Source organism: Aplidium turbinatum, chromosome 18, assembly GCF_918807975.1.
Source record: "Aplidium turbinatum chromosome 18, kaAplTurb1.1, whole genome shotgun sequence".
Taxonomy (NCBI): domain Eukaryota; kingdom Metazoa; phylum Chordata; class Ascidiacea; order Aplousobranchia; family Polyclinidae; genus Aplidium; species Aplidium turbinatum.
In genome coordinates this window covers 12,592,125-12,658,204 of record NC_137489.1, presented here as the reverse complement: position 1 = coordinate 12,658,204, position 66,080 = coordinate 12,592,125, and the positions used below count along the sequence as shown (strand labels likewise).

The 66,080-nt window shown below is 38.6% G+C and overlaps 3 protein-coding genes across 4 annotated transcripts; 1 reads left to right on the top strand and 2 right to left on the bottom strand.

Moving 5' to 3' along the window:
* Nucleotides 1-28,810: 28,810 nt before the first annotated feature.
* Nucleotides 28,811-31,155, top strand: LOC145787830 (uncharacterized). Its single transcript, XM_082599666.1, has 3 exons — nucleotides 28,811-28,948; nucleotides 29,700-29,782; nucleotides 30,332-31,155. The coding sequence occupies exons 1-3, from the start codon at nucleotides 28,852-28,854 to the stop codon at nucleotides 30,608-30,610; spliced, it is 459 nt and encodes a 152-aa protein (XP_082455792.1). The 5' UTR covers nucleotides 28,811-28,851; the 3' UTR covers nucleotides 30,611-31,155.
* Nucleotides 31,156-32,023: 868 nt separating this feature from the next.
* Nucleotides 32,024-43,072, bottom strand: LOC145787474 (uncharacterized). The gene is made up of 5 exons (XM_082599222.1): nucleotides 42,854-43,072; nucleotides 36,918-36,988; nucleotides 36,382-36,563; nucleotides 34,967-35,121; nucleotides 32,024-34,432 (listed from the first exon to the last, which is right to left on the bottom strand). The coding sequence occupies exons 1-5, from the start codon at nucleotides 42,996-42,998 to the stop codon at nucleotides 33,555-33,557; spliced, it is 1,431 nt and encodes a 476-aa protein (XP_082455348.1). The 5' UTR covers nucleotides 42,999-43,072; the 3' UTR covers nucleotides 32,024-33,554.
* An 8,398-nt stretch (nucleotides 43,073-51,470) lies between these two features.
* Nucleotides 51,471-61,163, bottom strand: LOC145787452 (RAD50-interacting protein 1-like). Of its 2 annotated transcripts, XM_082599196.1 has the most exons (17): nucleotides 60,993-61,163; nucleotides 60,450-60,694; nucleotides 59,628-59,807; nucleotides 59,316-59,489; nucleotides 58,538-58,602; nucleotides 58,239-58,366; nucleotides 58,048-58,140; nucleotides 57,694-57,798; nucleotides 57,322-57,451; nucleotides 56,009-56,147; nucleotides 55,743-55,833; nucleotides 55,222-55,326; nucleotides 54,930-55,031; nucleotides 54,098-54,252; nucleotides 53,231-53,411; nucleotides 52,686-52,804; nucleotides 51,471-51,994 (listed from the first exon to the last, which is right to left on the bottom strand). In XM_082599196.1, the coding sequence occupies exons 1-17, from the start codon at nucleotides 61,131-61,133 to the stop codon at nucleotides 51,778-51,780; spliced, it is 2,370 nt and encodes a 789-aa protein (XP_082455322.1). In that variant the 5' UTR covers nucleotides 61,134-61,163; the 3' UTR covers nucleotides 51,471-51,777. The 2 variants fall into 2 exon arrangements, with proteins under 2 accessions (XP_082455322.1, XP_082455323.1); XM_082599197.1 differs by lacking the exon at nucleotides 60,450-60,694 and having other exon boundaries at nucleotides 60,993-61,078.
* Between the last annotated feature and the right edge of the window lie 4,917 nt (nucleotides 61,164-66,080).

Sequence of the window (66,080 nt, the reverse complement as noted above, 5' to 3'; positions counted from 1 at the left end):
TTCCACAGTTCTGGAATGTGACGTTAGATTTAGTGAGAGCGCAGTGTTTGTTTCTTCGTTATGAGAGATGCGCTCCTCTCTTGTAAGAAGCCATTTTTATTTCTGAAACTTGAAAAAGAAAGTTAGTTTGTTTTGGACGTCTGCTTAACGGTCGCTTATTACAGTCAAGCACTGGATATATGTTTAAATGCATAATCGATTTATTTCGGATCTTGTATCAAAGTAATGATTATATATTGGAGATACAACCCTCAACCTTTGGATGTACAGTAACGTGGAATAAACTACTGGACGCAGTGAACAGTGAATACGGTAATAAGTAGGCTACACAGTTATTGTTATACAGTTACACGGTCGCGTCGCCGTAGCGACTTCCATCACAGTTGCTTCGTAGACCGTGTGGCGCTTAGCAAAGGGCTAAGCTGGTGACCCCAACCCATCCATACCCGGAAAGGCGACATTGGTGACCCCGACGTGATTGGATTTGGAACGTTGCAACAATTTTTTATGTAACTTAACTTGGCCTAATTCAACCAACATGGAGTTTATTGTTATTGTAGTGTCACTTTTGGCTATTGTGACGTCATTTTTAACTACCTTACTGTATTTCGTAGTGCGTAGCATTAATACTAAGGCAAATAATAACGCCACAGAAGCTTTTCACACTGCTGCACAAAATATTATGAACTTGTCGGCAAACGTACCAGTATCAAAAAAACTTAAATTACCTGTGTTTACTCATAGCAATGTGCAATTATGGTTATCATTGTGTGAATCTGCGTTCATGCAGCACCCTGACATGAGCTCACGTGATAAGTTCGATTGCATCGTACAAAAATTTGATCCTAAGCAATTGGCTGATATGACAGAAATTTTGGATAATTGTGTACATTGTGATTTACCGTATGAAAATTTTAAAACTTTGATCACTGCCGAGAATATGAAGTCCTCTACGGAGAGACTTCACGAGTTCTTACATGGTAACAAAGATCGAGGCCTTAAGCCGACCGAGCTCTTAAAGCGTTTACGTCAGTTAGTTGCTATAAACGGTCGTGTTCCTGAGAATTTTTTTCCTCTCCTTCGCATAGTTTTTCTTGACCGTCTCCCTCCTGGAGTGCGACAACTTTTAACCATCTGTAAGGGTGACGATCTTCAAACGCTCGCCGAACGAGCAGATGACATCATTGCTGCGGGAGAGCCATCTAATTCTGCTCCCACGCAAGATACCAATAAACAGCCAGAATTTAACTTCCACTTGGAGAACCGCATTTCTTCACTCGCGGACCGCCTGGAGGAGCTCCAAACCTCCATTACTGCTTCTTCTGACTCTCGTTCATGTACAACCTCGATGTCTACACTGAGCTCGCCTGCGAATTTTAGGCGCTCGGAGCCGAGTACCTCTACTCCGAAAATTACGGACTCCACCGACTTCAAACCCAAACCGAGGTCCAATGACTCAAGGCGTGTTTTATGCTATTACCACCTCACATATGGTAATAAGGCACATCGCTGTGAAAAACCTTGCTCTTGGGTCCCAAGAGGCAAGCCAAAAAACGAATAACGCCGAGGGATGGACGAGTGGGCAGCCTCGGCTCCGCAGGACCTACGACACATTCCGCTCTTTTCATGATTCTTGACACTCTTACTGACATTAACTTTTGTGTTGATACAGGATCGACCTTTTCGTTGTTGCCGCGTTGTTATACCGACGTTTCCGAACCGCAATCCAGTCTACGCGCAGCTAATCACACTGCGGTTAACATTTTTGGCGAAAGACCATTGACTTTGTCGCTTGGTTTTGACCGCACATTTGAGTGGACGTTCCGCGTTGCAGACGTAGATTTTCCCATTCTTGGACTGGATTTCTTACGCCATTTTTGTTTAACACCTGACGTTGTTAACGGCCGTCTCCTACAGACGACCCCAGCCGATCCCTGTGTATCGAGTACTGACTTTGCTCCTGATACGGATTTGTCTACTTCACCTACTGATGCTTCTGAAGTTCAACTCTATTCTGATGCCTGTTCACCTTCTGCGAGCACGGCACAGATTCCTGCTGAACTAGCTTTCCTAGAGGAAGAGTTTCCTTCTGTTTTTGAGCTGGAGAACTTCAACCGTCCAGTTCGCCACACAACGGAACACTATATTCCTACCAATGGTCCACCTGTGTGCCAACGGGCACGACGACTATCTCCAGAAAAGCTGGAGGGTCTCCGCAAGGAACTGCAGACGCTCCTTGACTTGGACATTATAGAACCGGCGAACTCTCCATACGGTACACCAGTACACCTAGTACCCAAGCCAAATGGGCGGTACAGAATCACGGGTGATTTTCGCTTGCTCAACAAACAAACCACGAAAGACTCCTACCGCATACCCTATCTTCACGACTTTGTAGACCACCTCTCTGGATCCACTATCTTCTCCAGCCTGGATCTCGTGAAGAGCTACCACCAGATACCCATAGCAAAACAGGATCGTCACAAGACGACCCTTGTGACTCCAATGGGGAGTTGCAACTTCAAACGTACAGCTATGGGTCTCTCGGGTGCCGCACAGACGTTTCAGCGCTTCATGGATGAAGTGCTGCGGGGTCTTCCCTATGTCTATTGTTACATTGACGACGTCCTCGTCCATTCTCGAGACTTAGAGGAGCACAAACGCCACCTATCTCAGGTGTTCAAACGTCTTGACCACTACGGTCTCATCCTCAACAAGGAAAAATGTTCCTTTGCGGTACCCGAACTGAAGTTCCTAGGACACCAGCTCGACTCGAGCGGCATACGGCCGCATCCTGGCAAAGTCTCAGCTATCCTGAACTTTCCTCTACCCACCACCGTAAGACAATTACGATGTTTCCTGGGTATGCTCAACTTCTACCGCATGTTCATACCACACTGTGCGGAAATCCTTCAACCTCTGTACACTTCCTTACCGCCTGGTAAGTCGTCAAAGAAACCTCTGATCTGGACTGACATCATGAAGCATGCTTTTGAGACTGCGAAACAGAGCCTCGCGAAAGTCACGTTACTCTCTCATCCCGTTCATGGTGCTCCCATCCAACTAGTCACAGACGCGTCAGATACTGCCGCTGGCGCTGTTGTTCAACAACTCATCGATGGCGAAGCCAAGCCGCTCATGTTTTTTTCTCGTTTCTTTAATACAGCTCAACAGAAGTATAGTGTCTTTGACAGAGAGCTTACAGCCATGTACCTCGCCGTCCGACATTTCTCCTACTTCCTTGAGTCACGTGATTTCACAATCTTTACAGATCACCGTCCGCAAGCTGCAGCTTTCAGCGCAACGATGGCGAAAGCCACAGCACGACAGTTACGTTACTTGGCCTACGTCAGTGAGTTCTCTACTGATGTTCGCTACTTAAAGGGTAGTGAAAACTTGGTCGCAGACTGTCTCAGTCGCGCTGCAGTCAATGCCATTTATGAAGATGGTATCAACTTCGACTTTTGTGACCTGGCCATTGCTCAACACGATGACACCTCCTTAGCTGACTTTCGTATGAGTCCTACCTCTCTTACGTTGGAAAAACGACTCCTACCTGAACACGGCATCTCCATCGAGGGGGATACCTCAACCGGACGCTTTAGAGTCCTGTTGCCGACGACGTATCGCCAAACAGTTTTTGACAAACTGCACAACCTCACCCACGGAGGAATCAAATCAACACAACGCCTTATTGCTCAACGCTACGTTTGGCCTGACATGAAGGCTGACATCAAAGCTTGGGTTAAGACATGTGTCTCTTGTCAACGCGCCAAAATTCAACGGCACGTCTCGGCGCCTCTAACTCATTTTCCTACTCCTGACAAACGTTTTGCGAATGTCCATGTTGATATCGTTGGAGAACTACCTGAGTCCAGCGGATATTCGTATCTCCTCACCGTTATTGACCGCCACACGCGTTGGGTCGAAGCCCTACCGTTGACCAGCATTACTGCACGTGCATGTGCTGATGCCTTTCTCTGGGGTTGGGTATCACGCTTTGGCGCCCCTGTCACCATGGTCACTGACCGTGGTCGACAATTCACCTCTCTCCTGTGGAAAGAGCTATGCCAATACCTTGGGTGTGATCATCGTACAACTACTGCTTACCACCCTGCTTGCAACGGATTAGTTGAAAGGGTGCATCGCACACTCAAAACTGCCATCAGAGCTCAATCCAACCCAAACAACTGGTTCTCCCACCTCGGATTGGCACTCCTGGGCACTCGTGCAGTGATAAAGGAAGATCTTGGTTTTTCTTCTGCTGAAGCCACACTTGGCACCACCCTTCGTTTACCAGGTGATTTTTTTGCAGACCCCGTTGTAGGTCCTGTCAATTCCCACTACGTGCGTCAGTTACGTGATTTTGTCAACAATTTTCCTTACATACACCCGCGTCATGGCAAACGCTCTGTTTATATGGACGCTGACCTTGACACATGCTCACACGTTTTTATACGACATGATGCAGTGAAGGGACCGTTACGTCCACCTTACGACGGGCCTTACCGTGTAATCGATCGTTGTGAGAAGTACTTTACCGTTGACATCGCTGGTCGCACTGATACAGTTACCATTGACAGATTAAAACCTGCTTATATGGACACTTCCCCTGATGAGGATTTTTCAAGTCATGCCGAAACGTCACTGCCGTTTCGAGACGATACGTTCTTAACTTCTTCGACTTCTTCTATGCAGTACGTTCGTTCCCAGGATGATCCTAGGGTTTCCGATGAGCTCCCAGTCTCATCGACCGCTTCACACTACGTGACACGTACCGGCAGAGAAGTCAGGTTACCTACTCGTTTCCGGAAGTGATGAACCCTTGCCTTTACCGTACCTTTCTGCTGTACACAGTTCCTTTTTTTTACCTTACCTTGAGTCTAGGGATTCTGTGTTCGTGTCCCTTCGTTTCTCTGGTGAGTCTTGAACATCTTTGAGTATGAGTGTGATTCAAAATTTTTGACTTACTTTAGACACCTTCCTTATGAAGGACTCTTACTGCCTTGTATATACTTTGTAGATATTCACCTCCAACACTGCTGTAGACTGGGTGACACAACTTTGAAAGATCAGAAGAAATCTAAGGACTGATTGGACAATTACGGACATTATGTCATCGCGAGCAGGGATACTCTGCATGTCGATCGCTCACGCGATACTGCGGCCGTTCCGCGGGATTTTTATCACATCCGGATTGCTACTCGGAATGACCGTCATGCTAGAAGAACAACGATCATTCTTCTCCGCCTGCTTCATGCCGTAACAACGACCATCAGCCGATTCACCCAGAACTACCAATATTTTTGTCATTTCGTTTTGTATTTTTGTCGTGTGTTCGCATAACTTCGTACCCACTTAGAGGGGGAGCTATGTCGCGGTACTCCCCTCCATGGAACCCAAATAATAATGTGTTTTGTGCATCACTGGGGAGACAGCTCGTAGTAGCACGTGATTGGTCCTCTCTTCCACAGTTCTGGAATGTGACGTTAGATTTAGTGAGAGCGCAGTGTTTGTTTCTTCGTTATGAGAGATGCGCTCCTCTCTTGTAAGAAGCCATTTTTATTTCTGAAACTTGAAAAAGAAAGTTAGTTCGTTTTGGACGTCTGCTTAACAGTCGCTTATTACAGTCAAGCACTGGATATATGTTTAAATGCATAATCGATTTATTTCGGATCTTGTATCAAAGTAATGATTATATATTGGAGATACAACCCTCAACCTTTGGATGTACAGTAACGTGGAATAAACTACTGGACGCAGTGAACAGTGAATACGGTAATAAGTAGGCTACACAGTTATTGTTATACAGTTACACGGTCGCGTCGCCGTAGCGACTTCCATCACAGTTGCTTCGTAGACCGTGTGGCGCTTAGCAAAGGGCTAAGCTGGTGACCCCAACCCATCCATACCCGGAAAGGCGACAACCTCAACTTTTGTTTGTAAATACACAGAGATATGTTCTTTAGATTAGCGTTTGAATAAATGCTAGTACGGTATTTAAAAAAATATTTGTGGGATAGATGGTTGAAGTCGGTCAAGTTCAACTCTTTACCTAAGAAATACTTTTAAATTTTAGAGTCTGGATCACCTTTATTTGGATAGACGATAGCTTCTGCTTTCCAGCAATGGTTCGATCGTTAAAATCGAAGCAGAAACAAGCAACTTACAACTAATTTAATAAAGACATAAAATGATCGCAGACCAGGGGAAACTTGTATACTTGCTTCGATTCAGAAATGCAACGAGTCATCGGGCGCTATTTGCTTGTGTTTAAAGCCCGGTTGCTCGCTTTGTGAAAAAGCTATCAACCTCAACTTTTGCTTGTTAATAGACAGACATATGTTCTTTAAATTAGCGTTTATTAAATGCTTAAAGTTATTTTTCGTATAAATGGTTAAACTCGGTCAAGTTCAACTCTTTACCTAGGAAATATTTTTAACTTTTAGAGTCTGGCTTAGCTTTATTTGGGTAGACGATAGCTTGTGATTTCCAGCAATGATTCAATTGTAAAAATCGAAGCAGAAACGACAGAGATATGTTCTTGATTAAATGCTGTTATCTTTATTAATTGCTGTGTATTCTTCGGATAAATAGTTAAACTTGGTCAAGTTTAACTCTTTTCTAAGGAGATATGTGGTGTTTTTCGGGCCTGTGTTACATTGCTTTGCATAGGTGAGATCTTCTGCTTTGCAGGGCTGGTTCAATTGTAAAAATTGAAGCAGAAACAAGCAAATCACAACTAATTTACTAAAGGCGGACATTTGCATGCTTTTTATCGTCATGATTGACTGATTTCACCCCACTTTTGTAGTATTTTTTTGGTGGATACTACTTCCGTGACGTCATCGCCTTTTTAACCAAGTGGGAAGCTTGTAAACCAGCTCCGAATAACCAATGCTTGGAACCACGACACCAGCACCGCTTCCTGTGGCACACGACACCAGCACCGCTTCCCAAGGGGATCGGGCCCCCCCCCGAAATTTTGTGAGAAATTGTTGAATGGTTTGATATGCTTCTAAACAGCTGATATTGTGAATGCCGAAATGCAAAAAGTTTACAACTGGTTGAAGCTTAATAGATTATCATTAAATTTCTCAAAAACTGAATACATGCTAATAACTAGGGCCATTTAAAGTCATTAAAGTCATATTTTTTTTTATGCATCAGTAAGTCGTGAAATCAATTTTAACGCAAAAACCGCATCCCTATGAGGTATATTAAGAAAGTTATGAAGTCATATAAAGTCATATTTTCCTGGTTAGGTCATAAATCAGCTTTTTAAGTTATATAGTCGTATTTTTGAGTTATAAAGTCATACCGTTGTACACTTTAAATAAAAAGTACCAATTTAAGCGGTGAAGCAATTAAGCACTAAGAAAGTAAGGCAATTTCTGATTGAACGAAGGCAAACTGTAGGATTGGCCTACATAACCCTTACAGTCACAGACCTATATTTTATGAGGTCACACATTGCATTGTGTTGCAACACAATCTGTTCTACTTCTGTGCATTATTTATGTACAAATACAGTACAACTAGTAGCAAACTGAAGAATATAACAGTTAAATATATACAGAGACTTAGACATAGAGAGAATATCTGGTTCAGCATGCCAAAAGTGAAAGAATCAAATGCAGCGAAAGTCAAAGCGATTGTAAAACTTACTGAAGTCATTTTTACGTCCAAATCGTAACTTCAAAGACTCTAACATTCCACACTACATGAAACTGTACTACAACAGTGGTTTGAAATAAAAATGGATGTGTATTACTGTTATGTTGCGTATGTTTTACTCTTTAGTTTCGTGAGTGACGTTGTTCGCATGTAAAAATAAACGATTTTCACATAAAGTCATATAAAGTCATATTTTCCAAAAAATAAAGTCATATTATTGATTTTTTAAGGTCATATAAAAATGGCCCTACTAATAACAAATAAAAAACACATAAAACATTTTAACATTAACATTGGTAACACAAGCATTCAACAAAAAGATCAAATAAAATACCTTGGCGTTTACATAGATAACAAATTAACATGGAAATATCACATAGATAAAATTTGCGGAAAAGTAGCAAAAGGTTCATGGGCATTGCTTAAACTCAGAAATTATGTCAACACAGACACTTTAAAAGATGTGTATCACGCTTTGATTTACTGTCATTTGCAATATTGTATTTCAAGCTGGGAAAAGGCCTGTGACAGTGCACTGGATCCATTAATAAAATTACAAAAAAAGGTTATAAGAATAATTACGAAACAAAATTACTATGCTCACACTAATTTTTTATTTTTCAAAATGAACATCTTGAAACTAAAAGACATACATAACATTGAAATAAAAAAACATATGTACAAAGTTCATATGAATGACGGCGAATCACAATACGTAGACGGCGTCTACGTATTGTGATTTATTTACAAATGCTTCCTCTATTCATCAGCATAACACAAGATATCAAACAAGCAACAATTATTTTATAAACAGATCAAACACAGAATTTGGCAAGAAGTCCATGCAGGTATTGGGACCAATGCTCTGGTCAGAGGTTCCAAGTAGGCTAAAAAACTTATCATTTCATTGTTTCAAAAAAGAGATCAAAACGTTAATTTTACAAAGCTACAGTGCATCGTAAGTGATATGTTATGGAAACCAACTTGTCAGTTGCTTCGGAAACTTTATTATTCTCTGCTTGCTTCATGGAATGTTGTGTTTTGGCCTACGTTATCATCAATATGTTTTTTTTTTGTGCGTATGCTGTTGTTGAAGCGCGGGAACGTTTCAATTATTATTTTTCTCTTGTAAGCTTATTTTAAATGGCAAAATCGTAATTTCCGTAGGGTGGCAATTGACTAGTAGACCGTATGGTCGTCTCGTTGTCTCCCTGTCGGTATGGGAACTTGTGTAACTTTTGTACTGTGTATATTGCATATTTCAAACATGTACCTATGTTCCTGTTACTGACAAATAAAACATTGATTGATTGATTGATATTAGTCCCACAGCGGACTTACAACCCCTCCTTTGGCACGCGTATGACGTCACGATATTGAGAATGCTGCTTTCAGTCTCCAACAGGGTTGCCAGATGCTCAAGCTATAGTAAGGCCAAATCCATTATAAAATAAGGCCAAAAAAAGGCCAAATTTTTTATTTACTTCTAAGGCTAAATAAACGCTAACAACTTAATTGAAATAATTTTTTGAAAATGCCATTTTACGATCAAATATGACAGATAATAATTTAGCACTGTCAGAGCATAATGACCGGTTCGTTTGCGTAATTTGATTAATGAAAAATTACTGTAGTAGCAGATAAACTAGAAACCACTATTACTTCAATTCATGAACAGTGCTATTCGGAACATCTAGCTAAGCAATAAGCATGAATTTGTCTTATTGAGTATATGTACCAGGGATGTCTACAACTACAGGATTGGAAACTATTTTCAGGGCTATACATGACTACAGAAGAATTATTAAAATAAAACACTGTTTGTATCAACTAAAGAATGTATAAAATTCAATTTCGCAATAACAATATAAAATATAGCCTTCACTTACATCAAAACTTATTTAATTATTTGATGTATAGAAGTTTAAAACCACGAATCTAAAAAATCAAAAATAAACAAATGCAAAGATTTCCTGTCGTTCTGTAGCATTTTGCGTATTGCAAACCGGATCAGAAGTAAACGTGGAGTGTTCAAAAATCAGTGAAATGTGTTGTCGTAGGCTTTTATAATAAACTTATTCACAGACCAACCCAGTACGAAATCAATACCGTACGTTTAAGATGTCATAAGAACTAAAACTAATACTCGGTTTTGAAATTATTTAGCAGCAAACAAAATACGACAAAATTGCACAAATGGAATGCAAACACATCACATTACGGTAACAAACAAGGCAAGTGTGTACTTTACGGTTTACGGCAGGTGCAACTTAATAGAACCGCCCTGTCCACCGCTAACACATTCTCTACTCTCTACCAATGTCTCTACTCACTAATTAAAATTAAAACGAATATAGGTCAGGCTCTAAGTGATGATAAGTGATACTTTTATATTACAATTGAAATTGAATTTCCTTAAAATAATACTTTCTAAACCAGTCAAAACTTGCAGCCATAAAAAGGGCCAAATAAGGCCAGATTTTCTGGCCTTATTTGCATCAATTTTTGTAGGCCAACTACAATTTAAAAAAGCCAGTTTTTTGGAATTTGGCCTAAAAAAAGGCCATCTGGCAACCCTTGTCTCCATGTCTCTAAAACAAAGTTTGCCTAATTTTAAGCGAAACTGCATTAAAAGAGCGAGTTTTGCCAATACCAATCATTCAAACATCTCAGCCAGGAATTAGCAACAAGAAAACATAGAGACAGAGCTTTATTACCGAAAAAATGCCGAAGAAAACATGATCTTATCCTTTTGCTATGCTACCGGACAGCACCATTTCACAGGAATATTTATACCCATATTTTTGTTGAAAATGCTCTCAGAATGCACCAAATTCAAAGTAATTTTTCAAAACTTTCTGGGGGAGGCCCCCCAGACCCCCCGCCACTGGGTGTCGCCTTTGGAAAACACGCCGTCGGGCTTCGCCCGCCGGCCGTCAAACCCCCCAAATTCCTGGCTACGCCACTGGTTCTTCATATATGTTTTTTTCTTTTTCTTACTTTTTAATTCATTTTCAAATTTTCTGGCCCAGCCCAAAAAAACTCCTAGATCCACGCCTGCTTGTAGGCTATAAATAACAGCGCCAAATACTGGGACACCCTGACCACAAAGGCCTGACGATAGGCCTACTACATAGGCCTACCACATAGGCATGCCACATGCCACATGCCACATAGGCCTGCCCTGCCACATAGGCATAGCCTACTACATAGGCCTGTCGATACGCCTACTTATAAGATTAATATCTACATCAGTTACATGAGATACACAGCAGCAAACACATTCAAAAGCACTAAGCAGCACCGGTAACTAACTAGTTACTTACCCGTATAACGACGCAAATCACTGAGATCGTTAAAAGTGCATAAGCTATTAGGGCATGCTGTCTAGTTACAAATGTTGGCGCCCTGCGAATAACACATAGAAAGACGCAGATTTAAACTGACCGGCGTGATACATAGGCCTACAGAGATGTACGTATACGCCGCAAATTCTACGTCGTAGACCTGCGGCGTAGACTTTTTGTTTACGCTAACGCTTGCGGCCACATTTTTTTGGATAGTTGTCCTACCAGCTACATGTTTGAAATATGCAAGTAATATACACAATGCAAAAGTTACACAAGCAACGCATGATACATAGGCCTATCCCTCAGATTCTCAGAACCAGATCCACTTCAACCTCACCCGATTCCTGTTCCATTGCTGAGACTGCCACCCTGACGCAGCTGACAATCGGTTTCCTTTTTCTAATTTATACAATTTTGGTAAAGAGGTCACTTTCTTCAACCACAGACATATAGGCTACAACCAATTAAGCAACCACACGGCATTTAACATAATCCATTAAAATTGAACATAAACTATAAGCTACAAACGTTTTCGGCCATACACACGTTAGCCCTTATCAAGTAACAAAAAAATAACTGCTTATCATATCTACACTGAAAATGAATAACTGATCTAAACACTGAATTGAAAAAACGAAATGCAAAATGAAACGGCATAGCATAGGAGAAAGGCACATCACATGGCGTTTAAATTACACGAGGCAAAGTTAGCCTACTTGATAAGGGCTAACGTTTGTTACTTGATAAGGGCTAACGTGTGTATGGCCGAAAACGTTTGTAGCTTATAGTTTATGTTCAATTTTAATGGATTATGTTAAATGCCGTGTGGTTGCTTGGTTGTATATGTCTGTGGTTTTTCTAATTTGGGGGATGACTTCATGGACTCTCCCCAGGCGTACCTCCCTTCTCCTCCAAACTGGCCCACTTATCCCTACCCTGCAGAGAAGGTAAATAGAAAGAGATCCACTTCTCTCAAAAACTGTGGGATAGAGCCAGGTTATAGCCTACTTATAGTCTCTCTGTAACTCATCCCGGTCATGCGGCTTATTGCCTGCTGATGAGAATGGGCTCGAAAATTAGTTAAGAAGTGCGGTTGAGGTGATAACAGTAGAATCCTTAAGGCCATCACAGATAGAGACCTATGCACTACCGGTAAGTGTAAGTATAAGAAATTCAACAAAGCTGGGTTTCCTTGCTGAGTTCCCAACGTGGGAAAAGCCGATTTTGAATCGTTTAACCATCGCTTCCTAGGCCCCTTCCTGGACCGGGGCATAAGGAGGAATGAACCAGTTAATTCTTTTTTTTCTCAGAGAAGTTTAAACCTCAGGAGACTTAAAAATTTCTGGTATCCTTCAACATGTAGGCTACTCAGATAACGAGACCACTTGAAATGTGGTCCCGTTATCTGAGTGCATGTTACGTAGCCTATAGATCCACGCAAGTCTGCAAATCTGTTAAATACTAAAACAAATTCACTATAAGATAGTGACGTCACAAGTTCCACATAGATTGCCCTACTCCAAGACAGGCAGAGATGTACGTATACGCCGCAAATTCTACGCCGTAGACCTTTTGTTTACGCTAACGCTTGCGGCCACATTTTTTTGGATAGTTTGCGCTTGAGGTTACGCCGTAAAGTTTTTGCGGTTTTTTAGCGCAGGCTATATAGCGTCAACGCATACTTTTTAATGTCTTTTTTTTTTTCGCTACAACACGCCAATAGGCTACCTTCTAGCGCTGCAGTTGAAAGAATGTTTTCAATGGGCAAAGACATATTGGAACCAAAACACAGCAAAATGTCAGATGAACACTTTCAGATGCTGGTGTATCTTCGTGGAAATTCAAAATAAAACTTGTTTGTTTCGAGTGGTTTATACCGTGTGAATGTTTGGCACCTAGCAAACAAAATGAGTTTACGCTAGTCAGTGCCGGTCTTTGGGGTGTGCGAATCGTGCGATCGCACAGGGCCCGCAAATTAGGGGGCCCGCAATTTACTCAGAAAATGCAGTAATTTTTGTCATGTCCAATGGAAAAAATTCAATTCGATTCCCAAGCAAGTACCGGTATCCTTGAAGTCAGTTGCGGCTTTAGGGTGAGGCAAGTGCTGAGATTGTCGCGTCGGGCCACCTTTACATGCTATTAGACCCCACGACATTTCACCATGTGCCAAATAGTTAACATTGCAGTGTGACAACAGAATTTCGTTTTGTAGCAATTGCATTTAAATAGAATACATGTTACTTTCTATCCCGCTTTCTATACAAAACCATTGTTAGGCCATTATGCCATATATGTATATGATGTGCAGGCCTCGAAATTTGTACTTTTTTCCGGCGGTCAGGCATGTCCTACCGGACTGGCCCTTTCAGCGGACATTTAATATCTCAACCGGACATATTTTTTTGCATGTAGATTTTGCACAAAATCACACTGCAGTATTGTGTAGTCGTGTTTGTAGAAGATTTTCTACAACCGAATAACTCTGCAATGGTTGATGGCTTAATTAACCGACCCTGAAGTACACTGGAGTAAATTGCTTGCAAATAAATCAGTGCGTTAATGACAGTCGTGTAATGACGCAATAAACACAATTGAAAACAACAATCCAAATTTCCTAATTACAAAAGCAACTTATACGATCACTTATTCCGTGGTTTTCGCGTTATAGAATCGTTGTGCCAAGCGATTACTGCCGGCGCGGGCTCGTAAATCTCCAGCTCAGGACTGTCCAGACAAATGCGCATTAGTGACTCAGTAGTGTAAGCCCTCAATAGTGTCAGTGTTAACTACAATAGTGTTAGTCTAACACCCTCCCTTCTGCGCAGAAATTCTATTTCTATCAGTATCAGCGTGAATAAGGTCGCCACATTCGCCTGAGCACGTGCGGACTGCGGAACCCAGCTGAAACTTGCTTCTCTGTGACGTTTTTTTTAACAAACGATCAATGTAACGCAATAATCCTCATTGTTAAAATTAGAATACATATCCTGCCGAAAAGTTCAGACAACTTTATTTCAAGGCAACATTGCAAGGCGTTGAAATGATGTAAAAATGGCTACTTTTGCCATCAGCTCGTTAACCACGCCACTCTAATGTGATCTTTAAAGCAATTGCCTGTACTACTATTGCTTCAGCTCCGTATTTGTTCGCGTTAAACAAACAATTGTAACAATTCAAATTTAAAATATATTTTTGCTGCATTAGCTCTATTTTTGTCAAGAATTTTGCGGCGGTCATTTATGACCGACCAATGAGTCGGCTTCGGCAGACATTCGAGGTCATTCCGGAGGTCATGACCGCCGGAATTTCGAGGCCTGATGTGTAGTTTTAAAACTAATCATTTAAAGGGCCCGGATTTTTAAAAATATTCTATGAATTCAGGAAACTTCACTCTTGTGAAAATTTAAATGCATGTTACTTCCAGTACTAAACTGTCATTATTATGCCCTATGCATGTAATTTTTAAAATCTAATATTGAGGGGCCCAGGTTTTTTCAAAACGCCATGTAGGCTACCAAATGTTTAACATTGCTCAGTGACAACAGAAACCAAAATTTTCAATCTTGTGGCAACTGTGTTTAGATACATGTTACTACCAGTACAGTACTCAAATGTCATTGTTATTCCATGGGTTGAAAAATAACATTTAAGGGGCCGGATCTTTTCAAATTGTTTCAAGTTGATTACTCTGTAGTACCCAACCTAAACAATTTTTAAATCTTAATATTCTTGTTATTGTATTTAGATACAGTTTGTGCAGTAGGCTAGGCTACATTGTACACTTATTCATTGTTTGGATTTTTTTCACTGAATAGTAATATAATCCTGTGATTGATTGATGATATACCAATGTAATTTTTGTACCAGCAAAGGTTGTTCAACTCAATAATAGGGTACCATTAGTGATTTATCCATTAGCTATACCTAACCATTGTAAAAGTGGAGCAAAGAAAAAAATGATTTAAAAAAAGAGTTGTCTGTTGAGCAATTATACAAAGCATTCTTCAATTTCTAAGTTTTTAAAATATACTAGTTGCAGTAAATGCAGTAATGACACCAGTGAATCTACTTCTTTGACAACATCTTAAATGATGTCACTACTGGAGTACTGGTGGTAACAGATTAGTTCCACTAAATTCTGAGGTCAGCTTTGCCTTATTCAAACTCCAGCTGCTTGCAATGATGTTAGATCAATAGCAGAAATGCTCGATTTCCTCTAAATGTGATGTGCTGGCTAATTTTTACCCAAATGATCTAAACGCCAAGTCTTTGCTCGAAGAGCTAGCGTGCGTACAAAATATCTATTTAGTTAAATTTGGTGTTGATGATAAGAAATCCCAGATAAATATTTTCTCAAACGGCCCTGGCCATAACATTTTTGCATGTATTTTACATCATTCACTATATAGCCCTAATGAACTACATGGCATGCTTAGTGTGCGCTATACCATAACCTTAAAATTGTTTTACAACATGTCTTTACTCTGAGCTACTAGATGTGGCATGCAAATAGCAAGTGCAGTGGTTTTCATTATTTTTATTATGTTATATACTTCATATTTAACTTATGAGATATACATCTCAATGTGCTTTTTTTCTTGGATTGAGTAGCTGTATTTAGTTTTCAATATGTTTGTATAACATGAGGTATTTCACCGCAAAGTATTAAGATGCATGATTGCATGGTTTATGTACTTGATGTATGATATCTTCAATAATAACACCTTCACTCGTCTTCAAAATTTCCCCTTGTTGCCTTGCCTGTTGTGGCTTAGTTTCATGAATGAATCCATTTCTAGCCTGCTTGATTATGTTTTAACTTGCATTTGCAGGAATGAGGCGAACAATTTAATTAAATGCTGCTCTGCCACTGTATAGAAACTGACTCTGACAGAGAATATTGCCCATCTTCAGTTGCAGGGTTACTTTGAGTTTGGCAGCCAGCAGTTTTAGTAAAAACTTTTTCTGAAGTGAACCTGCTGGACATTTTGCAAGCATTTCAAACAACTTCAATCTAGGTACCTACTTCTGAGTTCAGATAAATTCCGACCAATTTAAGCATAATAAGGAGTTCTTGCTGGTTGCTGCACAGGTACATTTGGTTGGGTTTGTTTCTTTTGCATTGTTATATTTCATGCTTAAATATTCCCATAAAACAATATGCACACATTTCTTGAAAGTTGAGCATTGTGTTTTTGATGTATTTTCATTCATGCTTTGTATGCATATTTATGCAACCAAGTAAAAGTAAACCGATCTTCTTAAATCAAATTGGATCAGTAGCATAGCCAAGTGAGGGTTTGGGAGTTACACCATAGATATCACCCCCACCCCCCTTGGAACGCGTGTGATGTCACGATATAGAAAACTATGCTTTCAATGTTTTGTGCTTTCTAATCAACACTAAATTAATGTGGTATAAGATCTATAATGCTTTACAACTGTTTAGTATCCATAGTAGTCTGCAGCTAACTCGTACAGTCCATGGAAACACTGCAATATCCACAGCTGTAAAAAATTGCACTGACCTTTTACATATAGCTGATTGCAGTGGTTCGTTATACAAAACTTAAATTTATCAGAAATGAAGTAAGTTCACTGTCTTAAAGCTTTTTGTCAAATACTCATCGGGATGTAGGCCATCTATGACGTTACATTTTCTAAACTTTGGGTTAACTTTAAAGCATAAAACTTGGTGGCTTACCGGAATAAGATCGTTTTTTGATCAACCAAGGACAAAATTAATCAATAATAAAACTGTAATAATCTGGCAAAAAAGCAATCAACCTATGTCTCTAAAACAAAATTCGCCTAATTTTAAACAAAACTACATTAAAAGAGCTAGTTTTGCCAATACCAAACATTCAAATATCTCAGCCAGGAATTAGCAACAAGAAAACATAGAAACTTAGCTTTATTTCCGAAAAATGCCCAAGAAAACATGATCTTAACCTTTTGCTATGCCACCGGACAGCACCATTTTACAGTAATATTCATACCCAAATTTTTGTTGAACATGCTCTCAGAATGCACCAAATTCAAAGTAGTTTTTCTAAATTTTCTGGGGGAGGCCCCCCAAACCCCCCGCCGTTAGGTGTCGCCTTCGGCGAGCACGCCGTCAGGCTTTGCCTGCCGGCCGTCAATACCCCCCTCCCTTTTCTAAATACGTTACTGAATTGGATCATTGTCCTTGGGGCCCGCAAAACATATTCCGCACAGGGCCCGCAATACCCTAAGACCGGCACTAACGCTAGTGTAGGCTATGCGCTGACGCCGCCAACTTTTTTTTACAAGTTGACGCATACGGCGTATGGTTTTTCGAACGTTTGCGTTTACGCTGACGGCGTCAATATTTTTTGTATGCGCGTACATCACTGAAGACAGGTAAATAACAATCCCCATGCTTTCTTTTGGCTTTTATCTTCTACAAACGCAGGGATATCTAGAGAAGGGGATATGAAGGCTCGCAGCGATTGCCTTATTCTCATGACACTACCAGGGCGGTAGTTTGTAGTGCTTTAATCATGTTGTTCTTTTTAAAATCGTGGAAAGTTTTGTAGTGCAGCTGGTACAGTGAGCTACAGGAGACAGTTAGCAAATGTTAAGTAGAGCATATTTAAAGAATACTTGTTCACAAAGACAGTTGAAAAGTTACCAGTAAGCTGTTTTTTTAACAAAACCTTTGCGGTTGGCTAGATGTAAAGCAAGTATACGAGTAGTTGAATTAACAAGTAACCATGAGCATGCTGTGAATATCCAGGCCTGATGCTAATAGCGCAATGTAAGTTATCATAACAAGATTTATTAAACTACTATCGGTGCCAATTGTCATTTTACGATAAACACAGATTATTTACGATAAACAAAAGCCCTTCTATTGTCAGACGTAATAAAAGCCTTCGTATCCCCTTCTTTAGATATCCCTGTACAAACGTCATTGGACCAAAAAAATCTACCACTGTTAAAGAAAGGTTTGCTAGGCTATAGGCCGTGGTTTGTAGTGCCTGCTGGGGCTTTGTTTTCTGCCTGATGGGCTTTCTATTCTCTTAGGCACATGGAGCGATCAGGCAAATAATGTTTCACCGAGGAATTACCATTTGCAATCCAAAAAACGTTGACGAGTAGATAATGGAGTCTGTTGCGCACCACGATGAAAGCTACCTCAATGAGCGTCAAGGAAATAATCGTGTCGATGCGTGCCTGGAAGGCAAAAGAAGAGGATGCTTAGCGTGGACGGTTGTTTCGGACACGACCTTCAATACAAAATAAACACAATAAAGATGATAGCCTACTGTTTTAGAGAGCGCAACTCCTTCAGGCATTGTTTTTCCGCGCCAGCTTCGCACGAGGCAAGACGTTTTGTTACCACATCAATCGACTCTGGTAAACCCTCACAACAAATCTCTATACGGTAGGCTACAATACTTTCTGTACGTAAGTTAGGAAACAACCTTCTTTAAAGCGTCGTCTAGGTAAAAAGCATTTATTTGTGGTTTTACATACCCCTCTTTCTTGCATTTGGATACAATAAATGCTGTAAAAAGATAAAAAAGTGTTTGTTTTCATCTTTAATTTAAAATGCTAAAAATCAACTTCCAAAAAACGCCAGCATGCCAAACTAAACTAAACCTGATTATGCATAAAAAAAGCCAAATTTTTCGAATTTAGCATTAAAAATGATTAGTTCTCTTAAAAATTGAGAGAATTCTCTCAGATGAAACTGATATTTTAAGGCAGGTAGGCTAAGCTACCGTCTCAGTAGCGTAGCCTACTGTGCTGCAAGTGCAAACAATGCAAAATCTCATTTTTCTAATGCTTACCCCGCTGTAAAAATATTGTATTTCCTTCTTATTGTAGGGCCTACAGCGTTTCTTAACCGGGGGTGCTGGAATAGACTGTAGGGGGTACTAAATGAATGCAGTATAATATCAAAAAGATGCCATTTTACTTTTCTGCATTTTTTGTCTTTCTGCCACTACCAGCATAGTTGTCATATCAATGATTGCTGTTTGACATGAGGAGCTGATTGTGGCTTCGTGTTGGTCAAAGCCACTCTCATATCGTGGAGCAACCCATGTTGAAAGCGGTTCCGGCCAATTGTTTTGATTTGAAGCATGTTGGAGAACGCCTTTTCACACAGGTGGGTAGTCGGAAATGGAACGATCAATTCCAATGCTGCTCGTACCAATACAGGATATGCTGTCAGCTGATCACACCAGAAATCAGCAAGCGGAAGCACGAAATTTTGTCTGACAACTCTAATTCACCTGCATGTCAATCAGCTCCTCCTGTCTCATGGTTTATAACATAGTTGTAGAACTTATAGGTTTATAACAAAGATGATTTGAAACATTATAGAAGAACGGAGCAATAAGAGATTACGAAATATTATCACATTTTAAAGTGCCCCTGACAGGTTGGATCCAAGTATAGTAACTTTTTAAAGCATTTCTTAGCGCAGAATTACAATTAGCGAACTTTTTAATCTTAACCTCGTAGCTCGACTGGTTAGGGCGTAATTTAATCAAACGACTGCTCCGCAGCGCCACCACAGGCGAAACTCCATATTTCACTGCTCTGGGACGACTTTGGTGGTATTACGTCATCCTAAGTGGACGTCGTTAGCAACGGATGAAACAAACGCTTCCTAGATGTAATTGGTGGATCACAGTTTGGTCGGAGTTGGTACAAGCGGTTGCTTTTTTCGAAGATTTATTGTTTTTTGCAGTTTAATAAAACTGTACTGGATACGTTCCTACAAAACCTAAAATATACTTGAAATGAAAAATGAAGAAATCGTACGAATCATCATTCATATTTAATTCATCATCACTATTCAAAAATAAATAAAAGTTCTCTTTCTCTCTCTCTCTCTCTCATAATGTGCCTTCAGTTGGCCATTGAAATCCTGTGTAACGGCCATCTGGATCTGGAAAATTGTTTCGGATTCGCCAAACAATGCATGACGGCATCGCAATCCGATTTTTGCTTCCGAGAGCATCACCTTGTAGTATACACTCCAACACATGCCTGTAGGCATTTTTACTTGAGTGGTATTAACAAAATCATCTTCAGTGAAGTGAACATATACGACTAGTTTTGTATGGCCCATCCCACTTTCGAACACTTGAAGAAAACTAGTCTTTGACCATTTTCTTCTCAGTACCTTGTTTTGTGGGAAAGTGGTAAAAGAAAGCACACGGTCTTTGTCACTGACAATGTCACATAAACAGCAATTTGTAGGCATTGCCTCAACCATAAATTAAAGGTACTGTTTGTGAGATACTGTTGTTACACTGCAAATGGCTATAGCCAGATTAGGACAAATAAAAAAGTATGAAAATTGTAGCCCCATGAAACTGCAATTTCAATTGAATTGAGATGCTGTTTGATAAAAGTAAACTCAGCCTATTTGATCGAAACCTGATAGTAATAATAAGTTCACTTTTTCATTTCGGTAATTCTTAATTTGCACATGCTTTAGTAGACCAACAGAGCCCCACACATTCACGTTTTGCAGTAGCCGTACCATACTTTACCAAGTCATCACAAAGAAAGAATGTATCCTTCCCGCTTACTGTGACGTCACAGCGGTGTTGCCGTTTTTATTTTCGCAATTGAATGAGTGCCAGATTCGCCGATGTCAACGAAAGTTTGCAAGCGTGTAACTTAGTAGCCTGTTGATATTTTTTACGATTTGCTGGTCAGGGAAGTTTGTTAGTGTCATCTTTTTGGTATCTTAGGTAAATTTAGCGAATTTATTTACCTGTCAGAGGCACTTTAACAGTCGTCCATATTGTTACGTAAAAACTACACCACCTATTTTATGTTTTCTGAACTGAGCTTGAGCTGGTCTGACTGTCGTCAATGGACGAATGTGAACAGTTTTATTTTCTATAGTTTCGGGAGAGAGTTTGCTTTTTTATACCAAAGACAGGCAAGACACAACAATACCACAGGGTTGAGCATTACAACAGTAGGCTATATATTTTTTACATATTTACAAAATAGTTTAACATTCAAACGTTTTTGGCTTAACCTAAGCCCTCATCAGGAATCTGAAAATATTGATAAAATGCAATAAATTTCAACTTCTTGAAGGTAACTAGCTAACTAATTGTAAGCATCAAGAAATACGCAGCGGTTAAAAGCAATAGTGTGGAAAACAAACAGACGGACGGAAAACAAAATTACATTAGAAAAAGGCAACCACATGACTACAAACGAATTAGCACCACAGGGAACGTGATCCATCTAACTTAGTAAATCTTTTGTAGAATGGACGCGCCGCCAGCAAATAATTGTTTGTTTAAATTTGGGTTGTAGCGTTTGATTAATAGCGCTTCCTGAATTTTTGTGTCAAATTGGGATTTGCCTTTGCGTAAAATTTTAAATGAGTCAGCAGAGAATTTTCGATTTGTGCAAAAGGAACACTCCATAATATGGTCTTTAATGGCACTTTTCTTTAAGTCTCTAAAGTTCAAATGCCCCCGTACTCTCGTGGTCAAATGTCTGGTGGACATACCGATGTATGTCAATGCCGAATCACACGGACATGTAAAACTGTATACGACATTTGAACAGAGAGGCGAAGGCGTCTGGGACTTTAGTTGAAAATACGAACTGATTTTGAATGTTTTATAAACAGGAAAAACGTCCACATCAAATTTACTTTTCATAAACTGTCCGATTTTGCGAGCAAACGTTTTAGAATCTTTTCCCACAAACGGAATGGACAAACAATGCTTCATATTTAACTCATTTTCAGCCTTTTCTTGTTGGTCGGAATTCGTGGAGATAAAGCGATTCAATATTTTTTCAAAGTATAATTTTGGATAACCATTATTATAGAACATTTGTTTTAATTTCTCTGTTTCAATATTAAAAAGAGCATTATTTTCTGTTCTCTTTTTTCTATTTAAAGTGGTTTAGATGGAAAAATACAAAATCTTTAGAATAGGACGTGTGGGTTAAAATAGTTTACTTGTTAGGAAGGAAAACTTGTCTGATGCAATAATGGATCGCTACCAGAGGCGGATTTACCTATGGCGCCCGGGCGCCCCCTAAAATTTCAATTTATTTTTTTATGTCTGCATGCAAATTTCCTTTTTATGCTATACTTTAACTTGTAAATTTCCATTTTACTAACGTAAAACAATGCGTGATGTTTAGTCTCGGCAAGTGGACCTACTAACCGCTAATAACCTTTTATTGTTTGCGTAACAATGACCTTTCATCACCTGATTTAAAATAATAGGTTCCTCAATTCAAAAATTATATGAAATAACACTTGTAGCCTACTTTGAAAAATTGAGTTTGCAATTGGCTAGTGCAGTACTGCACTAGCTGACTTTTATTGCTGCAAGCGCTTTGTTCATATTTCAATTATTTTTTTATTCGCAGTATCCAGGGGTATCTAGAGAAGGGGATATGAAGGCTCACAGCGATTGCCTTATTCTCATGACACTACCAGGGCGGTAGTTTGTAGCGCGTGAAACATAAGGTTCTTTTCAAAATTGCAGAAAATTTTGTAGTGCAACTGGTACAGTCAGCTACCAAAGACAGCTAGTAAACGTTACATAAAGCATATTTAAAGAATACTTGTTTACAAAGACGGTTGAAAAGTTACCAGTAAGCTGTTTTTTTAAACAAAGCCTTTCTAGATGTAAAGCAAGTATATGGGTAGTTAAATTAACAAGCAACCATGAGCATGCTGTGAAGATCCAGGCCTGATGCTAATAGCGCAATGCAAGTTATCATAACAAGATTTATCAAACTACTATCGATGGCAATTGTCATTTCACGATAAACACAGATTATTTACGATTAACAAAAGCCCTTCTATTGTCAGACGTAATAAAAGCTTTCGTATCCCCTTCTTTAGATATCCCTGGCAATATCTTAATTTACCCTCACCACCGGAAGTGGTAAACCAAGCAAGTTACGACGCCTTGAAGAACGGCGTCCCTCAGGGATCTGTCCTGCCCTCCCTTCTGTTTAACATCTACATCCACAACTTGCCAATCACGGTATCCGCAAAGTACGCCTATGCCGATGATTTGGCCATTTTACACTTGTCGAATCAATGGGATACACTAGAAGAGACTCTAAACCAGGACATGTCGACACTTTCGGCATACCTCCAGAGATGGAGACTGAAGCTCAGCGAAACCAAAACAGTGACGACAGCCTTCCACTTAAACAACCGGGAAGCGAAGCGTGAGCTCAAGATCAACACCGATGGAAAAACCTTGCCCTTCTGCCCAAACCCTATATATCTAGGGGTAGTCCTGGACAGGTCGCTCACTTACCGTCAACATTTGGAGTCACTACGCAAAAAGATCTCAACACGCACAGCTTTGCTAAGGCGTCTGGCCGGCTCAGGCTGGGGAGCCGGAGTCGATACCCTGCGCATTGCCACCATCGCGCTACTTCACGTTCTAGCAGAATACTATGCACCTGTCTGGAGCCGCAGTGCCCACTGCCATCAAATCGACACTGCCATAAACGACGCCTTGCGTATCGTGACAGGATGCCTGCAACCTACACCATCGGAAAATCTCCCTGTCTTTGCAGGCATCCAACCAGCTGAGCTTCGTCGCGAAGAAGTTATCCTGTCTCTTTCTCGTCGCGCTACGAACCCCAACCACTTGCTCTACTCAAGTCTCTACGACTCTGTGAACGAGAAACCTCAACGACTGAAATCGAGACACCCATTTGTACGTGCCGCACAACTCCTGATGAAAACCGCTGAAGACCAATCCATCAGTGCGGCTACCTGGGCGGACCACCAATGGAGCTCGGAGTGGAAGAAGAACTCCTCAAGACTCCAAAGTTTCATATCCGACACCAGCAACCACCCAACCGGAATGCATTTGCCAAGGAAGGCCTGGGTGCGGCTCAACCGCCTGCGTACTGGCGTCGGACTATTCCGCTCCAACATGCACAAATGGGGGATGGCTCCATCCGCGATTTGTGAGTGTGGCAAGGAGGAACAAATCGTAGACCACACCATCCGTAACTGCGCCATCTACCATGCGCCAAATGGTGCGCGTGGTCTGTGTGAACTGGATGACAAATCAATTCAATGGCTGCTCGACACCTGCCCAAACATCTAGACCGCGCCGCCGCCACTGCCCAGGGGTGGTAAAAGGCAGAGCCTCTCGACCCCTGGAGTGGCGAAGAAGGTTCAAACGAAGAAGAAGAAGAACTGAGTACCACTCACTTGTATTAAGTACACCTAGGCCTCACCGTTTGAATGTTTTTTTTTAATAATGCATTTTTTTTGGGCTATGCACCAATGAGCTTCAGGCACTCTAGGTTGGTGATTTATTGAAATGAATTTGGTAGTTACCCCTTTTCATTCACTTGGAGCAATCACTGTTGTAGGCTATAGCCTAAAGTTTTAGTGGAAAATACCTAAATTATCATTTCACGTTCGTTATTGCTTTTAATTGCCACGAGCGGCATTATGGCATTGCCTCAACTTTACAACTGATTGTCACTTGTGGTGTTGATTTGTGATGTGGGAATGACTGGTAGCCTACCTGACTTAGATAGGCAATTTTATTGATAAAAACGCAAAAAATTTTTCCAAGCCATTTGCGGCGAGGTTGTTCCATACTCTTTGGCGCCCCCTAAAATTTTGCCCTAAATCCGCCACTGATCGCTATACTTTCAATTCTTACAACGCTCATTACATTTGAATTTGTTACAGTAGATGTTCAGTGAGCTCTTAAACTAACGACATTAAAACTGTTTTTTTGTGTTCTTTATGCATTTGCGATTTGTATTATTTCATTGTTTTGGATATGGACAGCTTTGTCTGATGCAAATGAATAATAAATGTGGTAACCCTGGGCTGATTCAGTGACTATAGGCTACTCTGCCAGGGTTACCAGATTGGCCTTTTTAAGGCCAAATTTCTCGAATTTGGCTTTTTTTTAAAGCCGTTTGGCCTTAGAAATTATACGTTTGGCCTTTTTCTAGATTTGGCCTTAAATTTGGCCTTTTTTAAATTTAATCTTTAAAATGCATAATAATCAATATTTCTCTTACATATACTTGCTACTTTCAGAATTATTTTTGCTATAGTTTATTAAAATTCGCTACAAGTCATAAGATATCGATAAATATGAATGTTATAGACATTATTTTGGAATTATAATGTTAACGCTCAAAAGTAGGTGGCCTACACAGAAATGTAACGACTAACGTGTTCACTTTCAGTTCAATTTATTTTTGTTTTGTTGGCAAAAAAGAAAGAAAAAAACAAAAATATACAAAAACACAAATAATTCGCACAACAAAGATGGCAGCGATAGACCAAAAGGTCACTAAAGTCAGCTGCATTTTCGATCGATCGGTAGTCCAACACAACCGCTGGCTTGCCAGCAGAGCATGCTTTCAGAAATTCAGTTGTTGAGCAATACAAGTGATTCGTGGTTGTGCAATTGAGTGCGTTTCAAATTACTATTATTGTGATGTTATAAATAAATTTGTGATGAGCAAATACATTATTGATCATAGACTTGTTACAAAAGAATCTTTTTGTAATAATTACTGTAGTAATGTTCACTTAAATGATACATACATCAGTACATCATTCATTCATTTATTTTTAGTCATTAACGCGTCCGGGACGAAAAAGATACTAACTAAGTATAGTAACTACAATAGTCGATATAGGCCTACCAGGACGTTAATGAACGGGAAATGGTGGCAAAACCTTGAAAGGTTTAAAACGTGCCTGAATAGTAAATCATGTAGTAGCCTGTATGTCTGTAGTTAGCACGGCCACAAAACCCAAAAAACAAACAGAAGCACACATGTAGCAATAAATGATAGCCTAATGAAAAGTGTTGTGGTTCACATTTGCCAGTTCCAATATTAATGTGGATGAGCAGTCATCATAATAAAAATAGGATGGAGAAAGAAAACCAGGCATAAAAGAAACCCATCCTTAGGCAAAAGCCCGTTTTGATGCGGCCCAGGAGAGCAAAGTGTTGAGCTCTTCCCATGGTCAGACTGCACATCACGCAGTAGCCTACGACGATTGAGGAATTTAGACGACATGAACATAAATTATTCAATTATGACGATATGAATTTAGCTTTATTCACTGACGACATTTTAATATTGATTGCCTTCATATTTGACCTTCTTATGAAAAGTGTTCAGGTCTGTTCGACACTACAGTAAGACTTTTTCCTGTTGGACCATTCCTTTCATACCTTGCTAAGGTATTGCCTTTGTAGCGGACGTCGAGTGGTCTCAACATCCTCCCATACCTAGCTGTAGCTGCTACAGCAACATCCCGGGTACTAGCATGTAGTGGGGATAATCTTGAGAACAATACCTTGCTTCTTTTGTGAGTAGGAGTTTATTACAAAGAAATGAATGAACTTCCACGTCGGAACGTTGTAGCCAAATAATGCCTTGAATTCAAATAGAACGAGCTAAACTAATTCAGAACATGAAAAACTACACTACAACCATAATTAAACTAACACCGTGACTTCCGAGAAAGGCATCCGTGACAAACTGACTGAGAAAATAAGGCACCACACAACTGGCCGACAGAAACCATACTGGAAACTCACAAACTGACTGTGTTTATTTAACGCTGAACAATTGATTTAAAGGGGCTTATTGCTTCAAGCAATGCAGCATGCAGGGCCGTAGCCAGACCGCAGAGCAAGAGGGTCCAACTGTTTTTAGGGAGGGCCGAAAAATTTTAAATGGGCAAAATCATTATAATTGTGGCTGTTGCTCGAGAATGTTGGGATTTTGCCAAGGGGGGGCAAATTTTTTTTCAGGGGGGCAAGGTCCCCCGGCTGGCTACGAGCCTGGCAGCATGTGTCAAATGCGCAACACCTACAACAACGTAAAACTACGTATGTAAAATCAAACCCTGATAAGTGGTGAAAATTCCGAGAAAACGCCCTAATTTTCAGCCAGCGTTTCAAATTCCTACCAAGCACAAATTTCACAACGGCAATTAGACTGTCTAAAGCAAACATGAAAAAAGATCGCAGGCGCTAGGCCTACACCTCCTAAGAAAATTTTCCATGGATTTTTCTTGTATTATTTTGGCATTAAGACCTTTTCACAGTCTGACAACCCTGATTACAATGCTTATTTTATCTTGTTTAAGTTTGGCTTATTTTTGGCCTTTTTTCTACCTGTTTGGCCTCAATTTGGCCTTTTTTCTTGTTGAGTTTGGCCTTTTTTTCAATTTTCAGTCTGGCAACCCTGTACTCTGCGGTCTGGTCAGAGTTGAGCTGAGTGCTGCCGGGGTTTGTCCGATTTTAAAAAAATGGAATGGATTCGGAGTTTTACTTTCACAAAGATGCGGAGTTGATTTGAAGTTTGGTTCAGCAACTTTGCGTTTATGTACGTCGCTGAAAACATTTAGCCTACGTGCTACTAAAGTTGACGAATATTTGTACCCCTGAGCTATTTTATGCGCATTGGTTAGTAGGCTACCTAGTAGGCCTATTACGTTTACTCATAATTTAAATTTGGAATCTGAAAGGATGAAATTTTCGCAATTGGATTGGAGGTTGGTTTCATTGAGTAGAAGTGAAGTCTCAAAACCACACTCCATTCAATGCTGCTTTTGTGGCGTCTGCCACCAGGGTTGCCATATCGGCGTTTTTAAGGCAAGTTTGAGAAATTTGGCGTTTTTTTAATGGCTTTGGCAGGCTGTTTTTGGTATGACATTTTAGCATTTGCTTGGCGTTTTTTGAAGTTCTTTTTTAGCATTATAAATTAAAGTTTAAAGAACCTTGTTTTATCCATATGATTTTGGAATAGCCTATTTATAAAAAATCAGGCTTGAAATTGTAACTTCTCTTCTATGATCCTGATGAAGCTTTCCATAATCCCATTGCATTTTTGGCTAACTTTGTCAACAGCATCATTTGCTCATTGCCTCTTGATTTTCTTTATAAGCTTGTGTTGGTTGTTTAAAGCAAAGTGGCGCTGCTTGATTTTGAATGGGGTGCGTAACTACTGAGCTAATGGAAAGCTAAGGCTGGTTTGGTTATGTGATCTAGTTTTCTTGGCTGTCACAGCTACACACCTGCATGACCTCAACACAAAGCTTCTGAAGAATGAACTTCTGGTTGCCAGCGTCCTTGGACTGGGAAAGCTTCTTCGAGAACTTAATCCAGGCAGGTTTGCATGCTTGTAGAGGCTTTGAACCACTGGTACCCGCCCAGTTACCGTGATTGACAGAGTGTAATTTCCAATAGTTGTTGCCAGAGAATTATTCCATTCACTAGGTGCCGCTGAATGGAAAGCTATCCTTATATGTGTTGCTCAACCGCACACACCGAGAGCCGAACCAGCGCCACTTGATCTTGAGTCGGGCGTGTAACCACTGAGCTCAATTGAAATGAATCTGGATAGAGTGGTTGAGAATGCAAGTCAGATCCAAAAATCACATTAAATCAATCTTGAAACTTTAATGTTGATTTGAAATAAACCAAATTGTTTTCTTTTCATGGTAGGGATAGTTGATGAGAAATGCAAGTTTGTCCCACGGTCCAACATGATGGGATACACAGTGTATCCAACTATCCATGTATAGCATGTCAGTTGCTCTTTGTAAGTTGTTATTCGTGGGCCTGCAGCCCCTGCTTTAATCTGGCCCTGCATAGTGCATACACCTCTAATGGCACCAGTGTGAAAGGTTGCATACCCCTGCTCTATAGCATATAGGCTAGTTTTAACAATTAGCATGGAACCGAATTTTAATTGAGTTTAATCATGGAATAAAGGTTACATAGCATGTTAAAGAAATTGTGGAACTGTGGTAATGGACACTATCAGTGATTCTTCTAAAAGAAAAAGATCACGTTCTTTGTTTCAAGAAGCACCAGACCAGATCACTCATTTGAGATTGAAGCATATGGGTGAGACCTATTTTTGCTATAGCAATATATAAACTGTTTTGTGTCCCAGCAAATCTACTTAATATTGTAGCTGTTTGTGACAGGCTATTACATGCAGAAACCAAATTTACTTATTTGTTGTCAATAAGCTCTGTATTGTAATTTAAAAGTACAGTTTTAGCTTTTATTCTCCATCAGGGTTTTAATATGTAATAAAAATCACAAATTATACAACTTTTGTTGTTGATGTTAAACCAAACTTTTTGAAAAGTGAATACCACACCCTACACGCCTACATTGTGTGCAGACGTTTTTATTTATAATTTTTGAATGCAGGAAAATTTGAAGGCTAAGGGAACGTTCAAATATTACGTAACGCTTTTTTTTCGAATTTTTGACCCCCCCTCCCCCATGTAACGCCAACGTAACGCTTTTTTCAATCCCCCCTCCCCCATGTAACGCTTTTTCACTACGAATTCAGCACAAAAAACCACCATTCCGTACTCGAAAGCGTTACGTAACGTTTTGCTTGAACCCCCCGATGTGACGCTAACGTAACGCTTTGCATAAACCCCCCTCCCCCTCGAAGGCGTTACGTAATATTTGAACGTTCCCTAAGCTCTCTGATGCTTTCATGTTAAGTTGGTATGTGTGTGTAACATATATATTTAGAGTTTTAATATGAGTGTTCTAAGGCTGAAATAGTTTGCTTTCACAACTGTGTGAGCTTGATTAATTTAAAGATTGATTGCGGTACCTATTGTTTTTACAGAGGAATCATTAAAATCAAGAATTGGATGTGAAATTCAAGCATTTTGCTCTAATTTTGAGTCACTGGTTTTTCGAGATGAGTCAGTAAGTAAGATATTTTCGGCATGCTTAAGGTGATGAAAGGTTGAACAGTGAAATTATATAAAGTACCGTAGCCAAATCTTTAAACGTTACTGCAAAGAAATTTATTTTCGTATTTTCTTGCAAAGAAATATATTATTCGTGTGAAAATAAATTCCTTTGCATTACAAGACATGTACGGTAACCGAGTCGTTCATATCAAGCATAGTTGTGGGTTTGACACCTGTCAAAAGATAGGCTATGGTACTTCATTTTCTTGATTAAACGTTACTGGTATTGCTAAGGTAATACAGGTAGACAATCACATAAGTTCCACAAAAATTAACTTTAACATATCTTTAAGCTGACTCATAGTCTGTATTTTGTTAAAGGTAAGCTACGCCTGCATGTCATGGGTGGGTAAATATGCAGATAAAAGCATGTGGGTTATTTGAAATCAGTCAAGATTTTCAGAACAGAATTTTCACTAGCTAACTCCTATCTCATAGGTCAGGAGATCTGACTGACTGTGCAGGCATGTGGTTGTAGGTTATTTGGTGTAAGCATGTTTAGGTTTCCCAAACCGCTCAACGTTCACCTCCTCAAACTGTTCCTGATCGTGGAGCACGTGTGGTCGCTTGCGCTTTCCCGCCGACCATAAGCGAGGCTGAAACATCACAATTAGCATCAGATAAATCGATTGGAGATGTAACAGCCAGCATACACTCGGAGTCTACGCCTTCTCAACGGCCAAACAGCTTTGAAGAAGAAAGAGAAATGGAATATTTAGTCGTGAGGCTAATGGAACTGGCTTTGAAACTCAACAACAGTTTAATGGAAAAAGGTCTCTGAAGTGTTTTCCCAAATGTTACCATACATTGGAACTTAAATAACTTCAGTTCTTTTTACTTGTTCTTGTACATAAAGTCAAACATATTTTATGACTAAAGCAGTTCTTCGAAAGGCATTTAATTGGTACCAACCAAGTGAAGTCGCAGAAGGTTTTAAAGATCATTAATGTCATAGAGTTGTGTGGTTATAGTTCTGAGCAAACCGGTGTGAACCAGTTGAATCACATCACTGATCACATTCGTATTATCTTTTTGTTTATCAAATGTAAAAAATTATAAAAAAAAATGAAGTATGTTCTGTTGCAGTAACGAATCTGTGCTGCAAAACATTAAAACACGTCAATAAGCAAATTTCGTCATTAAACATTGCTATGATAACGTTGGCGAAAACTACTTCTTACACAATTCACACCACAGAATTTCCATGAGGCACTTCTGTTTAATAAGCTCATTCGGCAAAACTTCGGTTTTGGTTGCATTTTTCTTCGAAATCAGTTTCTCAGTGAAGTTTTCCTTTCCAAAATTTCAATAAATTTCTTGTCGTTATGTGTGCGAAAAATGCAATCATCTGAGAATGCCGAAAGCGTTGAAAATGACAACTCATTTTCAGCTTTGCGGATAAGGCTCGTTTTAATTTTTGCAAGAAGTAGCGTAGCCAAAGAGATGAGATGTAAGATTATGGGATAAAACCCATTGATATTTTAGACGATGAAATAATCGGGTCATTGGTAACAATGCATTGATAATAAGTATTAAGTCACTGAAATCGTTGTCACCCGTGTTTCCGAAGAAATCGGTTAGAGTTTGCAATGTCATCTAGCAACGCTACTGGTCACAGGCGTGTTCGTATCACAATTGACAAACACACAAGTCACACGGACGAAAACATCGAGACGTGTAACCGTAAGACACAGATCTATACTGTTTGCAAAGGACACCAGTATCAAATTTCGGACAAACAGTTTTTGCAAAGGACACCAGTATCAAACTTCGGACAAACAGTTTTGGAAAGTCAAGTGAATAAAAACGAACGAATAACCATTGAAGAGATAAAGAATCAACTACACTTGCTTCTAATGGATGCAAAGTTAGCACATATTAATATTTTGTTGGCTGTTTTACAACTTCCACCACGAGCGAGCGAACCTGAACATGTCTAGGATATTTGACGTTCTCTTTAAGAGCAAGGATTGAAAACGCAAGGGAGCCCTTTTCGCACAATTTTGTGAGTCTTGTTGATTGTACCTTGAGTAAACGTCTTTGCCTAAGTGAAAACACCTTAAAACCTGTCAAATAATCCCAAACCACCAAAAAATAATTTAGATAACCTCAATGTGACGTAGAAACCAGCCACGCGGTCCTAGAATCATGGTGGGCAGTGGGCATACAAGCATCAGTCCTGTTGTGTCTGCTCCAAGAGTTTTTATTTTTTTGTAAGAACAAGTATGCAAAAAAAGATTATTTTGATCAAAGAATAAATTGTAATGCCTGTCGTAAAGAACCCCTTAAAATATTGTCATGTCAAAATTCAATACTCATTTGTAGTACTTGAGCTCTTTCAGTTTTGTAAAATGGGGTGATTTATTTTTCAAGCTAAACATTTTGAAAAAATTTCGAAATTTTTATGTGCACGCAATTTCTTTAGTGGGTTATTTTTGATAACGATGTGTTAGCACTCAGATACCTACCCTACAGGATATCATTATCATAACACAGTTTGAAGGTAAAACGTTTGTATTTTCCAAATTGCGGCAAAGATTTTTAATTAAACTTTTTAACCAGTGACGGGGCCAACAACAATTTAAGGGGGATATTGCAGGGGGAGTGGGTATATTTACTGGCCGAAGAAAAAGTATCAAACAACATTTTACCCCCGTGGCGGTGTCCATGCTTCTTGTAGTAATCCTTCATCAAATAGAATGTAGTGCATAATCAGTCAAAATACATTCAAAAAGACAAAATTTTGTCATGTATTTCAAGCTGGCCAGTGTAGCCGGAGAACAGAAATTTCCAAGTGTTATGGTAGTGATAAAAGTCTAACATGTTTTCAATATAAAATAATAAAAACGTACATGACATTCACCATTGAAGATGAAGATCTGGCCAAATTCCGCTATAAGAAAAGGTGTTGCCTTACATTTAAAAATCCATATTTTGCTTGAAAAACAAAAACTGTGCGTTTTTTGTTGAGAACAGCCATAGCACATATTAAATTGCGCACCGATTGACTCGATGTTGTGCTAATTTGAAATGATTAAAAAAAGTTATTTCTGGAACAGTGATCAATATCTTACGTTTGGTACTTTGAACAATACACAACACGTTGAGGCAATACGAAATGTCTTAATGCAATCTCCACTGGTTTCGTTTTCAAATATCTTTAGCACAACCTAAGGTTGTCTTGCCGGTAACCCTCATTTGCAAACAAAATTTTAGCATTGTAACACAGGCTGCAAAAATGTTTTTAAAACGACAATTACTATAAAATCACTGCATGACAGTCACGTGATAGTTGCGTAACTTCTTACAATGAAAACCTCAAAACACAATTACATTCATTTTACTTCCACACAATCAACAACCTCATGGTCATTAGCGGACCAGTTGAACTTGAAACCTAATTTTCGACTACTAAGATGCCAAACTGACGTAGAAAACTCAAGTCAAAACAATAAGATGCACGTTGATTGAAAGGTCGATCAAGTCAAAGGATTTCACGTGATATTCCTTGTGCTGTTTACACGAACATCGAGTGAATACTATCAAAAAAATATTCTGTTTTTGAAAAACTTATTTTACCATTTTGATAAAGACAGAAACCCACTGAGCGAACACAAAATTGACAAAGCGATTTGCTGAAGGAAACAGCCGTTTTTGTGCCTGTCTGAAAATAATAGGTTTTTCCAGACCGTAACAGGGGTTGTACGTGCGAATAAAACTTTGTGCTAAGCCAGCACTACGGCAGTCTGAGAAAGTGGTTCTCGAGTTGATTTTTGCATGCTTTTTGCATTTTGCTCGGTTGCTTTAGTCGATTCAGATGGCACAGCTGGTCCACGAGACATGATCTTTCCGCTGGCATTGTTTGAAAATTCATGCGTCTCGTTTTCAAACCTATTTTGAGACTGAGAAACACTTTTTTGATGCTTTTTAACATTATTCGTGCATTTCTTTGCGGTATTATCAAAAAGACCAACCTGATCGTAATTGTCTTGATCAGAAACAGCGGAAATATGAGCAGTAATTTGGTCATCGTCTTCAAGAGGGGTATCATAATCAATTTCTTCATTTTCAATTTCTACCTCAACAGCATCTTCTTCACTTGGGTGATCTGAATACTGGGGCTGAGTCCTATCTTCCCAATCCTCATCTCCCTCTTTACTCCAGGAGTCAGAGTCGTCATGAACTTCTTCAACCTGCTCTTCAGTGTCTTTGTCACAATATGCGGATCTTGAAACTTCATCTGCTGATGTGGATGAACCCCCTTCTGTGTCATCATCAGTCAAACGCGTCTTTGCATTTTTAGATTTAATATCGGCTTTGTTCGTTGCAAGGTCACCATTTTGAGCATCATACTCATTTTCATTATCACTTACCGAGTGTTTAGTGTCGCGAAAAGCTTTAGTGGTTTTTTGACTGTTGAAACGACTTGTTTCAGATGCATGGTCGTTTGGGCGTCGACCCATTTCGTTTTCGTATTGAGTTATAATTTTTTTGTATTTCTCACTTTCTCGTTTCTTTGCGGCAAGTTGCTGTTGCAGAGACTGTATGACGCTTTGCATTCCCTCGACCTCTTCATCCAGCTGGATCACAAACTCATTCAGTTCTGCATAAAAAAAGAAAACATAAAAATTTAACCACAGTTTGATGTAAAGCGCGTGAAAAATAGATTTACTGGAAAAATGATTGGATCAGATGCACGTCTGAACTAATTTACAAAGCTAAATGCACTCCACTACCTCAAACTTAATAAATTAAACGCAAGAAGTCTTCGAAAACATCAAATTATTTTACTGTGAATTAAACGGGGAATATTTTCCGATTTGATGGCAGTTGATCAGCAGCAGCAGCTTACAAGGAACACTTAGTTGAAAATAGTTTTCATGTGGTGATTTAACAGAGTTTGATTAATGTTTAAGCGTAAACAAAAATAACTTTCAACTGGAAGGTAATAAATCTTTAAACTACATGACACAATTACTTTTGCGTAACTTTTCCATTCAGTATTTGGGCAAACAAATAGCTTCCACTTACGCTGCATTATGATGAAAACTTTTAGTATGTGTGATGTAGTTTTGATGAACGAAAACAAGAGAAGACAAATCTGATGCGCCATTGTTTTTGCTTATAATAGACTTACCATCTTGGCTGGCTTTTAGCTCTTCGCTATACTTTTTCTGAAGAGCAAGTTCCGCCTCAAGCTGAGCCGATTTCCCTTGAGAAAGTTGGCGTCCCAGCTCTTGGTTTTCAGCAATTAGAGTACGGCAACGAGATATGAGCTTTTTACCGTTTTGACTGTAAGGAGAAAACGTGTTAGTTCGTTTTAAACTTTAAACAAATTGTTGCATTTTGCAAAACAATTCAAGACTAAATGTGTCGCATAGGAACAAATTAGAACAATATAAACATGAAATTCCGGAAATCACCACTGTTTATCTGTTTTTTTTTCGTCATCATGCGTAAGTAAAGTAAAGGTCCAATACTCAGGTACTGAGCTTTGGGGAATGAGAAGATAAGGTTCTCATTATACTAAGCGTTCGGCACTAAGGAGAGTAGGGTGGCCAGTTCCTTCCTCTCGGCCGCCTTTACTTCAGCAACTATGCCCACTCAATTTATTACACCCTGGGTAGAGGTGAGCGGTGTTTTTCAACAACCAGCTGAAGCCGGGAGTCGAACCACGTTTGCATAATTGGAAATCAACACCTTATCCGTTGCACCATCCCCCCATCATGCGTATAACAATAACCGGAATGGCCCGATTCGGTGAGTCTGATTCGGTGAGTTCCTTATTCGGTGAGAGCCTTTTTCGGTGAGAGCCCTATTCGGTGAGTTTTTTTTAAATTATTGCGCGCCGTAGCCTAATTATCATTGCCGTTATAGGGTTAAGGGACAGGGGTTTTTTGGGGGTTGGAGTTTGCGGTTTTGGGTTTTTTAGGCTACGGTACCCGATAATTTTCAAAAAAAAAATTAAAAAAATCACCGAATAGAGCTCTTACCGAAAAAGGCTCTCACCAAAAAAGGCTTTCACCGAATCGGACTCACCGAATAGTAGCAGACCCAACAATAACATACTATTACTATATGTATATTTCTAATTAAAAAAAAAATTTAAAAGAAAAAGTTTAGTGATTGCATGGAATCAAATGAGGTTGAAAACAATACGTGCATAGAGCAAATCGGCTACACCTACCATTGGGGAACACATCGAGATGGTATAATGACATGTCTCACCACTTTATGTTCATAATGCTCTGCTTGCGAACCCTCTAAACTACTAAAAATGGTTGCACTCCAAAATGCAGTATTGTCAGTTATTCCATTAGTACAATGAGAACCCTATCTTCTCACACCCAACACTTGAATCAAGTATAGAACCCGCTTTACCTACATAGTGCGGGGAAAATGCACCCAAATGGCTAGAATTAATCGATATTAGGTTTCTCTGTAGAAAAAATTAACCTCTATAAAGTTAGATTGTTGAAACAGCATGCCGTTCATCGAATAAAACCATATGCACAATAAGTTAATGAAAGAATAGTGCTTTATATGCCAGACCTGTCAGGTGTGAACTTCCAAGCACTCAGTTCGCTTTGCGCTTGCTCAAGTTTGTCTTTGGTCTGTTTCAATTCTTCACACATTTTCCCAAACAGAAGATTCACTCCAGGATCTAAGTTGGCTTGACGAAGACTCAACAAAGCAGCATCTTCATGCGCCTTTTTAATCTGAGAAATCTGTGCCTGTAATGCAACAATGGATAACGTAATTTAGCCTTACATTCTACTTCAGAGGTTTATAAAATCTTCAGAAAATACCCAGGTTATCGTCTCAATAAATCTTAAGGCAAGATTAAGCCTTACATTCAACACAAAAAAAATATTGATATTACATTGTTATATCAGCACGTTTATGAAGCATGTGTGTCGTTTTAACGTTCTTAAAACTACTGACTTATTAAATACCAGCAACAATCTTTTACAATTAGAAGTATTATTTTCCTGTCAAAAATTCGAAAAGAAACTTGTAGAATATCTCGTCTTCGTTTGACTATTGTACAGTATTCATACATTAAGCACAGTAAATGGAAAACTCACAGCATATTCCTGTACTTCTTGTTCCTTATTTGCGAGTCTCATTTCCAAAATACTTTCGCGACGACTAGATTCTGAACAAACATTTCCGTTCATTAATTGCTCTGAACATGAGCTGCACAGATATATGACATTTAGGCTCATATACATAGGGAGTGGTATTGTGACGTCATGCAATTTAGGCGCTGTTCCAAAAAAGTGTATTTTATTTTATTATACACGTAACGAAATGGCGTAGGTAACGCGCTTGCTTTCCAACCATGTGATCCTAGTTAGACTCCTGGCGCAAGCTGGTTGTTGAAAAACACTGTTTGACCCTACTACTGATGTAATAAATTGCGTGGTCGGAGCTGTTGATGGTGTTGAAGGAAAGGTGGCTAAGAGAAAGGAAGGGACCACCCTTTGTGCTAAAGGCTGAGTACTGTATAATGAGACATTTATCTTCTCCTCCCCAAATACTTGAATCAAGTATGAGACCACACCAACCAATGTATATATGTACCAGGAAGATTTAGTTTAATCAGCAACTAGTATGTTCTATCCAATTTCAAATCAATATATCTGGCCTTAATTGGAGAATGGGCAAAGACTACAGTATTTCATTGAAAAGCTTTTGCCATCACCAAACACAAAAGAGTTCAAAAGTTATACATTGTAAGAAATAAAAAGTACTAACATAATGGAGATGCAAGCATCCACTACTTTGAAAATAGCGCGCTCTCATGAAAGTATCGTATTACAAAAGTTCCGTTCTAATTAATGTCGATAAATAAATGACATTTTGTTATGACTTAATCACAGAGGTAACTTGTATATGTACCAATGTACGACGTACGTACGTCGTGCATTAGTACCAAATTCAGTATTAGGAGTAAGGTGGCATGGGCATGTGCTGAGGAAGAAAAGAAATTTTCTTCAAAACGCACTCTTTATGAAGGTGGAGGAAATGGGGACATCCATAAAAACATAGTAAAGAATAGAACAGATATGAAAGATGAGGTAGTCAAGGTCAAAAAGAAGGAGGAAGATGCAATGCGCAGAAAGATATGAAAAAAAACAGTAAAACATCAGTTTGGATGATGTTGATGAGTCCACTTCCATATATTTACAAACAAAAATAGTACCGGTGTATTTATTGCCCAGATAGACTCACTACAACAGTACTATTTTCTAGACCAGTTCATATCTGGTGCTGTTCTGGTATTCACATAAATTAGATCAACCAGTTCCAAAACAGGGGCTACACCACCTATTTCACACAATTCATTGGTCAAAGTCACATAGTAAGAAGAACATTAGTAGCAAAATTTAAAGAAGCCTGATATTCATCCCGAACCTCAGGGACGACCAGTAGGCTATAAAACAAAAGAAAAAAGACAAGGCAAACCCAATTCACATCTTTTTAAATACCGGTATTTCAATGTCATCAAGTCAATTTATTTTCAGCGCCATTAACAAACAAGCAGAGTAAATGTAATTGTCAAAACAATGCATTGTACAACTGTTGGTTAGATTATGGCACAATCAGGATGGTAGCGAAAGACCATAAGCAGTCATCTAGTCAGCAAGTGCCATACTGAAGGCAATGCAAGAGCCAAGAAGGGATTTTGCCAATTGGATCAGGTAACTGATGATGTGTAGTTAGCAAAAAGATGAAAAAAAGTGAGATTACAAAGTATACGGTACATATACAGTAGGGTGGCCAAAAAAAATGGAAATTTTTTATTTTTGTTTGCACACCCTCTCATTTGAGGAGGAATAATGAAAAAATGACACTGTGAAAATTTGAAGTGAATCCGACAAGAGGAAGTGCTCTCCCACCGACCTCTAAATTTGCTTTCTTTGGCATAATTCATCAAAATTCCTTGAATATGTGACGTAATTCTTTTTTGACTTATCTACATTGCAGTTGCAGCATTTTTGTGTTAACCATTGTTTTACTCTGAATTTATGATATAATAAGTGTTTCCACATGCAGAAAAACATAAATAATGCACAAAATAGATCACATTAACAAGCGTTTGGAATGAAATTACATGCACTGAACTTTAGCGAAAACCGTATAAAAGTACGTTCACCAGTCACAATCGCAACGCTTCAGGTGATAACACATTGCCCAGAAAAAGCAAAAGAAATGTTTGTAAAGAGTCAAGCCATTGATTTTATTTAATGGAGCTGTTGGCACGTTGGCGTTTACTTGCACTTGTTGGAAGCAGCTTTCTGTGGTGCTCGATCACCTGATAGAGGAGCTGGCGCTGTTGTTCATTTTCCGTAAGGACTTCATTGAAGTCAGTAGCTAATTTGACTGCCCAGTGCCCGCTCTGCACAATCATTGACGACTTTGAGATCATGGCATGCAAGAACTAGCAGCCTTCGATTAAATGCCTGCTGCATGACAGTGATAGCTCCAGTGTGGATTCCCGTATTGCTTGATGTCGTGTCAAAACAAAGTGCAGCTAAGTGCTCTGCTACAACTCGTGTATGAATTCCACTACTTTTTGGCCCATTAGTGATCCCGTTCCAACAGGCAGCTTCGGAATGCCAAGCAGTATCTCAACATGCATACCAGAAACTACAATGGCCAAAGATTCGCACTTTGTGCCATTGGCATTAGTCAAATATTTACCATGAAAATGAACAACAAGTGGAACTGTAACTGTTGGTTTAAATTTTTGCAGCACTGCAGCTGCCAGGCTTTCACATGAGGTGTTTCGAGCATTCATGACAGAGGAATGTGACATTGTCAATTCATTTATATCAATTCCAGCTGCAGCAAGAGCAGGAGTGACGATCATCATTGCTTGACGACTTGATGTTATAGTTCTGTTCAGTGCTGCATTAAACAGTGGATTATCGATAATGCAGCGTTTTGGTAATGGCTGCTCCTACTGGGTTTTCTTTTGTTTTGGTGTTATTTGGATTTACGGTGCAAACAGTGGGTCACTGGAAGAATCTTCATCATTTGCTAATCATTTTCAGATGAGAAAGCAGCAGCACTTGATGGTACTGGATCAATGCGATTTCCGTTGCGTCTCTGTTCATCATCTTTGCGCTTTCTATACTTTGCAGCAGCTTGCCGGTGCATTGGGTCCTCTGTTGTCATCAGTATCTGTCATGCACCACCTTGGTCTATCAAAAACTGGCAATCTTCTGGTATTGTTATGCGGCATTCCCAGTTAGCATGTGCAATATCAAATAATGCACTTAAGCTCTGGGTGAAGTCAGCTTCTGAGGTCAGCTGGGAAGCTGAATTTCGCCTCCCTTTGTGCTTTGATTCTCTTATATGCTCTAGACGGATGCGTTTTAGTTTGGTAACAACGTGAGTCTTTGCAGTGGTAGCGATATTAGCTTTCACTCACAAGAACTGTACTGCAAGCAAGTGGCAGTGTAACCTTATTGATCTTCATCTCGTAGAACCACACCCCATACAGGCAGCTGACATAGCCCCTCAAGGGAGTCAACACTAGAGAGTGGGTGTCCATTTGTTGACTCTCTTGAGGGCCATGTCAGCTGCCTGTATGGGGTGTGGTTCTTCGCCGTCTACTACGAGATGAAGGTCAATAAGATTACACTGCCACTTGCATGCAGTACAGTTGCAGATGAAGTAATATTAACTACTACCATCTATGCCACTTTTTGGTTTGCAGCACCTTCATCAATATCTGCCCCTACAAATGACCTAGCAATGTTACAGCTCACAGAGGATTAGAAAGAGGTTGACAATGTAATTTCTCAAGTGGCAAAAAAAAGTTGAGGTTGCGCTTGTGGTACATCAGTGAGGATCTTGCTGCACTGCCTTTATTCAGTGATAATAACACAGATGATGAAAAGAAGGCAATCGTTAATGCTCTTAAGAAAGACCCATTTCCCGAAGATGTTCGTCGTGTTGCCCCAAACAAAATTGTCAAGTTTTAACGTCTCTCTTTGGCACAGTTTGTAACATAGCGTTCACTTAACCTTTTCGAGTCACTGCTTCTGTTGACACATGGCGTGATCGTGATGATTATAAAGAAGCATGCAAAGTTTGGCGTCATCTCAAAGCCGTCAATGATTGTGCAGAGCGGGCAGTCAAATTAGCTACTGACTTCAATGAAGTCCATACAAAAAATGAACAACAGCGCCAGCTCCTCTATCAAGTGGTCAAGCACCACAGAAAGCTGCTTCCAACAAGTGCAATAAAGTCAACCAATGGCTTGACTCTTTACAAACATTTCTCTTGCAATTTCTGGGCAATGTGTTGTCACATGAAGTGTTGCGATCGTGACTGGTGAACGTACTTTTATGCGGTTTTAGCTAAAGTTTAGTGCATTTTATTTCATACCAAACGCTTGTTAATGTGATCTATTTTGTGTATTATTTCTGTTTTTCTGCATGTGGAAACACTTATTATATCATAAATTCAGAGTAAAACAATGGTTTACACAAAAATGCTGCAACTGCAATGTAAATAAGTCAAAAAATAATTACGTCACATATTCAAGGAATTTTGACGAATTATGCCAAAGAAAGCAAACTTTGAGGTCGGTGGGAGAGCACTTCCTCTTGTCGGATTCACTTCAAATTTTCACAGTGTCATTTTTTCATGAATCCTCCTCAAATGAGAGGGTGTGCAAACAAAAATAAAAAATTTCCATTTTTTTTGGCCACCCTAATATACAGTAGAACTCAGTTAATCCGGATCTTTGCCTAATCCGGATGAAACTGGAAGTACAAATGATTTGTAATCTTTTTCTTAAGAAACAGCTTCGGATTATCCGGATTATTTAATCCGGATCTTCACCTATTCCGGACAAAAGTTGCGCTTTCTCTATCGCTTTATCCGGATTTTCCAGACAGTTTTGCCATTTTAGGGAACGTTCAAATATTACGTAACGCTTTTTTTCCGAATTTTTGACCCCCCCCTCCCCCATGTAACGCCAACGTAACGCTTTTTTCAATCCCCCCCTCCCCCATGTAACGCTTTTTCACTACGAATTCAGCACAAAAAACTACCATTCCGTACTCGAAAGCGTTACGTAACGTTTTGCTTGAACCCCCTCCCCCCCGATGTGACGCTAACGTAACGCTTTGCATAAACCCCCCCTCCCCCTCGAAGGCGTTACGTAATATTTGAACGTTCCCTTATGCTAAAACGTAACGTGGCTTATTGCGAGAAATTTCTTATCTATTGTTCCGTTAATGTGACGCAATAAATTATTGCGGATTTCTTCTTTTCATGAACAGTAATCCCTCCTAACGCAAAATTCCTGCGCAAATGCCCAAACTCGTACTGTAACTTGAAAAGATGTCGGTGGAATTTTCGGCGGTATGTCGGTGATGTTTTTCCAATAGAAGACTTTGTTTGATTTTTTGTAAATTTTCCAAAGAAACTCGTCTTCCGTAACTGTTTTCAAAAGTTTTGAGTGACTACAGATTATTCCGACACGCATGTCTGAAGATATAACTTTTGCCAGTGTGTTCTTGCGTTAGACGCAGAGTCTACAAATACAATCGTTTTACATGCATAGGCTACTGCATTTCAAAAGAATTCTATCGCTAACATGGTGATCGCGCGTCTCGGAATTGACAGATGACCACACTAATGCGTTTAATTTCGGTGATTTTTACCGATACCCTTCTATCTAGGTAACGTCAGGCTTGATAAAAACCGTCATCGGTTAATCCGGATCTTCGCCTAATCCGGATGGAATCGCCGGTCAAATCGAATCCGGATTAACCGAGTTCTACTGTATATACACAAGATATGTCAAAATACATACATACATACAATACAAGAGAAATCACAACACTTCCAATATCTTAATAGTTTAGCACCCACATGCTAAAACAAGAATACCGTATAGCATACTATGTCAAGAACAGCCACACGTTATTAGTTCAATAAAATTAAAAAAAGTCCATACACAAGCACATTCATCTGCAAATATAACTTAACTGACCTCCACAGGTATTTTTCTGCTCCATTTGTTCCACATCTTCTGATTGTTTTGAATCTTTTTTAACCAATTCTTCTTTTATTGCTTGAGCAGATTCCTCTGGTTCAAGCTTGCCCCGTTTTGCAGGTGGTGGGCTGTGGTCACTCATATTTTTCTTTTAATTTAATAATAAGTTTGATTATTATACAATTACAACAACATATTGAACACTCCACTTTTGAAAATTTCTGTAAAGTATACAGAAGGCTATTTTGTAGAAACAAATGGCAAACCAAATTAGATGAGTGCTGGTCGTCGGGACCCAAAAGATGGTGAACTACACCTGGGCATGCCGGAGGAAACTCTGGTTGAGGGCCGTAGTGATTCTGAAGTGCAAATCGATCGTCCGACCTGGGCGTAGGGGCGAAAGACTAATCGAACCGTCTAGTAGCTGGTTCCCTCCAAAGTTAGGGTTTGGGTGGGTGGACGTTAGGGTTAGGGTGGACGTTGACGAACACGATTAAATTACTGACCATGTGGTGTCTTGCGATGTAATTACAATGCGATGACAATGTATGCGATGTAATTACCATGTGATGAAATTACTGCGATGAAATTACCACGATGAAATTACCGCGATGAGATTACAGTGAATCCTCCTAGCTTCCATTCAAGAAGGAAAACTTTCGACTTTTACGTTGCTTCAACGATTGATGACATTGAATCAGCGTAACAAAGGCGAATTTTTCGCTAAGAATCGGTGGGAATACTGGTACTTTTATCACGCGCAACTTAGTTCAAGTCTTGCGTCACAATATCTGGCTTTGATCGAGTAATATTGATAACGCAAGGTTGATTACAAAGTTAGATTATACGAGTAGGCTATATTACAGCAAGATGCAGCAAAATTTGTTAAGTTTTGGTATTACAGTAAGAAAAAAAACGCCCAGGAAAAATTCACTTTTGCTGACAAGACACGCAAAAATAAACCTAAAGAAAAAAGCCTAATGCAACTTCGCACAGCAGAAAATAGTGGCATTAGTGTAGAAGTTTTCCCACTCGTGCCCAAAGCATTGTGACACAAGAAGCCACACGACCTCGTTCGGTGGAAGTTAATCAGTTATGCGGCGTATTAAGCAGCTACGCGGCGCTTTGACTCTTCAAGCGCACGTCGTTGGTCAGATGAAAGTCTTTCAGAGTGACTTGGCTGAATTTTAAAGCTTCCCAAACAGTAGCTATAGTTTTCGAATCATGGCGAAGAATTATCAAGATAAAGTGATTAAACATGACGATCGACGTTAAAACTGGTGTGTCCGCCGTCAGACTTAATTTGTTTGCCGAGATAGCTGCTCAGACCGGACACGTTTGTCCGCTGTCAACAAAAACGAATTTCGAAGCCTGGTATATATATATAATATGTGTTTTTCAAAATAATTTAAGTAACTGCATTCCATGTGGGTCGCTACTAGTATAGATCACAATTAATAGCCTGCTCAAAATAATCTAAGTGTCTACAGGCCTCTAAGCTTCTTTGTTTTTCCGTTGACCAAGCATGACCGACTAGAGTTCTATCCAGCGACCAATTTCTGGCACTCGGCAGCTAAAATAAACACCTGTTAAAAATTTGTGTTTTTAAAAATCCGTTTATTAATATTATGTTTTCGCATTGATTCAGGTCACAACACAAACAAGCTCATGAAAAATATTTGCAGTTGTATTTAAGTGTACTACTGCTTCCCAAGAAGATATGTCAACGCTTAGTCTTTTTACGAAACTTTTATCAGCAATAGTTCTTGTCGCTATGTGAAAGACTTTGCCTATTCAATGTGTTGAATTACTCAAAGTGATTTGTCTTAAAACTTCTTGCATTTCTATCGCAGACGTTTAAATTGATTACATTTGCACGTCTCAATCAGTGATTTGTATTGAGATGATACGATACTTAACTTTTATTTCTGAGTTTTTGTTTCAAACATTCATAAATATTGGGACATCAAAGGAGTAGGGAACCATAAGTAGGTATGTACCAGTATCCAGTAAGTTTGTTCAGGACAACATTGCCAGTTGCAAGTTAATTGTTTTTCACGGTTATTCTAAAACTGCCATTGCTACCATATTTGTTGATCAGACAGTCTGCTTGTCCAAACTGTTTAACTTCATTCTTCATTTTTATTCATCTGTATAAATATAACAGACCAACCAAACTTAGCCTCAGTCTAATACAGTTCACATTACACTAGCCTATATATTTAAACTCAAACACAGATAATGAATTTCTCAACTGCCATGACACCATAACCAGAACATTTCAAAAAACATAATTTCTTTAGACGTACCCTTAAGGTTTTCACTGAACTGGTAACTAATTATGATGAAATTCGCTCTGCTTGGCATTGAGCACTTTTTGCAGTATTAATAGTATTTATTGTTTAACTTCTTTAGCCTATTTGATTTGACAATCCAAAGACCAAAATTGTTACCTGATTTACCTCTTACAGGCAAGCCTGTAATAAAACCTTGATTTTACAGTTGGAAACTCTGATTATTTTTTTTCAACAAAGAAGTTGCTCAAGAAAAAGGGTCATTCAAATGACTGACTTAAATGACGCACATCGATCTTCTATTGTGGCCTACCTTCAAAACGTAAAACCAAAACTGACAAATGATTTTGGTAAGTAACCTGTAGCCTAAAAGTTAATTGAAAAATTTCTAAAAAATGTTTAAGTGCATGCGCAATGGGCACTCGACTTTGGTCGTCCGTCCTGATACCTCATTTGGTTAGCTCGCGACTTCGTGAAAGAAGAAGCTTCAAGATCAAACGGCGCTGGTTCGACTCTCGAGGTGTTCGCTTGAGCAACGTATTCTAAGGACTGCTCTCCACTCAGCGGCACCTAATGAATGGAATAATTCCCTGGCAACAACACTTTAACAATAATTGAAAACTCCACTATGCCAAATGCCAATCTCGGTAACCGGTTATGCGTCAAAAGCCTCTACAAGTATACGTGTTACGGACAATCTCTGTACGAATCAAGCGTCACATAAAACCGTTGTCTACTAAACCTGACGTCTTACGTCATATGGACTATTGCTAGAAATAAGCAAAGATTGCATCACCTTTGCCACACCTGTGAAGCATTACATCATCGTTAAATCTTGAACTACGAGACATGGTGTAAGCCAGATTTAACAGGTGCTTGAATAGCTTCATAATGCTTATTATTATTACGTCACAGAAGATGGTTACTTGCGTTCAGGCTTGCCAGATTGGCCCCTTTGGGGCCAAATTTGTGAAATTTGGCCATTTTTAGAGGTAGTTGGCCCCCAAAAAAATTGTTTGGCCCCTTGGCCCTTTGTTTTCAATATTTGGCTCTTTTTGGAAGCAGTTGGCACATACTATCAAACTAGCTATTTAAATAAATGTCTTTCGGAAATTGAGACTGAAAAGTGTTATTACGATTTTTTAGACAAAGTTTAGCCAGAGATATAAATACAAGAGATAGGCAATAGAATCCGCGTACGCTTTAAACAGGCGGCGATGTTGAAAAGCGGTCACGGTTGACTGGATAGGGATCAAGCCGCAGCTCTCTATGCCCGCAAACTGCAAAACGTGATAATTTCAAGCAGTTTACCCAGAGGTTTACAGGTTTAGTGAGGAAGTTCCATGGAATTTGATTGTTCCAATTCAGTTTTGTAGAGCTTGCATTAATATTCGTCTATAGGAAAATTAAATATGGTAGATAACTTAATTGCTATCAAGCTAAGTTACCGTATGTATTATTGACCAGTCGGCAATAAACCTAGCAGATTACGGTAGCCCTTTTGGATTTATTGATTGTTTTGCGAGTATGTAGGAAGCAACATGCAGGTTTAGCAAGAGTTTCAGTTTTTAAACTACCTGGCTAAATACTTAGTCATGGGCATGGTAGTTCTTATTGCCGTTTGCAAGATTAGGTTATGAATTGTGGTGTATTTTACAGTTATGAATTCTGTTGTTATAATCATTCATATTTGTTTTATAATTTCAGGAATGTTATCATTATACTATTTATTTGCAGTTATTTATTAGATTATAAATGCCAGCTTCGAATCGCCCAATTCCTCAGTGTCACACGCATTGAAGTAAAAGGTTTCTCTATATTTAAACTGTCAATGTTTATGCGAAAGGGAAGTAGCCTACAAAGTGTGGCATAATGAAGTTTTGAAGAATGTCATACTTTAACTTAAGTACAGAGATGAACGTGATCCAAGAGATAATATTAAACAAGTTCTTCACAAAGGAAATGCTGGAATTTGTGAGAAACACTTTAATGCAGAGGACATAATAATAAATTCCAAAAGTAGCAGTAAATCTTTGAAGTTTGGTGCCGTTCCATGCTTAAACTTGCCACAGAGAACCGGTGATAAGCTGCTGTATCCACTATGCGTCTAACACTGGTCCGAGACCGAATTACACCATCAATAGGCTACATGAAAACATTGGAGATGTCAGGAAATCTTTTAACAGGATAAAACGAATTGGGTGGCAATTTCAAGAACATGCAGATTATATTTTAATTCAAAAGAATGACCTTGTTCTTATTGTAAATATCTCAACATTAGGCTACAATACAAATTTAGTGTGTCTAACTTTCATTTTAAAGTGTCTGAGGACAGTCAGGACACAATGTTCTGTAACAAGCTTGGTGCCCAAATCACAGAAATAGAAGCACATCCAGAAAAAATGTGTCTCGGTATTACAACAAAGCCGGTCATTGGCACTAATTGCATTGTATATTACAAAGCATACAATGTATTACAATGTTGACTGATTTTCAAAAAATATTTTTTGAAAGTCAACTTGAAGTTAATCAAAAGACTTGTAAAACAAAATATCATCCTGAGATTATCCGATTTGCTCTCAGCCTGCAGTTAAAAAGTTCCTCTGCATATGATCAACTCGGATCAACTTCGTGGAGTTTTGCGCTTGCCATCAAAACGTACTTTATTTGATTATCGTCATATGCATCAAAACCAAACCGGGACATTCAACAATCATATTCCGAATGCATTAAAAAAAAGTCATTCATGGATTCATGCAAAGATTTTGAGAAATACTTTTATATAATGTTTGATGAAATGAAAGTATGATCTAATTTAGTATTCAAACCGGAAACCGAAAAAACCATAGATTTTTACAGATTAGCCTATGGATCAAATTTATCAACCGATTTAGATGTGGCCAATTATATGCTTGTGGTTTATGTTATAAGTTTTGCAGGAAATATCAGTCGGTCTCTGGCCTATTATTCAACAAACACAGCTAAATGTCATAATTTAGTGAGCATTGTTTGGGGAGGTGTAGACAGCTTGGAGACACATTGTAATTTGAAAGTGCTGGGAACTGTTTGTGATAGTAGCGCAAACAATCAAAAGTGTTTGGAAATTTTGGGATCTGGTTCTGAAAAAGTAAAAAATCCATTCACTGAAGAAGATAGGTTTATTTATTTAATTAATTTATTTAATTATTAAATGATCCGCCCCATCTTATAAAAATAGCAAGAAATTGTTTATATGCAAACCGAGTTGGAGGAACACGATTGATGCAATACGTTAATGGAGAATTGATCTTGTGGGATCATTTTAAAGAAGTGGCCTTTACTGAGATGAAACGAGAGTTGCGATATTTGCCAAGAATATCAAATAGTCACGCTTCCTTGACTTCTTTTTCTAAAATGAATGTTGCTGTTGCTGCCCAAACACTAAGTCGCTGCGTATCAATGGAGTTGGAGAAGTAGGCTATGGTTTTAATGCCACAGCTCAATATTGTTCCATGTTTAACAGGTTCTTGGATTTGATGAGCACAACATGCAATTTTACAGCAGGTAACCCGGATTTAAAACCATATTATTCAACTACTGATGCCAGACTTGAACGATTGCAAGGTGTATTTTTGCCCTATCTTAATAGTTGGCATGAACAGATAAATGCAGACACTCAAGTTTCCAGGGCAATTAGAAAAAAGAAATCATATCTGACCAAACCTTTAAAGGATTGAAATTATCAGTTAATGGCATGATTGGAATTATCGAATGCCTTTTCTTTTGTCAAACAACATGCCATTTGTTTGTACAAAACGTGTGAGCCAAGACGTATTGGAACATAGATAAAACTTCCATTTTCCTATAGCCTAAAATATATCGTATGCTTTTATAACCTTCGTTTTCAAAACGTAAACTAAGTGAACTCCGAAATCGGAAATACTGTACTGAATGCCTCGTAGCCTTTCCCTGATCGCGGTTGATCCATATCCACGCACCGTGACGGTGACGTCATCATTTTTCAACATCGGTTCACGAGTTGGCCACTTTGCCTATCTCTGTATTTGTATCTCTGGTTTAGCTGACAATGTTTATGCCAATGCCAAAGATTCGAGTGGAAACACTGTAGAAGATGAAGATTTGGAATTGTTTTTGTAGAAGGTGTTGTTGCAATGTTGTAACGTTATTGACGTTGTTAACGTTATTATGTTTTATTAACAACGTTATTAACATTATTGAACAATTTGGCTCTTTTTTACCCAATTTGGCCTTTTTTTCGACATTATTTGGCTCTTTTTCTCAAAAGCTGTCTGACAACCCTGCTTGCGTTTGGAATATTGCAATATATTCTCTCATTCTTAAAATTGTTGCTTGAAAAGTTGGTCGCATATTGAAACGGTTTTGTTTGTGCTTATAGCCTACCAACTAGTCGAAATTTCCGTCTTTATCTCAGTAATTTGTATTGTAGTGACAAGTTTTAGTGGGTAGGCCTACAGTGTTTCCCTCATTCTTCGACAGCCTTGAGGTTATTTTTACAGAAATGCAATTCTTGAATAGACGTTTTCAGAAGAGTGTTTCTTTCGGTCATTGCATAGCCTACAGACGAACGGATCCGGGAATATTATGTTACAATTTTCCCACGAAGAGATTATGGTTTACCGCTGTGACCACCAAGCAAGGCTTTGTCAGTTTGAAAATAAAAATTCAAGCACCAACCAAATTAATCAGCTACAGACCTACGCAATTTGCAAGCCATTTTTCAAATGTTGTCAATTTGTTCCAAAGGACCCAACCACCTTGTCAACAATAGTAGAGTAGCCTACACTCTATTGACCTTTAAAGCAGCCATGCATGTGGTCCAATTAAATTAGGATTTTGAAATGCAACTGTGTAGCCTATCTAGCCTACGTGATTTATCAAACCTGAACCATGTTTTGTTGCAACCAAATTAGTCTAAAGAGCAAAGGTTTCAATGACATGTTACACTCTTACGGTGTAAAATAAGCTAAATTATCACAAAGTGTCTCAAGTGATAGCCTAATCCGTAGGCTATTTATTACCCGGTAGTGGTTAACGCCCCACTCGAGATCAAGCGGCGCTATAGTTCGGCTTTCGTAATGTGAGCTTGAGCAACGTATTTTAGGACTGCTCTCCATTCAGCGGCACATAGTAGCCTATATGGATTAATCCATATATGCTACTATAATCGGAAACTGCACCTGATAACAATCGGAAACTGCACTCTGCCAATCTCGGTAACCGGCTCTGTGTCAAACTCTACAAGAGGCCTATGCAAAAACTGCCAGGAATAACCTATCAAAGGCTTTGTCAGTCCGAGGATAGGCTATACAGATTTGATACTAACTCATTCCGACATTCTGTAAATCAGACACGACTAATTTCTTCGGGGAGGGAGATCAGGTAAACCTATTTAAACCTATGTCTATAAAAACATTTTTATTGTTTTGTCAGGTTAACCTGTCTTACTTTACATTTCACAATGTAGTTTTTATCGACCTGCTTTAGCCTGATGCTGCGAGTTTGCTGTAGTAATAGCGAATTGAACTAGCTAAAAGCGAAACTCAATCAATTGCATTAGCCTACATGTCTTAAACTTACTAGCCTCAAGTCGCAACAACCTTGAATTATTACCAGTATTCAGTGATCATACCACCAGTGCAGCGCTATACATAGAAGACACTTGGAACAGCATGGTGTACCACCGATTCCAAACTCCATAGTTTGATACTTCACCCGGTGGCACGCCTCCCTGGTATGGACCTTCCCCAGCCGACTTAGGCAAGCTCAATAGAATTTAAACAAGAGTCGACTGCTTCCATACCAATATGCACAAGTAGGGGTTGGCCACCTGCGAATGGGGCGCGAAAGAACAAACTGCTGACCATGTCGCTCTTGAATATTCCATTCACAAAGAGCCAAATGGAATGTATGGTGTAGCAGAACTGGAGGATGCTGCACTCAGCTGGTTTTCATCACCTACCTTGAAATTTAAACAATCCTGTCTCAAACGAAAGAAGAAGTCGTAACAACGTCGATTTCAAACGCAGTTTAGCGTGGATGTAAATTGGAGTTTTTGTCGGTCAACCAACTTACCACGCGTCAGTTTTAGTGTTTATAGATATAGTGCAAAGGCGCTCAACTTTCGCGAACCTTTCTTTTGGCTGCGAATGACCCTCTAAAAGTGCGAATACGTTCAAAAGTGAAAAAAGTTACAACTGTCATTACAATCGGGGGAACAATACCTTTCATCCATCTATTGCGCCTAAGATCTTTGTTTCTTTAAATGAACACAACAATCGAAAACCAGGCACGTTTCAATGTATAGTTATAAATCATTTTATTGCACCGTTCAACTAAAATTAATGACAAAGGTTGTACTGAAATAACGTAACAACAAACTCTACAGCATTGTTCCAGTCACCATGAGCAGGTTTTCTTCAAACACATAGTCTTTTCAAATGAAAAAAGCACTAAGTTTACAGCGCAGTAATTCGAGGTTAAATTTCTCAATGTTTGAAAGCAGAGTTGACAAATTCGCTCATATCATCAAACACTTTTGCTTGTTTAGAGCGACAGTATGCCGCAAAATTTGAAAAATTTTCAATGCAATGTAATATTTGCTCTTCTTCACGTTGTGGTCCAGTCAACGCGCCGTTTCAATAGTTTCGTAACATCGCTTGGTTTCAGTAAGTGCACACCGACATCAGCAAGAACTGTAGCCGGGTCAGGAGTGGAAACACTTCGATCAAAAGGATCCTTCGGTTTTGAGGCTTCGTTGATGGCTTCTTTTAGTAAAAGAGCACTTCCAAACTGAAGATTGAGAACCAGACAAGCCTCCTTCATTCTGTACCATGAAGTCACATGAAGTATAGAAACAAATTGTACGTCTTGGAAGGAAATTTGCAATAGGGTAAGAACAGATGAATTATTTAATATCTTAAACAGGTTGATATTGGATTATTAAACAGGTTGCATTGGATGAAACTGCCTTTGAACAGTGCATGCTAAGAATGGAAGTTTTATCACTGGTGGAAATTCATTTCATAACAAGCTTCTATACCCCAGTTAAATTCCAAGGCTTAAAATGAGCAATGAAATCGTTTCTTGAGGAACAATTTACGTTTAATGAACTAAAAAAAATACATCAAAAGCAGCTTCGGCTTAGTATTGATAACGTAAAGCCATCGATCCAGACAGCTAATCAGTCGTTTTCTTACATTAATTCCACCTCTGCAGGTATTGAATCAATATAAAAATGACTGATTTTCTGTCTGGTGAAGGATAACTGGATCAACACAGCTTAAGAGCTTTGGCAAGACACTTAAAGGGAGGCCTGAAGTTGGACACCAATGTTAGCTTCCTTGCATTGTCATCCGTTGAATCCAAACTACCACAACCACCGGATATGGGCCTAAGCCTGGGTGCGACAAAAACGCCTTCGGTAAATTTACAACAATAAATTGACAAGTTGAATGACTCTTCTCAATATTGAAAGCTACAAAAAGACGCTGCAACAGCTGCATACTCATACCGACCTTTTGAAGTAGTTTTCTGGTCTGTTAGTGTAAGGACCAAACAAAGGAAATAGATTTCTCGTCATGTCAAATTGGAGTTGTAACGCACCGCCAGCGTTGAAATGATTCCTGACAGCAACCTGAACGATCATCGATATGATTAGCAAAATGTGAGAGCTCGCTGCTATTGTTGATAGTTTTAATTTAGTATTTTGCTTTTGCTGCAGCGCTTGATTATTATTATTACGCAGCGGTATCATTCTTTTCAAGGCTGTGTCTGTCAGACGATACCGACAAAGTAAAATCGGAATATGTTTCTGCATATTTTACGCCAACATACGACATGTAGGATACAAATAGTCAATGAGACTTTTTTTTAGATATGCTTGTCTTTCGCACAGACGTCTGGTTTTCACTACTTCTTCATACTCACATTTGTACAGCCGCTTAAACTGCAATGAAAACCACTAGAAAACCATGTCACCCAATCCTATTACTGTTATAAATTTCATAAACTTGATGTAAAGTCATTATCAAGCTTTTAACCTCTTTGAAAAAAAACTTACTTCAACGTATAAATAGATATCAACACTCTCCGCCACGCTTCTCCATAGCTTTGTGAACAGCTTCCGACACAACTTCTGCTCGAAGATGTAAAGCCGTTCTTGCAAGACCTCCAACATGGGACAAGCGGAACGGGATACCACCAGAGTGACTTGCTCCTCCGCTAGAGGAAGAGCTAGCCACCTGTAAAAAGTTTGAATACATGGAAAAAATGTTTTACAATGAAGTCGTTTTTAGGTTTTTTTTTGTCTTATCCAAGCTTTAGTTCACTTCCGGACCACCACAGCGAAAACAATATATGTCAACATAACAAAGGTTTAGAAAAAGGTAAAAGCGACAAAACAAAACGTGCTTCAGACCGAAATAAGTTTTTAAGTAAAAACAAACTGGCACTGTCGCAACACTACGAGGCAAGCTCATCCCCCGTAGTTGAAGGATTTACATTACGTGGAAGTAAATGCAAGAAAACCTATCAATGTGTTCAGTCTTCATCATGTCAATTAAGTGTCTTGCCATGACACAGTTGCGTGCTCTCGCTAAGTGTCAAACCTATGTCCTTGTGAGCGTTATGAGAGCTGGTCGGCCATGCAGTCGTCCGGATTAAAAGAAATTCATCTTTGTTGAAGCGGATGACATTTTACGCTGAATTAGTTACAATATTATCAAGGCAAAGCAAAAATAAGATTCAACTTTTCCATTGTCAACTTTTAGACGACAACTTGTTTTTGTTCATCCGCCTCTCAAACAACGCATTTTGTGGCAAGATCAAGAATGACCCTACTACTCAGCAAACTGCGCATTAAACACGGTCTTATTCAGGAAATATACCCTAACGGTACCAGAGTATGACAACATCTATATAGACTCACTGATCATTGGCGTATTGCTGACTTTTCGGTTTAAACTCTGCCATTATGGCTTGAACGATATGTTCAACCCCTTCTTCGTGTATTCGATCATATAAGGTTATTGTTGATTCAAACACAGTTTCGTCGGTTGACCTTCCTGTATTTGGGGTTGCACCCTAAATAGTTATATCGTTAGACTATCAGATCACACGGTAAACGAAAAAAATTCACAAAAGTAAATCACTACAGGTGCAGCTGATAACAGCGATTATATTATTGAAAGTCGGAAATTTTAAATACATGGGTGAGGTAATAGATGTTATATTGTATTCTGGCATATACCGGGCGAACAGCCTAATTGTATCAGCACTTAGCTTATTAAGAAAGAGAAAGTACTCAAGCGCAAACCTGCGCAGAACTAACTCAAATCGCTATGATTAAAAAATCTCCAGTCTGTTGAACCACACAGTGTGGTCTTTAGAAGGTTCTCATACAATAATACTCTATTAGAATAAGAACCGTCTAAAGGCAATCTCGGATACAGCGGACTGTTAAGACTTTTTTGGTATATGGTGACTTCATTTGCAACAAATTTATATTAACAAAAAAATATCTTTTCAGTTTTCTGGCCCGACTGCAACAGTTTTGACCGTAACAGAACGTTTTATTCTAAAGTTAAATCTCTAAATAAAGTTACATTGGTGATGCACACAATCAAACAAGATTGGTCTATCTGAAATAACAGATGTGGGAAGCAAGACCATCGAAAACGATCGATCTTTCTTGTGCTCTGCTCTAGTTGAAGTAAGTTGCATCGAAAATCGTAAAGAGCTGTATTGAAACACAAACTTACCAAATTGTCTTCTCCCAGAGCAAGCAGTGCTCTCGGGACAACTTGATTTGAAATCGTTTTACTTGTCTCGTTGTCTCTGTGGTACTTCAGTTGGAGGAAGAACTAAAAATAACCTTGTGGTAAACAAAATATGAAAAAGATGGAAAGACGGAATAAAGAATACGCTGCAAATCCAAAGAAACAACACTTTAATCAGTTACAAGAAAAAAAACTTTTTGATAAGCGTGGTTATTATGTTTTGATGACGGGTTAATGTTGCAGAAAAGATTCCATCGTGCATAGAAGTACTCACGACATTATCGGCCCATTCTTTCATCACAGTTGTAATGTAGAAAGATGCGTTCAGTATACCAACAGATATGTCATCATATTCGCTGCTGGCAACACTTCGAATGACCTACAAGAAAATTTTCCAATCGAAACAGACTCAAAATAACGTCATGTTTTCTGCAGCAGACTGAGCATAGAGAAAAGATTAGAACATACACGAAATTCTAAATCTAGATTTAGTAACAGAAATGTTTCCGGAAAGCAGTTTGTGCAATCCACAATGAGGCACTAAAAAATAAAGAAAAAAATTAACAAAAGCATTTATTTTAAGTCGTTTAAGATCTGCAGAGGTTAAAACAACGTAAAAAGGACTTAATTTGACAGTACAGTATGCGGATTAGGGAGCACTTCTTACTTTTCCTCGGTCATATGGTGTTTGTGCAAAAATGCAGCAAATTAAACAATTATTTCTCGACACTTTTGCTTTAGTACCGTAATGTATGACGAAACGTAACTGACACTTCTCAGTTTGCATATCAATACCTGAGTCAAACGAATTCGAAAGTCATCCAATAAGAGAAGCTGAAGGTCTAGGAACTGTAATTGTTGCTCAAATAAAGGTAAATTCTTATATCTGTTGACAAGAAATATAAAACTGTTTATTTGACTAAACTTATAAAAATGTAAATACAACGCAATACTTTAAATCAACTTCCTTAATAAATTTTCATTTTGGCACTTTTTTTATTTTGAGCACAAGACAACACATGAATTACCAACATATTTGCGAATTCTGAATTTATTAGTACCTGTCCGTTATGGTCTGTAGCATTGTAATAAACGACTCCGCGCATTCGGGTGCCTTCATTTCATCGTCGTCGTCATTAGAGAACTTAGACTGCCATGCCCGTTCTGCTACTAGCAGAGCGTCTAGCCTCTCTCCAGCGCCTGGGTTTATATTACCAATATCAATTATTTAACATTGCCAACAAACCAAAGGTTGTGTCTACGGCAGAAAATGTTTAGAATCTTTTTTCTCCGCCCCGGATAGATCAGTTGGTTAGCGTGTGACTTCGTGAAAGATGAAACTTCAACATTCGGCGCTGGTTCGATTCTCGGGGTGTGCACTTGAGCAACGTATGTTAAGGACTGCTCCCCATTCAGTGGCACCTAATGGATGGAATCAGTAGCGTAGTCAGGAATTTTGAATGGGGGGGTTTCAACGACCCAGCGGCGGGGGGTCTGGGGGGCCTCCCCCAGAAAATTTTGAAAAATTACTTTGAATTTGGTGCATTCTGAGAGTATTTTCAACAAAAATGTGGGTATGAATATTCCTGTAAAATGGTGCTGTCCGGTGGCATAGCAAAAGGATAAGATCATGTTTTCTTCGGCAGTTTTCGGAAATAAGGCTAAGTCTCTATGTTTTCTTGTTGCTAATTCCTGGCTGAGATGTTTGAATGTTTGGTATTGGCAAAACTCGCTCTTTTAATGCAGTTTTGTTTAAATTTAGGCAATTTGTTTTTAGACTGAAAGCATCATTCTTAAGCATAAAGAGACCGAAAACATCATTCCCAATATCGTGACGTCACACGCATGCCAAAAGGGGGGGGGGGTTGTAACCTCCAAACCCCCCCCCCTTGGCTACGCCACTGGATGAAATACTTCCCTGGCAACAAAACTTTAACAATCGGAAACTTTACTCTGTCAATCTCGGTGACCGGCCCTGCGTCAGTGGTTCAGAGCCTCTATAAGCATGCGAAACTGCCACGATTAAGTTCTCAAAGAAGCTTTTCCAGTTCGAGGATGAAGCTTCAAACAATCAGCATTTACAAATGTAGGATAACTTTGTAATTGTTTGAAAACTTACTACGTCACCGACACGTAAAATGTGGTGGTTGGATTACAACCACAATTTTCTACAATTATTATCAGAAAGACGGGACTCTGATGTTTCGGGATGAAAACTAGGCTTCTTTGAAGCAAAATGGAGAGAAAGAAAGATATGACCCTGACACGTATTTCTGAATGATAAAAATAAAATTATCACAAAATCATTTTGTGCAACACTTTCACGCATATGCAGAAGTTTCAAGTATTTATTATATCGGCATTGGAAACTCACATATTCTTTCAATGTTTAGCCATTTTTTGATGCATTCTGGCTGTGCAAGGACTTTCAGTGGCCCATGAGTTTTGAGGAGAGAGTCAGAAATATCGTAAGTGACACGTAACTCACGGTCGAATAAAAGAACCTGAAAGCACAACAAACAAACCTGAAGCAATACATTCTCGATAAAAGTGTTCTCAATAATTACCGACAGTCCGACAATAGATACCGTCGCCAGACATCAAAATCCGTTATTTTTACATTGATTCAACGTCTGCAGACGTTGAATCAATGTAAAAATGACGGATTTTGCTGTATGGGTCCATACATTCTCTCGCTTCGATGTTTAATAAAAGTTTAAAGGTATAGCAGGTACATGGCACATACCTCATCGACAGTATGTGAAAACAGGTAGTCGTCGTATATGATTTCTTCAATATCAACAGATAGCTTTCCGATGACGAGTTGCAGTAATCCCTGGGTGAACATCATCTGGAATTTCGTAGTGAACAAAAGATAAGCCAGGTGCAACTAAATGTTACATGTTGCCGACCTGGGCAACCACTATAAGTGGTTGGAGTTAGCATGGAAGACGTTGCATTAAACAAAACTCTAAAATTTGAATCTTGAATACATAAGAGATTTATTGGGGATGTACTGTATATGAACAGACGATGACGTTTTAACATACATAGTTATATACACACAAAATATGTACAAACAAGACAAATAGAAGCATACCAATGCATCGATATGACCGTGGTCATGGCTGTCCAGTATTGTTTGGATGGTGTTTTCCAAAAACCCAGCGTGATAACTTACCCAGTTCAAAACCTACACAGAAAAACATTTTGTTAAAGCATGGTTGATTTAAAAAAAAAATCAAACAGTCAAAACATGAGGAAGGTGATTTAGTTTTCATTACGTCTTACCTGGGTTAGATACCACTCTGGTTTATGGAGTACATTTGTAGGCTTGTTTCCCGTAAAATGAAAGCGGAAACGCTTCTTTAACGGACGTAAAAGTATTTGAAACGGCAGCAATACAGCATCTGCAGCCTCTGTAATTTCATACAACTTGCAGTCATAGCCGTCACGGTTGCAGCAACAGTTTATACAGTATATTTTGGTGACGTGAAGCCGCAAACTCAGCATGCGATAAGTAGCTTATTTCCAATTCTCGAGTTGGTTTTGAATACAATTATAAAGATACAAACAACAATCTTTCTTGCCTTGAAGTCTCGGATCAGGTTCTTCTAATTCGTTGATGGTGGTTGGTTCATCATGCAATTGATCACTATTGATTAAACAAAGAATCATTAGGAGCAAATAAATTGTTTGAACTTTGAAAACCTTTTTAGGTAACTTGTTAGATGAACGTGTGAAAATGTGAGTTGTTTTATGAGGTCGTTTTTTTTTTACAAAACAGTAGTAAAACAGCAGTATAAATCAAGTGTATTGAAAACAAAAAAGTTTAAATGCTGAAACTGAATTTATGCAGTTTCAAAATATCTGTTCTTGAAATAAAGACTAGAAATCTATAAATTAAATCTGTATCCTGATATCTGATCTATCCTGAATCTGTTGCCTGAAGGCAACATAACTACAGACTCGAATTCGATGTAAAGAACATTCCCTCACGTTACACAATAATTCACGAAACCAAGTGAAATTAATCTACATTTTCAGTTTTGCTTTTATTCACTCTTTCAAGGCATTAATACTGATTACCAAAAACCATGATTTCTCAAAGATTGCATAAAACGATTTGAAGTAAAAAAAAAAAGTTAAAAAAAAACAAGCAAAAACCAGGACTTTACAAGCTGTCTGGTAACACCTCTGGGTGTCCCTGAGATTAAAAATGAAACACCATGTGTAATATGTGATATGACAATGAATGGGTAAATGTGACAAAAACTTGAATGGAAGAAAAGCTATATGGACATTTGTCGTTTATTCATTTCACAATGTTATTATCGTAGCCACAAAATTCAACAGCATGCAACATACGATAACTGAATAAGCAAAAGATTTCTAATTATGCTTTCCAACTGTACAGCAGGGTTGGGTGGAGTGTAAGGACTGGGAGTTAATTTTTCAGTAGCTGCAGATAATGGAAATGTGTTTGGCCCAGCAGCAGATATAAAAGGCCAGTTAATCTGCTTCATAACACCATCCAGCTCTCTGAAAAACAAAATATGAAATTCCCCAATGACAACCTAAACAAGTTTTTTTTACCAATAAATTTGTAAATTGGCTTAGAATCATACAAAAATAAAACCAAACACAAATTATCATATTATATAACTCGGCTTCTCTTACTTGCTTAACTTATTCTTTAATATGTTATACCAAAAGAAAATTGTTTTCTTGATGTAGGCAATTAAATAAAGACACTTTGAAGAGTTCTCCAGCATAGAAGTGTAGTATTCCACAAGTTTCTTGAATGTTAAGCATGCATCCTTCATGCTATCACTCAAGATATATTGCTGAACTTCACCACTACAAACAACAAAATACAAATTATTTATTCATATTTTACATATTATACAGTAGATAGTATTAAAATAACAAATATATTTTACAACAGAAATCTTAACAGCTTGTTTCATTCTATATGAGATCTTCAAAAAGCTAATCTACAAATAGCATAGACTGTTCACCTAAAACAATCAACTAATATTTGTTGGAGATGGAGTCTTCGATTTAATGGTTTTGCAGATATAATATATCCTTTCATTTCATGTCGGCATTTACTCAAATTACGGTAAAAGGATGCTACAAATCAACTAATCATGCACCTTTTTATCCAAACACACAGGTCTTCTACCAACTCCATTGATATTGAGTTTGTAGAATAACTAGAATAACCTTCTGAAGACCTTATCTTACTGTGAAACAGGCTCAAGTTAAATTACAACATTCTCAAAAATTCAATAAAGAAAATTCTTTTCCTGAAGCTGTTGTGATGGGTTGATCGTCACCCACTCAATCATTCAAAAAAAAAGGATACATACAAATACAAATGCAAATCAGCATGCATATTGCATATACAATTAATTGTGCACTGTATGTACAAAGATTTTACATTTTCTGTTTGTATATTTTCATGATTTTATTCAGATTTTTGTTTTTGCTTCTTACCTAGTTTCATCAACTTTGGCTAACCATTTCATATATGACATATATTTTCCAATTTCATTGACTTTGTTAATAGACTGTTGAAATTTTTCAACAGCGTCGAGGGCACATTTGTCTAAACACTGTGAAATTTCAGTATTGATGCAATCTTTTGCAAGTTCAAATTCTTCAACTTTTTCTAAAGTCTCTTCAGCAGAGGTTAATGCCGCTTTAATCTTTTTTGGAACTTCAGTTGTAATTGCAGACAACTAAAAATTATATGCTATAATGTTAAAATTTAATTATCATGCAGTTTTAATAAATCGGAAAAAAACAATACTAAACTATATTTCCATCTGGACTTGAACGAATTGCGTATTTTGTAAGACATGCATTTATAAAGATGACAAAACAAACTAAACATGTTAGTTTAAGTAAATACTTTTTAATAAAAAATTGTAAAACTTTTAGCAAATGCAAATTATCAAATTTTACTATTAGCCTTTATAAAGTAGAACTTTGGATAAAAAACATATTTGACAACATAAACTCACACAACATTCTGACCTGTTCTTCTAATTTCAATTTCTTTGCTAAGTTCTCCCTGTAAAGTTCTTCAACATTTTTCAAGTTCTTAATATCAGATCCAAAAGATTTATCCAAATATTCTTTGATCTCATCATTTAATGAACCAGCATTTGAACTCATATTGAGACATAAATTAACTTAACTTATAAACCAACTGTTTCAAAAAAATGTTCACAAACCACTCAACACACAGTAATTTACTATCTATAACGTGAAAACATATAGGCAAGGCATGGGTAGGACACCAGAAAATCGGATTGGAGCGCAAAGTTGGGCGCTAAACCAACTGAGCAATCAGGGCGTACTTTTCCAGATTACAAATAAGACTGTGCAATTTTTATAAATTCGATAAAATTCTTAACAAATCAATTTCAGATGCCTTGTTGTTGTTGTATTTGATTGATGATGAACTGTTTTATTTCGATCAACGACGCACGAGTACAAAATAATTGACACGGCGAGAAGAACACAATAAACATAGCCAGGTCAGAGACTTTAAAGAACCGGCCTGCCACGCCCCGTGGAGGCGGGGAGCGGCGATGCACCCGAAGGGAAGTCCACCAGCTTAGGTCGCGGGGGCCAAGCTGGGGAGTCTAGGTACCTGTGGAAGGAAAGTGTGGATCGAGAATTTTGTGCGACTCGTCCGCAAAAGTTAGAATGGCGGAACGGGCCAGGGAGACAGGCTTAGCTTTCTGCAAATGCAAAAAGGTCAGCTCACGACGGGCGACAGAAGTTTTATAAAGCCAGGCAGCGCCCACGTCTCCATCACGTGACCGTAACACAGGTACGTTTGACTCCTATACCCGGTCTGCCCGTAGGCAGAGCGGATAAACTTTGGGGTCTCCCACGAGGAAGAGAAGCTTAGCTACAAGGACGATTTGAATACTCGTGGGAGACGAAAATTATTTTTTAATAAACAGGTTGTCAATCAATAGAGCCGAGAACCGTCAGTCATCAAAAGCATCACAAAACTCTTCCCAATCCGAATTCTGAAATACACACAAAGTGAGTAGTGAGTAGGACACAAGAGACAAGTTTGTATTTTGTAATTTGTTTTGTTGAGAATGTTGCCAGATCAGAAAATTTTTTCTAATTTACGGAAGTTTAAACTTGAAAGTCTGTTGGTGAAGGAGCAAAAAGTTAAAAGATAAACTTTTATTTCGTCTGTTGTGGGACTGGGACAAGTACGATACATTGGATACAAGCATAACCATAAGCAGTAAAAAAATGTATAAAAAAAAAATAAATTCCACAACAGACAGAAAGCAAGTCAGCCATCTACGAAGTTGCTTCCGTGTCCCTTATATGACAAATATGACGCATTTTCAAAATATGTTTGAACAAAAAATAGAACGACAAATCAAGAAAAAGAAAAAAAAATTTTTTTTGTTGTAACGAAGGTTAAGCAAAATCCTGTAATTTTATGTGAACTTTAAAAAAATGTCATGTCCCTCAAAAGAAGAATGAAATAAAACAGTCATTATCAAGTTTTTATATTTCTGACTATCAAGAAAAAGATAAAAGCGACAAAACGCTGTTATTGTTAGCATTAACCTCGAAGCAAAACAAATCGAAATTAATCACAGCCTGCACTCGGATACAAATAATTTCAAGTTTCTTGACTGATTTTATCCTTATCCTCTGACTGGTAAAGGTTCTTTGAAAGTTTGATTTTGGCTGTTTAGGATACTTATAGAATTTTGAATCACTGACGCAAGCCCGGTCACCGAGGTAGACATATTGAAGTTTTCTTTTGTTGTTGAAGTGTTGTTGCTGGAGAATTATTCCATCTATTATGTGCCGTTGAATGGAGAGCAGTCCTGTAATTTGTTGCTCAAGCGCACACTATTTACCATTTTTTTAAGATACGATAGTTCATTCCATATTTTTAGTTTGAAGAAATAAGGATTTCAATTGAAAAATTTAATGACACTGGGAAAGTTATGGCTCAGAGGTACTTTTTAAAGGTTGCATAGGATGGGTGAAGTTGGTTTCAAAGCATTTTTATTTATTTTTCTCGAAAGCGTGCTTGCAGTGTGGCGTAAAAAAGTTATCAAACTGAGAATTGAACTTTTCAGTGTGGCTGGAAACTTGGAGCTTTGTAGCGTCCCTTAGAAGTACTTTGGCCAGAGAATGCTGGATGATGTTTGGAAGCTTTTCACGACAAGTATGCAGGTGGGCCTTGGCAACACTGCTAATATAGGCAACTGTGCATTGTGCGAGTTTGGAAACTTTGGAGGGGCGTCTTTAAATGTAACAAACCTCGAAAACCTTGCAAAGTGCAAACCCAGCAAAGCTTTCAATGGTAAAAAAGCTGGGTGCTGGTTTAGTATCGGCCGCCTTGGTTAGTGACGTCACAAAAATCTGTGACGTCATGCAAAAAAACGCAACTACTTTTAGGAAGGGTGCAAAAACGCGGAATAGAAGTAAAAGCGGAATGCCTATTGATTTTTAAATATTTGCAGGCATTCAGTATAAGCCGCCCACAGTTTGCTGTGAACTGTGATCGATGAATACTGCCTCCACCAAATATGCTGTAGCTTTCTCATTTCTGCTCGGATTTTAACAATTTTACTATCGTTGGATGGCATTATGCTTCATGTACCCGAATGGATTAATTGCCAATCTAAAGTAGGCACTATATTTATGTAGCGCTAACTTAAACTTTACTATTTTGTAACAATTCTCAGCAATTCAATTTTTACAATAAAAATACCAAACCAACACAAATTAAAAGAGTATGTCTTGTTTTATTACCCTAACAACTTTCACGTTTATATGTTATCTACAAAACGAGAAATCGTTCTTCAAACGTAACCGCTCGACGAAGCTTTTTTCCAATGCATTTTTCAAGGCAATTCGATCGTGGTTCAGTATAAGCCGCCCACAGTTTGCTGTGATCGATGAATACTGCCTCCACCAAATATGCTGTAGCTTTCTCATTTCTGCCCGGATTCTAACAATTTTACTATCGTTGGATGGCATTATGCTTCATCTACTCGAATGGATTAATTGCCAATCTAAAGTAGGCATTACATTTATGTAGCGCTAACTTAAACTTTACTATTTTGTACCAATTCTCAGCAATTCAATTTTTATAATAAAAATACCAAACCAGCACAAATTAAAAGAGTATGTCTTGCTTTAGTCAAATGTTAACTTTCACATTTATATCTAATCGACAAAACGAGCAATCGTTGTTCAAACGTAACCGCTCGAAGAAGCTTTTTACCAAAACAATGCAAACACAAAGCGATCAGTTTCGAGTGTTCATTACAAGCCGCCCACAGTTTGCTGTGATCGATGAATACTGCCTCCACCAAATGTGCTGTAGCTTTCTCATTTCTGCTCGGATTTGAGAAATTTTACCATTGTTGGAAAGCACGATACTGCATCTATCCGAATTCATTAGTTGCAAGTTTAAAGTAGGCATTATATTGATCTAGCGCTAACTTAAACTTTACTATTTTGTACCAATTCTCAGCAATTCATTTTTTACAATAAAAATACCAAACCAACACAAATTAAAAGAGTATGTTTTGGTTTATTCATATGTTAACTTTCACATTTATATCTAATCCACAAAACGAGCAATCGTTGTTCAAACGTAACCGCTCGACTAAGCTTTTTTCCAATGCATTTTTCAAGGCAATTCGATCGTGGTCCAGCATAAGCAGCCCACAGTTTGATGTGATCGGTGAATAGTGCCTCCACCAAATATGCTGTAGCTTTCTCATTTCTGCTCGGATTCTAACAATTTTACTATCGTTGGATGGCATTATGCTTCATCTATACGAATCAGTTAACCCTAATTCACAAATAAACACTGGAGCCATTAACTGATGGTTTAAACTTTACTATTTTGTACCAATTCTCAGCAATTCATTTTTTACAATAAAAATACCAAACCAACACAAATTAAAAGAGTATGTCTTGGTTTATTCATATGTTAACTTTCACATTTATATCTAATCCACAAAACGAGCAATCGTTGTTCAAACGTAACCGCTCGACGAAGCTTTTTACCAAAACAATGCAAACACAAAGCGATCAGTTTCGAGTGTTCATTACAAGCCGCCCACAGTTTGATGTGATCGATGAATACTGCCTCCACCAAATATGCTGTAGCTTTCTCATTTCTGCTCGGATTTTAACAATTTTACTATCGTTGGATGGCATTATGCTTTATCTACCCGAATGGATTAATTGCCAATCTAAAGTAGGCACTATATTTATGTAGCGCTAACTTAAACTTTACTATTTTGTAACAATTCTCAGCAATTCAATTTTTACAATAAAAATACCAAACCAACACAAATTAAAAGAGTATGTCTTGTTTTATTACCCTAACAACTTTCACGTTTATATGTTATCTACAAAACGAGAAATCGTTCTTCAAACGTAACCGCTCGACGAAGCTTTTTTCCAATGCATTTTTCAAGGCAATTCGATCGTGGTTCAGTATAAGCCGCCCACAGTTTGCTGTGATCGATGAATACTGCCTCCACCAAATATGCTGTAGCTTTCTCATTTCTGCTCGGATTCTAACAATTTTACTATCGTTGGATGGCATTATGCTTCATCTACTCGAATGGATTAATTGCCAATCTAAAGTAGGCATTACATTTATGTAGCGCTAACTTAAACTTTACTATTTTGTACCAATTCTCAGCAATTCAATTTTTATAATAAAAATACCAAACCAGCACAAATTAAAAGAGTATGTCTTGCTTTAGTCAAATGTTAACTTTCACATTTATATCTAATCGACAAAACGAGCAATCGTTGTTCAAACGTAACCGCTCGAAGAAGCTTTTTACCAAAACAATGCAAACACAAAGCGATCAGTTTCGAGTGTTCATTACAAGCCGCCCACAGTTTGCTGTGATCGATGAATACTGCCTCCACCAAATGTGCTGTAGCTTTCTCATTTCTGCTCGGATTTGAGAAATTTTACCATTGTTGGAAAGCACGATACTGCATCTATCCGAATTCATTAGTTGCAAGTTTAAAGTAGGCATTATATTGATCTAGCGCTAACTTAAACTTTACTATTTTGTACCAATT

Coding starts and splice junctions, on each gene's coding strand:
- LOC145787474 (XM_082599222.1), bottom strand. CDS start 42,998: ATGAGTGACCACAGCCCACCACCTGCAAAACGGGGCAAGCTTGAACCA. Junction 35,122..36,381: donor TGGAAGTTCACACCTGACAG/GTCTGGCATATA, acceptor TTCTCCTTACAG/TCAAAACGGTAAAAAGCTCA. Junction 34,433..34,966: donor GCTAAAAGCCAGCCAAGATG/GTAAGTCTATTA, acceptor TTTTTTATGCAG/AACTGAATGAGTTTGTGATC.
- LOC145787830 (XM_082599666.1), top strand. CDS start 28,852: ATGGACACTATCAGTGATTCTTCTAAAAGAAAAAGATCACGTTCTTTG. Junction 28,949..29,699: donor TTTGAGATTGAAGCATATGG/GTGAGACCTATT, acceptor TTGTTTTTACAG/AGGAATCATTAAAATCAAGA. Junction 29,783..30,331: donor TGGTTTTTCGAGATGAGTCA/GTAAGTAAGATA, acceptor AAGCATGTTTAG/GTTTCCCAAACCGCTCAACG.
- LOC145787452 (XM_082599196.1), bottom strand. CDS start 61,133: ATGAGTTCAAATGCTGGTTCATTAAATGATGAGATCAAAGAATATTTG. Junction 55,327..55,742: donor TTCGAATTCGTTTGACTCAG/GTATTGATATGC, acceptor ATTTTCTTGTAG/GTCATTCGAAGTGTTGCCAG. Junction 55,032..55,221: donor AAGAATGGGCCGATAATGTC/GTGAGTACTTCT, acceptor GGTTATTTTTAG/TTCTTCCTCCAACTGAAGTA.